Source organism: Oncorhynchus tshawytscha, linkage group LG05, assembly GCF_018296145.1.
Source record: "Oncorhynchus tshawytscha isolate Ot180627B linkage group LG05, Otsh_v2.0, whole genome shotgun sequence".
NCBI classification, from domain to species: domain Eukaryota; kingdom Metazoa; phylum Chordata; class Actinopteri; order Salmoniformes; family Salmonidae; genus Oncorhynchus; species Oncorhynchus tshawytscha.
The window spans coordinates 65,478,927-65,551,015 of NC_056433.1; the positions used below are offsets into that span (position 1 = coordinate 65,478,927).

The 72,089-nt window shown below is 42.3% G+C and overlaps 1 protein-coding gene across 3 annotated transcripts; it reads left to right on the forward strand.

The window, feature by feature from the left end:
• Positions 1-2,893: 2,893 nt before the first annotated feature.
• On the forward strand, positions 2,894-46,677 carry LOC112251136 (mast/stem cell growth factor receptor Kit-like). Of its 3 annotated transcripts, none has more exons than XM_024421901.2 (21): positions 2,895-3,123; positions 13,801-14,055; positions 15,084-15,368; positions 15,500-15,639; positions 16,002-16,197; positions 16,410-16,596; positions 22,355-22,470; positions 22,767-22,881; positions 24,658-24,842; positions 29,430-29,536; positions 29,791-29,917; positions 30,464-30,568; positions 33,472-33,582; positions 35,063-35,210; positions 35,611-35,708; positions 35,890-36,020; positions 36,604-36,726; positions 37,494-37,605; positions 37,756-37,855; positions 38,157-38,262; positions 44,136-46,677. In XM_024421901.2, exons 1-21 carry the CDS (start codon positions 3,069-3,071, stop codon positions 44,337-44,339), a joined length of 3,006 nt encoding a protein of 1,001 aa, XP_024277669.1. In that variant the 5' UTR covers positions 2,895-3,068; the 3' UTR covers positions 44,340-46,677. The 3 variants fall into 3 exon arrangements, with proteins under 3 accessions (XP_024277671.1, XP_024277669.1, XP_024277670.1); XM_024421902.2 differs by having other exon boundaries at positions 16,029-16,197; XM_024421903.2 differs by lacking the exons at positions 22,355-22,470; positions 22,767-22,881 and having other exon boundaries at positions 2,894-3,123.
• Positions 46,678-72,089: the final 25,412 nt, after the last annotated feature.

Consider the following 72,089-nt stretch of genomic DNA (forward strand, 5'->3'; position numbering starts at 1 on the left):
GAGGATAGATTATGAAAAACAATAATGTTTTAGCTTTGTTTTAGGTGTTAAATCCTTTACTGAAAAAAAAGCAGGTGCATACTTTGCACCTGGTGCAAAAGTTAGTAAATCTGGGCCATATGTGTCACTTGAACCTACAACAAAAATAATCATGAAAGTACATGGTTTATATGACTTGAGTATACCATGACCTAAGTTAAATAACATTTGGGATGTCCTCCATGGTTGCATAAGGTGTTTCTAGATGTAAAAAGTAGAGAATATGCCTAGTAGGCTATACCAAACTCTCATACTGTATGATTTATGCAAAATAAAAAGGTTTTGGACTTCACCTTAGGGCTTCCAACCATAGCCACGGGAAGCACTTTGGGGCTGCTCTAATACAGGACTAGTAAAGGCCCAGTGCACTACTTTTGTCGGAAAAAATGTCAACTAAACGTATTAAAGTGTTTACCAACATTTGTAACTTGAGTCTAGACCAGCAGAGATGCTGATAAAATGTGTCTACATTGGTCTACTAATACTAGTAATGTAATTGAAATGCTTGTTATTGTTGATGCCACACAACCCACACCCTACCCTGCCCACGAACAACTTCTATAGATGCAGTTCAACACCTCAACACCACCCGTTGATCTTAGTACTTCCACACAATACACCGCTTCTTTGGGCGTTCAAGACATTCAGCTGCATGTCTTAAGCCTTTGCTCAACTGCGGAGCAATCCGCGGCATTTAGATATGCAAGCATTTTCCTTGATGGCCAAAAAGCAACATTTTAGTCTCATCTGACCAGAGTACCTTCTTCCATATGTTTGGGGAGTCTCCCACATGTCCTTTAGTGAACACCAAACGTGTTTGCTTATTTTTTTCTGGACACTCTTCTGTAAAGCCCAACTCTGTGGAGAGTGCAGCTTAACGTGGCCCTATGGACAGATACTCCAATCTCCACTGTGGAGCTTTGCAGCTCCTTCAGGTTTATCTTTAGTCTCTTTGTTGCCTCTCTGATTAATACCCTCCTTGCCTGGTCCATGAGTTTTGGTGGGCAGCCCTCTCCTTGGCAGGTTTGTTGTGGAGCCATATTCTTTCCTTTTTTAAATAATGGATTTAATGGTGCTCCGTGGGATGTTTAATGTTTCTGATATTTTTTTATAACCCAACCCTGATCTGTACCTCTCCACAACTTTGTCTCTGACCTGGGAGAGCTCCTTGATCTTCATGGTGCCGCTTGCTTGGTGGTGCCCCTTGCTTAATGGTGTTGCAGAATCTGGGGGTCTTTTGGAACAGGTGTATATATACTGATATCATGTGACACTTAGATTGCACACAGGTGGACTTTATTTAACTAATTATGTGACTTCTGAAGGTAATTGGTTGCACCAGATCTTATTTAGGGGCTTCATGGCAAAGGGGTGAATACATACACAGGCACCAGTTTTCCGTTTGTTATTTTTAAAATTTCACTTCACCAATTTGGACTATTTTGTGTATGTCCATTACATGAAATCCAAATAAAAATCAATTTAAATTACAGGTTGTAATGCAGCAAAATAGGAAAATCGCCAAGGGGGATGAATATTTTAGCAAGGCACTGTATTGCACTTTGTGACATCAGATGATGTAAAAGGGGCTTTATAAATACATTTTATTGATTGATTGATATTGTAGCCTAGCCTACACATTTTTTTCAGCAGATTAAAACTTTGTATAGTTTATACATCCTTCGGTGCATAGAGAGAGCCTGTTGGTTACCCTGTACCTTGACATTTTGAGTTAATCACTGAAACCTAATGAGGAAATTGGATATTTGTGCGCTCAGCATCAGGTTGCGTTCATCTCAATAATTAATCTATTGGATCGGGCACAGCACGGAGACATTGGCAAAAAGTAAATTAACAGCGATTTATTCATGCACAGATTGATAAGTGACCTCGTTGTTGGCTAAACAAATTGTTAGACATTACAATTAGGAATCATTTTTCAATTAAAGAATGACACTTGTTGTGATCAACTATATGATTTGGGAACGTTTGTTTAATAGCCTAGTAGGACTGTTTGTATAGGCTCTCTAACTGGTTTGTTCTTTTCCCGAGAGCCTCGAGTCATTGGCGCAGATAAGGGCTGTGCTAGTCATATCTTGTCATCTCAGCAACTGTCATTATGGAAATGTCGAGGAATTCCTTAGAAGTATGCAAATAAGCAGTGTCATTTTCTAAGAGTTGGTTTTGCATAGACCTACTGTGGGCCTGTAGTGTTGTATAGATTTTTGTGACCATTAGCCTAGCCTATGCAGAGAGACTTTTGTCATACATTGTTATGTCAACAAATTTTATCTCAACATTTGCATTCAAACTCAGTTTGTTAAACCTTGAAATGGTGTTTTCTGGTGTTAGGGCTTCATGTACCACGTTATTTAATCAATAAAAATATTTACTTTGATGTGAATGTTTTGGGTCTTTGCCCATAACTTTGCCCATTGCACATCTTGATGTAAATGTTTGAGGACAGGGTTTTGCTCATTCTGGATTCTATTAGAATGACAATCACAGAGAAAGGGACAGTGCAACAACTCTTACAATTCCAAATATTGAATCCTGCAAGATACTGTTCTTAATTATACAACTACCTTTTTTTGCCATAGCAGAGATGCTGAAAAATGTCTATATTGCTCTGCTAATACTAGTAAAGCCACTACTTTTGTGAATTTTTTTTTAAATAAAAAAACGTTAAATTTTTTATTTTTTCAGTGCTTCCTGCGGCTATTCTTCCAATGTAAATTATTGCTCTGAAGTTCTGGCATGCATGGAATGTAATTTAAATGCTTGTTATCGTTGATGCCACACAACCCGCACCCTGCCCACGAACGACCTCTATAGACGAAGTTCAACACAACATCACCGCCCGTTGATCCTAGTACTTCAACACAATTCCCTTATGCAATGTGCGTTTAAGACGTTCATCTGCATGTCTTAAGCCTTCACTCAACTGCGGAGCAATCCGCGGCATTTACAAGCGCGAGCTCTTCAGAGCAGACATTGGCACCGCACACAATATAGATGGAATTGTAATAATGGAACACCACTGGGTACTGTTTTCTGTCTTGTTGCAGTTATCCTTCCAAACAGGTAAGACATAAATATCGGTCAACATTGTCTCTCTTCCAACAGTTGTGGGGGTAGTTTATTTTAACCACTTGGTGATCACACTTCACGAACATGATCACCTTGGTCACTGTACTAAATAGATTTGTTGCCACTGTTTTGTTCATTATTATATATATTTTTTTGTGTGGGCTATAAATATGCATTTTCTATTCAGTTAAGAATTGTATTGTAGCCTAGCATACACCTTTTCAGCAGATTAGAACTTTATCGTTCAGGATGTAGAGAGACCCTGTTGATTACCCTGTACCTTGACATTTTGAGTTAATCACTGAAACCTAATGAGGAAATTGGATATTTGTGCGCTCAGCATCAGTTTGCGTTCATCTCAATAATTAATCTAGTGGACCGGGCACAGCACGGAGACATTGGCAAAAAGTAAATTAACAGCGATTTTTTTTCTGCACAGATTGATAAGTGACCTCGTTGTAGTCTAAAATACTTGTTAGACATTAAAATTAGGAATACTTTTTCAATTAAATAATGACACTTGTTTTGATCAACTATATTATTTGGGAACGTTTGTTCAATAGCCTAGTAGGACTGTTTGTATAGGCTCGCTAAATGGCTTTTTAGCGAGCCTATACAAACGTTTTTTTTTAACATAACTTACAACATGCCTCACCAGTGAATTTAATGTCTCACCTATAATTACATGCCTCACCTATAGATTTAATTTAAGGCTTTATTGAGCAGTATTGAGTTGTCAATGGTAGGCGTAACTCTGCTTGTAATGGCTTACATGGTTGAATAATCAATTTAAACAACACCCACTTGAAATCAGGCAAAGGCAGATAGATAATGTCAGTTATCCTGTGAAGTGATGCTTCCTGAAATAGAGGAATGCTTTCTTCTATAGAGTGGAATTTCCCTGCACAACTTGGTCAGAGCATTTCGTATTATTCTGTACGTAAATCCGAGACACTCCATTTATGATGATATGTTACTTTACGTATGCGTACATTAATCAAATCAAATGGTATTTGTCACATGCACCAAATACAACAGGTGTAGACCTTACAATGAAATGCTTACTTACAAGCACTTAACCAACAATGCTTTAAGAAGTTTTAAGGAAAATAAGTCTTAATCAAAGAACAGAAAATATAAGTAACAAATAATTAAACAGCACCAGTCAAATAACAATGGCAAGGCTATATACAGGGGGTACCGGTACAGAGTCAATGTGCGGGGCCACCAGTTAGTCGAGGTAACTGAGGTAATATGTACATGTAGTTAAAGTGACTATGCATAGATAATAAACAGAGAGTAGCAGCAGCGTAAAAGAGGGGCCTGAATAGCCCTTTGGTTAGCTGTTCAGGAGTCTTATAGCTTGGGGGTAGAAGCTGTTAAGAAGCCTTTTGGACCTAGACTTGGCGCTCCGGTACTGCTTGCCATGCGGAAGCAGAGAGAACAGTCCATGAGGAGGGTGGCTGGAGTCTGACAATTTTTAGGGCCTTCCTCTGACACCGCCTGGTGTAGAGGTCATGGATGGCACGAATCTTGGCCCCAGTGAAGTACTGGGCCATATGCACTACCCTCTGTAGTGCCTTGCAGTTGGATGCCGAGCAGTTGCCACAGCAGGCAGTGATTCAGCCCATCAGGATGCTCTCGATGGTGCAGCTGTAGAACCTTTTGAGGATCTCAGGACCCATGCCAAATCTTTTCAGTCTCCTGAGGGGGAATAGGTTTTGTTGTGCCCTATTCACGACTGACTTAATGTGTTTGGACCATGATAGTTTGTGATGTGGACACCAAGGAACTTGAAGCTCTCAACCTGCTCCACTACAGCCGTGTCGATGAGAATGGGGGCATGCTCGGCCCTCCTTTTCCGTTAGTCCACAACCAACTCCTTTGTCTTGATCACTTTGAGGGAGAGGTTGTTGTCCTGGCACTACACAGTCAGGTCTCTGACCTCCCTATAGGCGGTCTCATTTTTTTATTATTTATTTTTTTATTTTTTTCACCTTTATTTAACCAGGTAAGCTAGTTGAGAACAAGCTGTCATTTGCAACTGCGACCTGGCCAAGATAAAGCATAGCAGTTCGACACATACAACAACAGAGTTACACATGGAATGAACAAAACATAGTCAATAAAAGTCTATATACAATTAGTGCAAATTAGGTCAAATAAGGGAGTTAAGGTAATAAATAGGCCATGGTGGCGAAGTAATTACAATATGGCAATTAAACACTGGAATGGTAGATGTGCAAAGGATGGATGTGCAAGTAGAGATACTGTGGTGCAAAAGGAGCAAAATAAATAAATACAGTATGGGGATGAGGTAGATAGATGGGCTGTATACAGATTGGCTATGAACAGGTGCAGTGATCTGTGAGCTGCTCTGACAGCTGGTTCTTAAAGCAAGTGAAGGAGATGGGATTCTCCAGTAAGATGGAAGATGGGAATCTCATCAATGTCGGTGATCAGGCCTACCACTGTTGTGTCATTGGCAAACTTGATAAGGGTGTTGGAGTCGTGCCTGGCCATGCAGTCATGAGTGAACAGGGATGCAGGAGGGGACTGAGCATACACCTCTGAGGGTGTTGAGGATCAGTGTGGCGAGATATGTTGGTACATACCCTTACCACCTGGTGTCGGCCCGTCAAGAAGTCCAGGATCCAGTTGCAGAGGGAGGTGTTCAGTCCCAGGGTCCTTAGCTTAGTGATGAGCTTTGAGGGCAGTATGGTGTTGAACGCTGAGCTGTAGTCAATGAATAGCATTCTCAAGTAGGTGTTTCTTGAGTCCAGATGGGAAAGGGCAGTGTTGAGTGCAATATAGATTGCATTGTTTGTGGATCTGTTGGGGCGGTATGCAAATTGGAGTGGGTCTAGGGTTTCTGGCATAATGGTGTTGATGCGAGCCATTGCTTCACGAAAGCGTGTCTCGAGTGAGCCATGTTATCAGAGAAGGTACAGCCAGCTGGTTTCTACACGCATCGCGCCGACAGAAACGAGCATCTTTCTGGTAAGAAGAGGGGCGGGGGGGTATGCCTTATGATTAACGATACGTGGTGTGATCATAACAAGTCCTTCTGTTCACCTGACTTAGAATTCCTCACAATCAAATGTCGACCGCATTATCTACCAAGAGAATTCTCTTCGATTATAATCACAGCCGCATATATTCCCCCCCACCCCCAAGCAGACACATCGACGGCCCTGAACTAACTTTATTTGACTCTATGTAAACTGGAAACCACATATCCTGAGTCTGCATTCGTTGTAGCTGGGGATTTTAACAAGGCTAATTTGAAAACAAGACTCCCTAAATTCTATCAGCACATTGATTGCGCTACCAGGGCTGGTAAAACCCTGGTAAAACCCTGGATCATTGTTATTCTACTTTCCGCGATGCAGGGTAGCCTAGTGGTTAGAGCGTTGGACTAGTAACCGGAAGGTTGCAAGTTCAAATCCCCGAGCTGCCAAGGTACAAATCTGTCGTTCTGCAAAATCTCACTGTTCCTAGGCCGTCATTGAAAATAAGAATTTGTTCTTAACTGACTTGCCTAGTTAAATAAAGGTAAAATGTAAAAAAATATATAAGGCCCTCCCCCGCCATCCTTTTGGAAAAGCTGACCATGACTCCATTTTGTTGCTCCCATTCTATAGACAGAGACTAAAACAGGAAGCTCCCACGCTCACGTCTGTTCAACACTGGTCCGACCAATTGGATTCCACGCTTCAAGATTGATTCGAGCACGTGGGTTGGGATATGTTCCGCACTGCGTCAAACAACAACATTGACGAATATGCTGATTCGGTGAGCGAGTTTATTAGCAAGTGCATCAGCGATGTCGTACCCACAGCAACTATTAAAACATTCCCAAACCAGAAACTGTGGAATGATGGCAGCATTCACGCGAAACTGAAAGCGCAAACCACTGCTTTTAACCAGGGCAAGGGGACCGGAAACATGACCGAATACAAACAGTGTAGCTATTCCCTCCACAAGGCAATCAAACAAGCTAAGTCTCAGTATAGAGACAAGGTATAGTCGCAATTCAACGGCTTAGACACGAGGTATGTCGCAGGGTCTATAGTCAATCAGGGATTACAAAAAGAAAACCAGGATGTCTTGCTCTCAGACAGACTAAACAACTTCTTTGCTCGCTTTGAGGACAATACAGTGCCACTGACACCTCCCACTACCAAAACCTGCCGACTCTGCTTCACTGCAGCCGACGTGAGTAAAACATTTAAACGTGTTAACCCTCGCAAGGCTGCAGGCCCAGACGTCATCCCCAGCCGCATCCTCAGAGCATGCGCAGACTGGCTGGTGTGTTTACGGACATATTCAATCAATCCTTATCCCAGTCTGCTGTTCCCACATGCTTCAAGAAGGCCACCGTTGTTCCTGTTCCCAAGAAAGCTAAGGTAACTGAGCTAAACGACTACCGCCCCGTAGCACTCACTTCCGTCATCATGAAGTGCTTTGAGAGACTAGTCAAGGACCATATCACCTCCACCCTACCTGACACCCTAGACCCACTCCAATTTGCTTACCGCCCCAATAGGTCCACAGACGACGCAATCTCAACCACAATGCACATTGCCCTAACCCATCTGGAGAAGAGGAATACCTATGTGAGAATGCTGTTTATCGACTACAGCTCAGCATTTAACACCATAGTACCCTCCAAACTCATCATCAAGCTCGAGACCCTGGGTCTTGACCCCGCCCTGTGCAACTGGGTACTGGACTTCCTGATGGGCCGCCCCCAGGTGGTGAGGGTAGGTGACATCTCCACCCCGCTGATCCTCAACACTGGGACCCCAAAAGGGTGTGTTCTGAGCCCTCTCCTGTACTCCCTGTTCACCCCCGACTGCGTGGCCATGCACGCCTCCAACTCAATCATCAAGTTTGCAGACGACACTACAGTGGTAGGCTCAATTACCAACAATAACGAGACGGCCTACAGGGAGGAGGTGAGGTCCCTCGGAGTGTGGTGTCAGGAAAATAACCTCACACTCAATGTCAACAAAACAAAGGAGATGATCGTGGATTTCAGGAAACAGCAGAGGGAACACCCCCCTATCCACATCGACGGGACAGTAGTGGAGAGGGTAGTAAGTTTTAAGTTCCTCGGCATACACATCACGGACAAACTGAATTGGTCCACTCACACAGACAGTTTGTGTTGGGCTGTATCACCGCCTGGTACGGCAACTGCTTCACCCACAACCGTAAGGCTCTCCAGAGGGTAGTGAGGTCTGCACAATGCATCACCGGGGGCAAACTACCTGCCCTCCAGGACACCTACACCACCCGATGTCACAGGAAGGCCATATAGATCATCAAGGACAACAACCACCCGAGCCACTGCCTGTTCACCCCGCTATCATCCAGAAGGTGAGGTCAGTACAGGTGCATCAAAGCAGGGACAGAGAGACTGAAAAACAGCTACTATCTCAAGGCCATCAGACTGTTAAACAGCCATCACTAACATTGAGTGGCTGCTGCCAACATACTGACTCAACTCCAGGCACTTTAATAATGGAAAAATTGATGTAAAAATGTATCACTCGCCACTTTAAACAATGCCACCTAATATAATGTTTACATACCCTGCATTACTCATCTCATATGTATATACTGTACTCTATACCATCTACTGCATCTTGTCTATGCCGTTCTTTACTATCACTCATTCATATGTTTTTATGTACATATTCTTCATCCCTTTACACTTGTGTGTGTATAAGGTAGTTGTTGTGGAATTGTTAGGTTAGATTACTCGTTGGTTATTACTACATTGTCGGAACTAGAAGCACAAGCATTTCACTACACTCACATTAACATCTTCTAACCATGTGTATGTGACAAATAAAATGTGATTTTACATTTTTTATTTGACCAGGCTTTCATAGCACTTCATGGCTACCGACGTGAGTGGTACGGCTCGGTAGTAATTTAGGCAGGTTGCCTTAGTGTTCTTGACCAAAAACTAATGTACGGTGGATTGGTGGGCATATGCTGCGAATGTCTAACAACCTAAAAGTTGCGAGTTCGAATTTCTTCACGGTCAACTTTAGCATTTGAGCTAATTAGAACATTTTTAGCTACTTTGCAACTACTTAGCATGTTAGCTAACCCTAACGGTTTTACCAAACCTTCACCTAACCTGCTGCCTGAACGTCTATCAACCCAAAGGATGCGAGTTTGAATCTCATCACGGACAACTTTAGCATTTTAGACAATTTTGCAACATTTCAATTTTTACTACTTTTAACTACTTTGCAACTACTTAGTATGTTCGCTAACCTTCTCCTGACCCTAAACTTAACCCTTTTAGCTAATCCTTCTCCTTCCTTCTAACCTTAATCCTTTAACCTAACTCCTGAACTTAACCTTAACCCTGACCCCTAACCCTAACCTCACTAATGTTAGCGAGCTAGAAAACATTAGCCACCTAGCTAGAATGCAATACATATTATTCATTTAGCAAATTTGTAACATATTGTACGTTTTGCAAATTAATAACATTAAACACGTTTTGCAAGTTCATTACATATTGTACTTTTTGCAAATTCGTAACATACAGTGCCTTGCAAAAGTGTTAATCTCCCTTGGCTCTTTTCATATTTTGTTGCATTACAACCTGTAATTTAAATGTATTTTTATTTGGATTTCATGTAATGGACATTCTCAAAATAGTCTAAATTGATTAAGTGAAATTTTTCAATAAATTTAAAAAAAATTATAATTGGAAAAGTAGTGCATGCATATGTATTCACCCCCTTTGCTATGAAGACAATAAATAACATATGGGGCAACCAATTACCTTCAGAAGTCACATAATTAGTTAGATTGCACACAGGTGGACTTTATTTAAGTGTCACATGATCTCAGTATATGTACACCTGTTCTGAAAGGTCCCATAGTCTGCACCACCATTAAGCAAGGGGCACCACCAAGCAAGAGGCACCATGAAGACCAAGGAGCTCTCCAAAGAGGTCAGGGACAAAGTTGTGGAGAAGTACAGATCAGGGTTGGGTTATTTTAATTTTAAAATTAGAAACATTGAACATCCCGCGGAGCACCTTTAAACCCATTGTTAAAAAATGGAAAGAATATGGCACCACAACAAACCTGCCAAGAGAGGCCCGCCCACCAAAACTCATGGAACAGGCAAGTAGGTCATTAATCAGAGCGGCAACAAAGAGACCAAAGATAACCCTGAATGAGCTACAAAGCTCCACAGCAGAGATTGGAGTATCTGTCCATAGGACCACTTTAAGCCGTACACTCCACAGAGCTGGGCTTTACCGAAGAGTAGCCAGAAAAAAAGCCATTGCTTAAAGGAAAAAATAAGCGAACACGTTTGGTGTTCGTCAAAAGGCATGTGGGAGAATCCCCAAACATATGGAAGGTACTCTGGTCAGATGAGACTAAAATTGAGCTTCATGGCCATCACAGAAAACGCTATGTCTAGCACAAACCCAACACCTTTCATCACCCCGAGATTCTGCAACCACCGTGCTGTGGGGATGTTTTTCATCGGAAGGTACTGGGAAACTGGTCAGAATTGAAGGAATGATGGATGGCGCTAAATACAGGGAAATTCTTGAGGGGAAACCTGTTTCAGTCTTCCAGGGATTTGAGACTGGGACGGAGGTTCACCTTCCAGCAGGACAATGGCACTAAGCATACTGATAAAGCAACACTCAAGTGGTTTAAGAGGAAACATTTAAATGTCCTAAAATGGCCTAGTCAAAGCCCAGACCTCAAACTTCAATCCAATTGTACACCAGCGGATCCCATCCAACTTGAAGGAGCTGGAGCAGTTTTGCCTTGAAGAATACCCCAAGAGACTTGAAGCTGTAATTGCTGCAAAAGGTGGCTCTACAAAGTATTGACTTTGGTGGATGAATAGATATGATACATTTTTTGGGGGGTGATATTTCTTGTTTGTTTCACAATAAAACATATTTTGCATCTTCAAAGTGGTAGGCAAGTTGTGTAAATCAAATGACACAAACCTCCCAAAAATCTACTTTAATTCCAGGTTGTAAGGCAACAAAATAGGAAAAATGCCATGGGGGTTAATACTTTTGCAAACCACTGTATCATACTAAATTGTTGATGGACATCCAAAAATTAATACATACAGTGGGACAATAAAGTATTTAGTCATCCACCAATTGTGCAAGTTCTCCCACTTAAAAAGATGAGAGAGGCCTGTAATTTTCATTATAGGTAAACTTCAACTATGACAGACAAAATGAGAAAAAAAATCCAGAAAATCACATTGTAGGATTTTTAATGAATTGATTTGCAAATTATGGTGGAAAATAAGTATTTGGTCAATAACAAAAGTTGTTCTCAATAGTTTGTCATTGCCAACAAAGTGTATATAACAGAGGTCAAACGTTTTCTGTAAGTCTTCACAAGGTTTTCACACACTGTTGCTGGTATTTTGGCCCATTCCTCCATGCAGATCTCCTCTAGAGCAGTGATGTTTTGGGGCTGTTGCTGGGCAACACGGACTTTCAACTCCCTCCAAAGATTTTCTATGGGGTTGAGATCTGGAGACGGGCTAGGCCACTCCAGGACCTTGAAATGCTTCTTACGAAGCCACTCCTTCGTTGCCCGGGCGGTGTGTTTGGGATCATTGTCATGCTGAAAGACACAGCCATGTTTCATCTTCAATGCCCTTGCTGATGGAAGGAGGTTTTCACTCAAAATCTCACGATACATGGCCCCATTCATTCTTTCCTTTACACGGATCAGTCGTCCTGGTCCCTTTGCAGAAAAACAGCCCCAAAGCATGATGTTTCCACCCCCATGCTCCACAGTAGGTATGGTGTTCTTTGGATGCAACTCAGCATTCTTTGTCCTCCAAACACGACGAGTTGAGTTTTTACCAAAAAGTTCTATTTTGGTTTCATCTGACCATATGACATTCTCCCAATCTTCTTCTGGATCATCCAAGTGCTCTCCAGCAAACTTCAGAGGGGCCTGGACATGTACTGGCTTAAGCAGGGGGACACGTCTGGCACTGCAGTATTTGAGTCCCTGGTGGCGTAGTGTGTTACTGATGGTAGGCTTTGTTACTTTGGTGCCAGCTCTCTGCAGGCCATTCACTAGGTCCCCCCGTGTGGTTCTGGGATTTTTGTTCACCGTTCTTGTGATCATTTTGACCACACGGGGTGAGATCTTGCGTGGAGCCCCAGATCGAGGGAGATTATCAGTGGTCTTGTATGTCTTCCATTTCCTAATAATTGCTCCCACAGTTGATTTCTTCAAACCAAGCTGCTTAGCTATTGCAGATTCAGTCTTCCCAGCCTGGTGCAGGTCTACAATTTTGTTTCTGGTGTCCTTTGACAGCTCTTTGGTCTTGGCCAAAGTGGAGTTTGGAGTGTGACTGTTTTAGGTTGTGGACAGGTGTTGCAAATAAATTCATTAAAGATCCTACAATGTGATTTTCTGGATTTTTTTTCTCATGTTGTCTGTCATAGTTGAAGTGTACCTATGATGAAAACTACAAGCCTCTCATCTTTTTAATTGGGAGAACTTGTACAATTGGTGGCTGACTAAATACTTTTTTGCCCCACTGTACCATACGAAACGTAACAAACAATGCAATATGGGGTGTTTCAGATTTACGAACAGAATAATACAAAGTGCTCGGAGTCCAGGTTGTTCTGCATGGTGGGCTTTGGCTGGTTGGTGGTCTGTTAAAGAGAGCAGTGCACAGTACGTTGTACCTGGCGAGTCTTTGTCCTTGACGCAATGCCCAGGTAGGCCAGTTCTGCCTACATCTCACCTGTGCAGGGGTTGTCTGCTCTGTAGTTTATTTTGTGTTGCCTGTGGGAAATTTATTTTTCACTCTTCTAAACCATCCTCTGCCAAATTCTATTTAGGCTATACTCAAAGTGTTCTAGTTGACTATTTCATACCGTAAGATCTGTCGGGTTGAGAGCCGAAGGTCACATAGGGAATGGGATGGGAGATTACTTGTTTGGCGTTCAAGACAAAATCAATATGACACTCCTCCCGTGCTGATATTGCTGCAGGTAGATTTCAAGTTGTGCCAAGAATTGTACACGGTGCATTGTTTTACATCTTTGCCAAAGCGATTAACTCACCTGTCATTTTTTAGTCATAAAATGATGTCAATATGTTGCTAGGAGTGCTATGATAATGATTTGTATTGATATCGAAGTGCATGCAAAAAAGGCTCTGGGGATCTTGTCTACCCATCCTCAGTGTTGACATACAGTTCTAGCAGAGGAGGCTGGTAGGAGGCGCTATAGGAGGATGGGCTCATTGTAATGGCTGGAATGGAATAAATTAAATGAATGTTGTTTCCGTATCTTTGATGTGTTTGATACTGTTCTATTTATTCCCTTCCAGCCATTACAATGAGCCTATACTCCTATGTCTCCTCCCACCAGCCTCCTCTGATTTCTAGCTGACTATTACTGTTGAAGTACCTGCAGTGCACTCTTTGCTGTTAATGATAGGCACTTGTACTTACTTATTTTACTCCATTCTGTTAAACGTGTGTTATGTGTTATATGGCGCTGAGTGAAGACTGTGGCTTTTATGATTACTTTTTAAGTGACTATGTGCATGATATCCAGAGCCTGTTTGATCAATACTGTAATAACCATCCCAACCATGTTACTACAGGTAGCGCCAGACCCACCATCACCCCCAGAGGCCTCCACCTGGTCATTCCACTCAACATCCCCTTCAGCCTGCTTTGCCAGGGTGACCAGGTGGTGCAGTGGCAGCGGGAGGATCGCCCCAAACTGAGGGGCGAGGAGCGGACTAATGGGGCGTCTGTCCTGAAAATCCCCAGAGCTCAGCCTGGCCACATGGGCCGATACATCTGTCTGGAAGAGAAAACCGGAGAGCAGAGCTCTATCTACGTCTACGTCAAAGGTGTGTTTCTTTCTGAGTCAACATTCATAGCCCTGTTTGCCTGTGTGGGCATGTATGTGAGAGTTTTTATGTGTATAAGGCAATGGTTCTCATCCTGTTCCTGGGGACCCAACGGGGTGCACATTTGGTTTTTGCCCCCTAACACCACACACCTGACTCAAGTCATCAAAGCCTGATGACGAGTTGATGGTTTGAATCAGGTTTGTAGTGTTAGTGCAAAACAAAAACGTGCAACCCTTTGTGTCCCCAGACCACTGGTACAAGTGAATGAGTGAGTGAGTGAGTGAGTGAGTGAGTGAGTGAGTGAGTGAGTGAGTGAGTGAGTGAGTGAGTGAAAAAGAGAGAAAGAGTGGGTGGGAGAAAGTGTGCATACGAAAAAGGTAAGCCTCGGAGAGGCTTGTGAACATTTATTTGAGGCAGAACAAGTGATCAAATATTTTTTTAGAGGGGCGCTGTGTGTGGGTGTGTTTGTGCATGAAGGTGTTTACTGGATTAATAGGTATTTGGATCCGTCTTTGGATCGTGCCATGTCCATATGGCAGTGCATCTGGGCTCCTGAGTGATGCAGCGGTCTAAGGCACTGCGTCTCAGTGCAAGATGCCTCAGTGCAAGAGGCATCACTATAGTCCCTGGTTTGTATCCAGGCTGTATCACATCCAGCCATGATTGGGAGTTCCATAGGGCGGCCCACAATTGGCCCAGTGTCTTCCGGGTTTTCCCGTGGTAGGCCGTCATTGTAAATAAGAATTTGTTCTTAACTAACTTGCCTAGTTAAATAAAGGTTATATTTTTAAAAAAAAAACTGCTTATATCTTGGAAAGTGCCTACAGTGTATGTGTGTCACTAATTGATTGATTATTGGCTAAAGATCAAACTGGATCTGTCCCCATGTTTGAATAACATAATTAGCACTCTCCTAATCTCTTCTCTCAGTACAATACATACAGCACATGTATTCTGGACATCGTTCTATATACCTGAGGCTGTTTTCATACCACACTGTTGATTTAAAGTATTTTTTTTGGCAGATCCTGATAATGTCTTTAGAAAGACCATTGTGTTCAGTATCCTGACTCGTGTGGGAGACAGTGCCTCCATCCCCTGCCTAGCAACTGACCCGAGAGTGGTCAACCTGCGCCTGGAGCCATGCCATGGCGGTGCCCTCCCTAATGGTCTCCACTATGCTGCCAGCCTGGAGCGGGGCATGGTTATCTATGACACTAAGAAGGCCTTTGAGGGCTGTTACATCTGCACTGGCAGGCTGAGCGGTGCCCTCGTTAAATCACACAGCTATGATCTGAATGTGCGACCAGGTAAAATAGCATTAACTGCGTGCATCTGTGCATGTAGGCACTAATACAATCACTCCTGTGTTTGTGTTCTGGGATGTGAAGTACTGTATCCGTGACATAGTTTATTTGATATTCTCACATGTTTTACTCAGTCCCAGATGTGCCCCCTGTGATTGAGTTGCGTGGGCCCAAGAGGGTGGTCCTGACGCGGGGCCAGAATCTCACCCTGACCTGCAGCACCACCAACGTCAATGGAGACATCAAGCTGAAGTGGGCCGCTCCGCCGGGCACGGTGAGAACCCTTTTCCCTCTCTCTGAGGGGTTGGCCAGGGAGGCTGGAGGGATACCTATAGGACAGCTCTCCAATAGACTGATTGGAAAATAGATGTATTTATTGAAATAGAGCAAAAGTTAAATGTCTTTTTTATACTTGCTAGAGAGTCCAAAATGCTCCAAGTCTGAAAAATCAGTATCTTGAGAAATTAGTGTGATGTTCAGTTGGCTGTGTGTGTGTTTACCGAGTCTCAGGGTCCTGAGGTGTGTGCATGTATGTGCGTGAGGTAAGCCCTCCTGTCCCCCTGCCCGGGGAGGGAAGGAATGCAGCCCAGACCAGACAGGGTTAATCTCTATAGATCTCTGGGTGTTGATTGACAGGATGCCGTGTGGGCTTCGTATCCACAGCAACCGGCAGTGAAGAATGGCTCACGCATCCTGACTGAGCCCATCACACACGTCCGCAGTGCTACACTCCAAGTCAACTCTGTCGGGACACAGGATTCTGGGAGATATCGATGTGAGGGTCAGAATGAGAAGGGGATCAGCTCTGAGTCAATCTGGCTGGACGTCTATGGTGAGTATATGGCATTGCAGTGCACTTCTGATCTATATTGAAATTCTCCATTTGAATGGGTTGTATTATGCATTTCCTTAACGTGAAACTATCGCAACACTCATTTGAAAACACAAGTGGAAATGGAGTGGTTTTGTTAAGAAGAGTCAAAGGTATTTTCATGTGGGTGACTGTCAATGTGTCTTACCTGTGGGTTGTTGTATGTCTTCCAGATAGAGGTTTCATCAACCTGGCTCCGTCAGATAACAGTTCTGTGCGTGTGCGTGCTGGGGAGAGTCTGTCCCTGCATGTGGACATGGAGGCCTATCCCAAACCGCATACCTTCTCCTGGAGCTTCTCAGGCCAGCAGCTGAGGAACACCTCTGATCATGTCATCACCAAACAGAACCACCGACACAGGTACACACACACGCAAACAAACACACACACTCATCCACCAGGGTTTCTGTTAGGATAATTTGGCACCGGACAAGTGACCGGTAAGATTGAATTTATCAGACATTATAGAAATTGACCTGTCATCCATATGCATTGGGTGCGTATCCCATTAGGCCATCCACCCACGCAGCCAGTGCCATCAATAAATGACAGATATTGGCCTCCCGAGACAACTGAGATCATCATCTGACAAGAATCTCCAGGGGACAATGACGCAATTCCCCAATAATGTTCAAGGGAACTTGACACAACGTTCCAAGAACATCCTGGGGATGTCCCCGGGACCAACCGGTAACAAACAGGCTGACCTCGGGCGTCAGTTGAACAATGTTTCCTCATTGGTGCGACTGGCTTCCGGGTTAAGTGACGGGTGTTAAGAAGCGTGGTTTCGCGGGTCATGTTTCGGAGGACACATGACTCGACCTTCGCCTCCCGAGCCTGTTGGGGAGTTGCAGTGATGAGACAAGATTGAAATTGGGGAGAAAAAGAAGGTAAAATACCCCCAAAAATTATATATAATAAAAATACACTGAGACAACTGGGACCATCACCTGACAAGAAGCTCCAGGGGACCATGACACAATCCCCCAAGAATGTTCAGGGGACCTTCACACAACGTCCCAAGAATGTCCTGGGGATGTCCGCGGAACCAACCGGTAACTAAGACAAAGCCTCCAGGGGACCATGACTCAACATCCCAATAATGTCCTAAAAACATCCCCGGGAATGTCCCTGGGACCAACCGAGAAACTAGAAAAAACCTTCAGGGGACCATGACTCAACGTCCTAAAAACCTCTCCGGAACAAACCTGAGAACGTTTCATTGGGACCATCACGTGACATCCTAAGGACGAGTAAAATGAATGTCCTAAAAAGTTCCTGCCATGTTCCTGATATGGTCCTCAATGACATCCTGGGAACTTCAAGGAAACTAAACAAAGGTCCCCCAAAGAACATTCCATTGGGACGATTACACGATTTCCTGAGGACTAGTAAAATGAAAGTCCTGAGAATGTCCTAAAAAGGTCCTGACATGGTCCTCAATGACGTCATGTGAACTTACAGGGAACTAGACGAAGGTCCCCCAGAGAACATTCCCTTGGTACCATCAATTGACGTTCTTAGAATCTTCCCAGAACGTTAGTGGGATAACATAGTAGGAATGTTGCAGAATGTCATCTGGATGTCCCCTGTTTGCTGGGTAGGCCTATTGATGTAATAATATAAAGGAAGAGCGGTTTAGGCCTAGCCCCAGAGAGATAGAGATATGCCTGTGGCATGCTACAACACTGACATAAATGAATTAATACTTGTCTGATAGGTTTCTGTGTCTGATGTGTCTTATATACAGATATAAGCATACAGAAAGAGGCTAATTCGTAAATTGTCCATTTTTATATTTTTTGGAAAGATGAGCATTATATTTTTATATTATAGGAGTCATTCTGGTAGCCCTAAAACATTCTTCCTCACCTCATTCAGCTGTCAGTGATTTGGAGCACCAGTGTGCACTGCCTTCATATCATAGACCTTCAGTATATGGTGTCTCTGAGGGGTCTTTGGCCTGGTTTACTAACTACGTCTCTCAAAGAGTACAGTGTATAAATTCAGAAAATCTGCTGTCTCAGCCACTGCTTGTCACCAAAGGAGTACCCCAAGGCTCGATCCTAGGCCCCACGCTCTTCTCAATTTACATCAACAGCATAGCTCAGGCAGTAGGAAGCTCTCTCATCCATTTATATGTAGATGATACAGTCTTATACTCAGATGGCGGCTCCCCAGATTTTGTGCCAAATGCTCTACAACAAAGCTTTCTTAGTGTCCAACAAGCTTTCTCTGCCATTAACCTTGTTCTGAACACCTCCAAAACAAAGGTTGTGGTTTGGTAAGAAGAATGCCCCTCTCCCCACCGGTGTGATTACTACGTCTGAGGGTTTAGAGCTTGAGGTAGTCACCTCATACAAGTACTAGGGAATATGACTAGATGGTACACTGTCCTTCTCTCAGCACATATCAAAGCTGCAGGCTAAGGTTAAATCTAGACATGGTTTCCTCTATCGTAATCGCTCCTCTGTCACCACAGCTGTCAAACTAACCCTGATTCAGATGACCACCTTACCCATGCTAGATTACGGAGACGTAATTTATAGATCGGCAGGTAAGGGTGCTCTCGAGTGGCTAGATATTCTTTACCATTCGGTCATCAGATTTGCCACTGATGCTCCTTATAGGACACGTCACTGCACTCTATACTCCTCTGTAAACTGGTCATCTCTGTATACCCGTCGCAAGACCCACTGGTTGATGCTTATTTATAAAACCCTCTTAGGCCTCACTCCCCCCTATCTGAGATATCTACTGCAGCCCTCATCCTCCACATACAACACCCGTTCTGCCAGTCACACTCTGTTTAATTCCCCAAAGCACACACATCCATGGGTCGCTCCTTTTTTCAGTTCGCTGCAGCTAGCGACTGGAACGAGCTGCTAAAAACACTCAAACTGGACAGTTTTATCTCAATCTCTTCATTCAAAGACTCAATCATGGACACTTACTGACAGTTGTGACTGCTTTGTGTGATGTAGTGTTGTCTCTACCTTGCCCTTTGTGCTGTTGTCTGTGCCCAGTAATGTTTGTACCATGTTTTGTGCTGCTACCATGTTGTGTTGCTACCGTGTTGTTGTTATGTTGTGTTGTTACCATGCTGTGTTGTCATGTGTTGCTGCCTTGCTATGTTGTTGTCTTAGGTCTCTCTTTATGTAGTGTTATGTTGTCTCTCGTCGTGATGTGTGTTTTGTTCTATATTTATATTTTATTTATTTTTAATTTTTAATCCCAGCACCCGTCCCCACAGGAGGCCTTTTTGCCTTTTGGTAGGACATCATTGTAAATAAGAATGTGTTATTAACTGACTTGCCTAGTTAAATAAACGTTTAAATAAAAAAATTCAATAAAAATAATAGGCTATTAGCCACACCACACCAAATCTTCACAAACGTTTCTACATTTTATTAGGGTAATGTCAAAAGCAAGTCAAGCCATTGTTTTTTGGGAAAATACAAACAGGATCAATTATATTGCGGTAAACACAACATTATAGTTGGAACTTATTTTGGCCAAAGAAACTGTCTCAACAAAATTAAACTATGTACTTACAAACTGGTTTAAACCTTCACAAAAGTTTTGAACAGGCTATATTGGAGCAATTACCAAGAAAGGCTAGTGCATACCATACCCAACAAATGACAGCAATAGGTAATGAGATTTATTTTACAACATGCCTACTTATAACCCATCTTAAACAAAATACGGAGCATACAATTAAAACGACAGATCAAACTTTATTTAGCCAATGAAAATGTCTCAAAAGAATGAAATAAAACACATTTAGCATATTTTAAATAACTGATTTGGGTTAATAAATAGGTCTACAATAATAACAATGATCTTTTAAAAATAACAATAATGATAAAACAAATTATTATAAATACAAAAATATAAATGAATGAAAAAATGTCTTCCTACCTGATGAGTGTGTTGCACAGTAGCCTACATTTGGCTGCGCCAACATTCTTCTCATCTTTGTTCATTACAACATTAAAACCTTTCCATACGGAGGACTTTACCCTTGTAGCAGGGCTCCAGATGAACATTTTCCCCTGGTGGCACCAGCCCATGATTTGGTTTTACCCCCCAAAAATGGTGCCATCACACAATAGAAAAAAATAGTAGGCCTATCATCTTATAAAGTCATTCACAGTGTAATAGACTACTGAGATGGTATTTTTTAAATTGTTATTTACCTTTTATTTAACTAGCCAAGTCAGTTAAGAACAAATTCTTATTTTCAATGACTGCCTAGGAACAGTGGATTAACTGCCTGTTCAGGGGCAGAACGACAGATTTGTACCTTGTCAGCTCGGGGATTTGAATTTATTGAAGAAATAAGTTGTGTAATTATCTTGTGATGTTGGGATTCAAAATATTTTAATGTGAAACCTAATCCAGTGATATGTCATGCATTGTGGGTAGACAATGATGCAATTGTTGTTATATTTTACTTTTCAAATAGAGCTCCAGAATTTTCAGATTTTTGTTGCTTGCATCCTTATGTGCTTTAATATCATAGGCTAATTTATTTGGGGCTAATTCACCACCTGAGTAAGTGGAAAATCAAAATACATAAGCGATATCACTAACTCTAAAGATAATACCCACACATAGTAGCCATGTATTCATTTAACAGTACATTTAATGTCCAAAAAATGTCCAATGAGGCCTATGCACTCCCAATGGCCAATGCACATTTCGCTAGCTCCATATCTGTAAAAATAGTTGCTATTGAGCTTATAATTGAAGAGTTGAGAAATAGAAAGTATACCTACAGAAAGCTGAGAACATCTTCTCTGTGACAACAGTATAGCTGTGTTTTCCCAGCAACTGGATATTCAAATGGTATACAATCAGAACACTTTTCTTTCTCCCAGAGCATTTTTTTCCCCCCAGGAAAGGAGAGAGAGATAGAATGGCTCGCTGGACACAGAAACAGGCCCCAGCGAAACAGATACAGGGGCAGGCAGGCAGGCACACACTTTCATGACAGGAATCATGAGGATAATGAACTTTACTGTTTGACCTAATCATGTTTTTAACCTCCTTTAGTGAGCTGAATTCATGTGCAGCCCGCACCGACGCAACCAATCCATTTTTTTTACTTGCACAACCTAGTCAAAGGGTCACAAAATGCAACTAAATAGTCAGTCTGGAGCCTTGCCTTGAAGACTTTTCACTATAGGCGTACTCTCTAACTTTTGTTTTACTCAATGAAAAAGGCCTCCATCTTCGCAATCAACATTAGGCTAGGCCAAGGTTCATCTCTCGCTTTCTTTCCCTCCTCAGCCGCAGGGCAACCCCGGAGAATTGGACGGAATAAAAATTAAGAAAATCTGCCAAAATCCGGCAATTACTGGCTAATGGAAACCCTGACACACACACACACACAGAGAAAGAGAGAGAGTCTTGCACAGCTAACCTTGTGGGCACATACAATTCAGTCCCATTCAAAATCCTATTTTCCCTAACCTATACCCTAAACCTAACCCTAGCACCTAACCTAATTCTAACACTAATTCTAACCTTAGCACTAAACCCCCTAGAAATAGCATTCGACATTGTAGGGACCAACAAAATGTCCCCAGTTGATCAAATGTTCGTTAGTTTACTATCATAGTGGTGACTTCGGGTCCCAACAAGTATAGATAAACACACACACAACAACAAAAAAGTATAGTTAAACACGTCCACACACAAATACAAAACAACACACTCTCCTTGCCCTGGGCCTACCACATGATGAATATGTTCATTACACCCTCTCACTGAAATGTAACACCTTTGGTTCCTAACTGGCCCTGGGTAATTGAGAGATGATTACACTTTTATGCAACAGCCAGCCTTTCCCTGGCCCTGCTTTACCACACTCCAGAGCTGCCTGAGAAATTCAGTAAAAATTCATTAGTGCTTCTGGGCTTTTTGTGTGTGCTGTAATACTGTGCAGTTAAACTGTGGGGAAATAACCGGCTTTCTGGTGGTAAAGAGTCATTGGGCAGTTGCTGAACCAAGCCTGGTACTGTGTTAATCATGAGGTGGTTTACTTAAATAAATCAGCTGCAATAACACCAGTTGTTTTTTAAATTTCTGTGGTTGATTTAATCACCAGGTACAACAGTGAGCTCAGGCTGGTGCGTTTGAAAATGTCAGAGAGTGGGGTCTACACCTTTTATGCCTCCAATGGTGATGCAACAATCAATCAGTCATTTACCGTCTACGTTATCAGTAAGTCATGACATTATATTATCTTAAGGTGCCCTGGAGCCACACATACATTATATTGGGAAATGTGCAGTCTGAGACTTCACTTCTGCATACTGTCAATATGATGCAATTGATCATTAACATTATATGGCATTTATGACCAGATTTTCACAGACCATTTGGTGTATGTGTTAAAGTCCAACACCTCTTTCGCCCCCCTCCCCCAACCATCAAAACTGCAGTAATCCAGAGCATCACGGTTGATTTATATGCTATATATACCCACCTGGCATCAACACTAACATGTTTGTGCTCAGGTAAACCAGAGATTGTATCTCATGATGGCCCAGTTGATGGACAGGTGCGATGTGTAGCTGAGGGATACCCTGCCCCACAGATCACCTGGTACTACTGTGAACAGCCTTATATGAGGTGAGATCACTGGGGTAACACACACACATACTCCCAATGATATGCTGTGATTGGTCTGTGTTGATAGATCGAGGGAATTTAGAAATTCAACTGTAATGACTTAAAGGGATATTTCAGGATTTTGGCTATGAAGCCCGTTATCTACTTCCTCCGACGTTGCTCTTCATAATATTTCTATATATCTTAATTCCATTATTTTACTTTGTAGATTTGTGTGTATTGTTAGATAATACTGCACTGTTGGAGCTAGGAACACAACAATTTTGTTACACAATAATATCTGTTAAATATGTGAATGCAACCATTAAAATTTGATTTGATTTGAGAAGACCTTAGTGAGAGGGTTTCAAAATGGTCTATTTGTCTTGACCTTCCCAGAGAATAAGCAGAAGTGGAATTGGACAGGTTATTTGTTGCTGGACTGAACTGATCAAGGTTTGGAGAGGTGATTTGTGATTGGTTTGTTGGCTTGGAATGAGAGGAACGTTATGATTTGGGGATTGGACAGTATGTTCTCAGAAGTTATTTATAATGATGATGGCAACACCAATCCCAGGAAACACTGGCAATGAGTCAGAGGCGATTGGCTAATCATTATCCAATCACTTTCAATTAGGATCAATTCAACTTAGAGCTGTCCAACTCAAACAAACATGCTTATAGTTACCCTTGCCATGTGTATTTTGATTTTTTTGTATACTTAAGGTACTAGGTGATGGTATGAAATGTCTTTAGAATGCCTCAATATTTATAATCAGCCTTTATTGGCCCACACATCCAACTTTATTGGTACACAAATAAATAGTCTCACACTCTCTATATATAAACTCCCAGTAATTTATACCCAGTAAACTGTGAGTTTATACATTTTTATAGTGTGCGGCTCTTTTTATTTATATTTTGATGGCTTGCAGTTTATTTGCCGTTAGTCAGCAGCTCCACACTAAATAATGTTCTCTGAATGTGCTCCAGCTCATGTTATTTATTAGACTATTAACATACACATACCGCACACACATACTGTACACACGTACACTGAAGAAGCTCTGAGATGTTCTTTAAGTGTGACTTGGCCTGTCAGTATGTGGAAAACAGCTGCTGTTCTTGGTACGGTGCTGTGAAATGTGGAGCCTTGCTTGGGGCACTCTCTACTTCTTCCAATCATTGTGCTCTACTTCAAACAACAGACTAATCCCCAGCCTTTTCCCTTTCAACATTATAGCTGTCATCATAATGTAACTTGATGATATTGGATAACACATGTTTTCACTCTGTGGACTTTGTGTACCTCTGAGGTGATGTTGTTTTAGCTGATGTGGAGGATCGTATGGGTTCCTTTAGTTTGCGCTGGAAGACTGGCATGGTTGGGGATGGATTGATTTAGCCTGGGACAGTGATGTTTTTATCTGGGAACATTGATTTAAGACCAATGTATGTTCATATGCGTCATGCCCCAGTGCTGTCCAAAGACTCTCTGTACCTGGCTGTTGTTTTGAAGGGCACTTATGGTGAACATAATTGGGGAAAGAGGGGATGGTTGACTCTAAATTACCTGCATCTCAATCAAAATTTCCTCACTTTTAAATGTCCATGATCTAATGTGAACCCTTAGTCTCCCGTTTGTATACTCAGTACATAACAGTACATTCATCCGTTTTACAATAACAACTGCTGTGTTTAGTGCCACATGAAACAATGGACTCAAAGCTACTGAAAACAACATCCAAATTCAGTCACACTAGTTTGGTAGACAGTTTGTCCCGTTGTCCCCCTCAGGTGCTCCCACCAGATGAACGCCACTCAGGAGGAGCAGGACATTGTCACAGTGACGTTGTTGAGTCCTTCCTTTGGGAAGACGGAGGTAGAGAGCAGGCTGAACATTACCACAGGAAGATTCCACACGCTGGAGTGTGTGGCCACCGTGGAGGGAGAGCAGGACTTCACACTGTTCTCTATCAGTGGTGAGTTGTGGTGACACACATACACACACACGCATACACATACACACACATACAGTTACTGGAAAGGTGTTGTCTGTAACTCTGTGGTAGGCTTGAAGCTCATCATCCTGCTATGTGTGTGCGTGACTGTGTGTCAGCAATTATTCCTGGATAAACACTTTCAAAACACATGTACGCACAACCGGTAAAAATGTGTTGTTTTTAAGAGGTGAATTTTGCATAGCCTTGCCTTGTCTCACCTTGAGCAGAGCACTTTGCAGACTCTATGAGAAAAACACAGACACCTCACTCTCCGGAATCTACCGGCTCAGACAACTTATCTCTCTGGACCCATTCCCAGGAACTTATTAGCATTCAGTATTTTTCATATTGGCCCAGATATACATTCATAAACCGACGTCTTCCTTACTAGCCGATAGCTGTGTTTTGTGAATGTGAACAATGGACTATTTGTGTGCCTAAAGAGGACTCAGGTGATCTACTCTACATAAACCTGCCATAAGGTTCCTAGAGTACTAAAGTAACCCCCTACTCACTCACACACACACACACACACACACACACACACACACACACACACACACACACACACACACACACAGTGTGTTGTGAAATCTGTGAATGTAATGTTGATAAAATTGTATAAACTGCCTTAATTTTTCTGGATCCCAGAAATAGTAGCTGCTGCTTTGGCAGCTGCTAATGTGGATCCATAATAAATACAAATACACAAGCAGTATACACAAGAGTCAGGAGTTATTGGCGGGGGGCTTGGGGGTGTTTATGTGGTCCTGGTGTCAGCTAGCCTGTCCATGTGTTTTTAATTGATGTGTTTGGTGTTAATCCCTAGGATATCCCTACCTTGGGATTATAATTAAGTACAGTGTCAACAAACCTAGAGAGGACACAGTGACTGGAAGGTGTCTGTTTGGTTGTTCCCCTAGAGACTGTCTATCCCATTCAGGCCTCTCTCATTATATATATTTTATAGACAATACTTAATATGAAATATTCATAAATGAATGTTGTTAATGCAGTACTACATTACATGAACTACATTACTTTCCATCTGTAATTTGTACAGGTCACCAAGAACATTTCAGTTAGACAGCTCATTCCTTCTCCCATTATGTCTAACCTGAGGTGCAGAGTTACAGCTGTTTCTCTTTATGTGGATCAAGGTCGTTTAAGTTATACACATCATCAACACTCACCCAAACCATTTCTCAATTTGGTTCATCTAAATGTTTACAAATGACTTGGATTTTGACATAGATCTTACCCATTGATAGAGATTCAAGATTAAACACTCATATAGGCCTGGAGTCTCTTATGTAAACATAGGCAGAGCGACATACCACAAACGTGGGTGATTTGTGATAATGTATCATCACTTCCTGGCATAAATGGTCATCAGTGGTAGGGTATAGAGTACTTTTGGACCACAAATCCAGCTATCTAGAACATCCTGTTTATATACTGTGGGATGCGCTAGTGGAGTATGACGGCAGATGAAGCAAGAGTGAGAGTTGTCTTGGCGTGGGTATGAAGATAAGATTGGTATGGTGTAGAGGAGGAGGGGTAGCTGCCTGGACACAGTGGGCATGTGGGTGGGCATTATGGACGAGGTGTGTGTGTAGCTGTGCTCCTGAGTGGTGCAGAGGTCTAAGGCACTGCATCTCAGTGCAAGAGGCGTCTCTACAGTCCATGGTTCAAGTCCAGCCGGTATCACATCCGGCTGTGATTGGGAGTCCCATACGGCGACGCACAATTGGCCCACTGTTGTCCAGGTTTGGCCGGGGTAAGCCGTCATTGTAAATAATATTTTTTCCTTAACTGACTTGCCTAGTTAAATACAGGTTAAATAAATAAAAAGCCAGGCAGGCTCCTCTCTGCAGAGCATGACAGACCTGGAGGAGCATGTGCCCAGGCTTTAGCGCTCCTCTGTGCAGAGCAGGACAGACCTGGAGGAGCATGTGCCCAGGCTTTAGCGCTCCTCTCTGCAGAGCAGGACAGACCTGGAGGAGCATGTGCCCAGGCCTTAGCGCTCCTCTCTGCAGAGCAGGACAGACCTGGAGGAGCATGTGCCCAGTCTTTAGCGCTCTTCTGTGCAGAGCAGGACAGACCTGGAGGAGCATGTGCCCAGGCTTTAGCGCTCCTCTCTGCAGAGCAGGACAGACCTGGAGGAGCATGTGCCCAGGCTTTAGCGCTCCTCTCTGCAGAGCAGGACAGACCTGGAGGAGCATGTGCCCAGGCTTTAGCGCTCCTCTGTGCAGAGCAGGACAGACCTGGAGGAGCATGTGCCCAGGCTTTAGCGCTTCTCTCTGCAGAGCAGGACAGACGCGTGGAGACGTGCAGGGAAGTCTGGTGCACAGTGGGAGTCATGGCCGAGTGTTTAGATGCTGTGGGAATTTTGGACGCAGCCCTCCATGGACCCAGGGAGTTGTAGGGGAATAAAATAGGGATGGAGGGAGAGCTTTCAAAGCCACTAACAGGTTTACAGAGGATTAGTTCCTGCATACTCTGCATTCTCAGATGATTTGAAATGGAGAGAAAGCCTCTTATGGCTAAAGAGCTTATTACACCCCAGTGTACAGAGCTAGCAAAACAATAACACATCACAAACCGCTACACAAAGGAACAGAAGACTCATTATACAGATATACATAACAACAACAGCAGCAGCACCACCTCATCATGCTGCACAGCATTACTGCATGCTGCACAACTAGAATGGGAATTAAGGAATTGGGTAATAAATAGTATACAAAATACAGAAAACACAGTTTGATTCAAGTAATATGATCACCTTTGAGTGATCACTGAAAGACAACAATGTAGCACATATGATACTGCACAGTGCTAAAGGCTAATATGTTGCCTAACATTAAAACTGATTTCTGTCTCAGTGTTCCTCACTGATATCTTTCTCTTTTATCTAAGTCTGTTATATACAGCGGGGCAAAAAAGTATTTAGTCAGCCACCAATTGTGCAAGTTCTCCCACTTAAAAAGATGAGAGAGGCCTGTAATTTTCATCATAGGTACACTTCAACTATGACAGACTAGAAAATCACATTGTAGGATTTTTAATGTATTTATTTGCAAATTATGGTGGAAAATAATTATTTGGTCACCTACAAACAAGCAAGATTTCTGGCTCTCACAGACCTGTAACTTCTTCTTTAAAAGGCTCCTCTGTCCTCCACTCGTTACCTGTATTAATGGCACCTGTTTTAACTTGTTATCAGTATAAAAGACACCTGTCCACAACCTCAAACAGTCACACTCCAAACTCCACTATGGCCAAGACCAAAGAGCTGTCAAAGGACACCAGAAACAAAATTGTAGACATGCACCAGGCTGGGAAGACTGAATCTGCAATAGGTAAGCAGCTTGGTTTGAAGAAATCAACTGTGGGACAATTATTAGGAAATGGAAGACATACAAGACCACTGATAATCTCCCTCAATCTGGGGCTCCACGCAAGATCTCACTCCGTGGGGTCAAAATGATCACAAGAACGGTGAGCAAAAATCCCAGAACCACACGGGGGGACCTAGTGAATGACCTGCAGAGAGCTGGGACCAAAGTAACAAAGCCTACCATCAGTAACACACTACGCCGCCAGGGACTCAAATCCTGCAGTGCCAGACGTGTCCCCCTGCTTAAGCCAGTACATGTCCAGGCCCGTCTGAAGTTTGCTAGAGAGCATTTTGATGATCCAGACGAAGATTGGAAGAATGTCATGTGGTCAGATGAAACCAAAATAGAACTTTTTGGTAAAAACTCAACTCGTCGTGTTTGGAGGACAAAGAATGCTGAGTTGCATCCAAAGAACACCATACCTACTGTGAAGCATGGGGGTGGAAACATCATGCTTTGGGGCTGTTTTTCTGCAAAGGGACCAGGACGACTGAGCCGTGTAAAGGAAAGAATGAATGGGGCCATGTATCGTGAGATTTTGAGTGAAAACCTCCTTCCATCAGCAAGGGCATTGAGAAGATGAAACGTGGCTGGGTCTTTCAGCATGACAATGATCCCAAACACACCGCCCGGGCAACGAAGGAGTGGCTTCGTAAGAAGCATTTCAAGGTCCTGGAGTGGCCTAGCCAGTCTCCAGATCTCAACCCCATAGAAAATCTTTGGAGGGAGTTGAAAGTCTGTGTTGCCCAGCAACAGCCCCAAAACATCACTGCTCTAGAGGAGATCTGCGTGGAGGAATGGGCCAAAATACCAGCAACAGTGTGTGAAAACCTTGTGAAGACTTAACAGAAAACGTTTGAGCTCTGTCATTGCCAACAAAGGGTATATAACAAAGTATTGAGAAACTTTTGTTATTGACCAAATACTTATTTTCCACCAGAATTTGCAAATAAATTCATTAAAAATCCTACAATGTGATTTTCTGGATTTCTTTTCTCATTTTGTCTGTCATAGTTGAAGTGTACCTCTCATTTTTTTAAGTGGGAGAATTTGCACAATTGGTGGCTGACTAAATACTTTTTTGCCCCACTGTATCTATCTATCTGTTATATATCTAACGTTACACTAATACTGTATGTCTCTCTCTGGTGTGTCCCTGCAGAGAGAACAGTTCCCCATGAGCTCTTCACACCTCTGCTGATTGGCATAGTGTCAGCCTCCGCCCTCCTCATCCTCATCCTCATAGTGCTCTTCTACAAGTACCTGCAGGTAACTACCCAAACTCACTACCTCTACTCAGGTAACTACCCAAACTTCTACAAATGGTTACACACCTGTATAAACTTTTGAAAATTACACACAGTAAGTCATAGGCAAAGATATAAGTTACAGTAGCTCACCTTTAAAAATACATTTGCATTAACTCAGAGGTCAATAAACTCTATGCTGAAGTACCACGATTAATGTGAGTTTAATGGTGTCCTCTGTACTTATCCAAATATAACTCTCTGCTGGCCTCACAGAAACCCAAATACCAGATCCAGTGGAAAGTCATTGAAGGTATCCACGGAAACAACTACGTGTATATTGACCCTACCCAGCTCCCATACGATCACGAGTGGGAGTTCCCCCGGGACAAACTGCGTTTCGGTGAGTTCCTTTGCTATCATCACACTCAGAAAAAGCACTGGTAATCACCAAGCAGGGAGGATGCCCCAGACATCTTACACTACTGTATGTATCATCTCTAATCCAGACCTGTATGATATACCATTTGTTTTAATATTATCTAGGTCTATTTTATGTGTTTCAATTGATAGCAGCAGGTGTTGAAATGAAGTGTATTTTGTTTTGCTATTTGGAGCCAGGCAATGTGTCTTTGTTGTGACATCATACCTTATCCCCAGGGCCTGTCTCAAAATGATGGATTTACATTCTATTTGCTCACCAGTTGGTCACACTTTTACAATAGCCCTGAGCATACACTAACTGCATGATGTATTTAATGTAGCTGCTTTCTTTAATAAAGAACACCAACCCCTCCTTCTAAGCAAACGCTCTGATGACATTTTTTTTTTCTCATCCGAACCACGCCAAACAGGATCCTGCATGTCCTGGTAACAGGTGGAGGAGACAGGATGTGGGAGAGGAACAGGATGGAGTAACATCGGTCTGTCTGTCTGTGTTTCCATGCAGGGAAAACTCTGGGCTCCGGAGCCTTCGGGAAGGTAGTGGAGGCTACTGCTTATGGAATGTCCAAAGCTGATACAGTGATGACAGTGGCGGTCAAAATGCTCAAACGTAAGACATCGCAAATTATGGTGAAAATGCTGATATAGCAATGAGAAGAGACACATTTTGGTGATAGATGTGTGTATTTTAAGGTGTCTGATTGATCAGACCTGGTCAGGTCACACTGTCAGAGAGAACCCCTGCCCCTAACTATGGGTGCTAAACACCCGGATATTTAACTAAATGTATTTGACTAGCTATTGACCGTGTGTGTATGTTTGTGTGTGTGTTTGCATTGATGTACACTATACAGTGCATTCGGAAAGTATTCAAACCCCGTGACCTTTTCCACATTTTGTTACGTTACAGCCTTATTCTAAAATGTATTAAATTGTTTTTTCCCCTCATCAATCTATACACAATACCCCATAATGACAAAGCAAAAACGTTTTTTTTAAATAAATGTTTGCAAATTTCTTAAATAAAAATTGAAATAACTTATTTACATAAGTATTCAGACCCTTTGCTCAGGTGCATCCTGTTTCCATTAATCATCCTTGTGCTGTTTATACAACTTAATTGGAGTCCATCTGTGGTAAATCCAATTGATTGAACATGATTTGGAAAGCCACACACCTGTCTATATAAGGTCCCACAATTGACAGTGCATGTCAGAGAAGAAACCAAGCCTTGAAGTCGAAGGAATTGTCCATAGAGCTCCGAGGCACAGACCTGGGGAAGGGTCTGCAGCATTGAAGGTCCCTAAGAACACATTGGCCTCTATCATTCTTAAGTGGAAGAAGTTATGAACCACCAAGACTCTTCCGAGAGCTGGCCGCCCGGCCAAACTGAGCAATCAGGTGAGAAGGGCCTTGGTCAGGGAGATGACCAAGAACCCGATGGTCACTCTGACAGACCTCCAGAGTTCCTCTGTGAAGATGAGAGAACCTTCCGGAAGGTCAACCATCTCTGCAGCACTCTACCAATCAGGTCTTTATGATAGAGTGGCCAGATGAAGCCACTCCTCAGTAAAAGTTACATGACAGCCCACTTGGAGTTTGCCAAAAGGCACCAACTGACTTTCGGACCATGAGGAACAAGATTCTCTGGTCTGATTTTAACAATTTTGAACTCATTTGCCTGAATGCCAAGCATCACGTCTGGAGGGAACCTTGCACCATCTGTACGGTGAAACATGGTGGTGGCAACATCATGCTTTTGGGATGTTTTTCAGCGGCAGGGACCAGGAGACTATTCAGCATCGAGGGAAAGATGAACAGAGCAAAGTACAGAGAGATCCTTGATAAAAACCTGCTCCAGAGCACTCAGCAACTCAGATTGGGGCGAAGGTTCACCTTCCAACAGGACAACGACCCTAAGCACACAGCCAAGACAACACCGGAGTGGCTTTGGGACAAGTCTCTGAATGTCCTTGAGTGGTCCAACCAGAGCCCAGACTTGAACCAGATTGAACATCTCTGGAGAGACCTGAAAATAGCTGTGCAGTGACGCTCCCCATCCAACCTGACAGAGCTTGAGAGGATCTGCAGAGAAGAATGGGATAAACTCCCCAAATACAGGTGTGCCAAGCTTGAAACGTCATACTTAAGAAGACTCAAGGCTGTAATCACTGCCAAAGGTCCTTCAACAAAGTACTGAGTAAAGGGTCTGAATACTTATGCAAATGTGATATGTAAGTTTTTCTTTTTAATCAATTAGCCTAAATGTTCATTGTCATTTTTGGCTATTGTGTGTAAATTGATGATGGAAAAAAAAAAGTTTAAATAATGTTTAGAATAAGGCTGTAACATAGCAAAATGTGGAAAAGTCAAGGGGTCTGAATAATTTCTGAATCCACCGTATATATAAAAGTATGTGGACACCCCTTCAAATTAGTAGATTCAGCTATTTCAGCCAGATACGGTTCAGACAAGTGTATAAAATCGAGCACACAGCCATACAATCTCCATACAGTGGCAGTAGAATGACCTTACTGAAGAGCTCAGTGACTTGTGACTTTCAACATGGCATGATCATTACTTTCCACCTTTCCAACAAGTAAGTTGGAAGCAACGTCAGCACAAAAACTGTTCGTTGGGAGCTTCATGAAATGGGTTTCCTTGGCCCGAGCAGACGCACACAAGCCTAAGGTCAACATGCACAATGCCAAACATCGGATGGTGGTGTTGAGCTCGCCGCGATTGGACTCTGGAGCAGTGGAAACTCGTTCTCTGGAGTGATGAATCATGCTTCACCATCTGGCAGTCCGACAAACGAATCTGTGTTTGGCAGATTCACGTAGAACGCTACCTGCTGAATGTATAGTGCCAACTGTAAAGTGTGGTGGAAGATGACTATTTTTCATGGTTCGGGCTAGGCTCCTTAGTTCCGGTAAAGGGAAATCTTAACGCTACAACATACAATGACATTTCAGACGATTCTGTGCTTTCAACTTTGTGGCAACAGTTTGAGGAAGGCCCTTTCCTGTTTCAGCATGACAATGCCCCCGTGCACAAAGCAAGGTCCATACAGAAAAGGTTTATTGAGATCGGTGTGGAAGAACTCAACTGGCCTGCAAAGAGCCCTGACCTCAACCCCATCGAACACCTTTGGGATGAATTGGAACACTGACTGAGAGCCTGGTCTCATCGCCCAACATCCGTACCCAACCTCATGTAATGCTCTTGTGGCTGAATGGAAGCAAGCCCCCGTTGCATTGTCCCAACATCTAGTGGAATGCCTTCCCAGAAGAGTCAAGGCTGTTATTCAGCAAAGGGGGGACCAACTCCATATTAATGTCCATGATTTTGGAATGAGATGTTCAACGAGCAGGTGTCCACATTCTTTTGGTCATGTAGTTTATGTATGCTTGTTACAATAAACCAGCCAGAGGCCATACTTTCTGTGATGTTTTCTTTGATGATGACTTTGAAGCACTTTTAAATGATCATGTTCTGGTGGTGTTTCCACAGCCAGTGCCCATGCCACTGAGAAGGAGGCTCTGATGTCAGAGCTGAAAGTTCTCAGTTACCTGGGAAACCACATGAACATTGTCAACCTGCTGGGAGCCTGTACTGTTGGAGGTAAGGAGCAGCATGTCTAGAGGACTGTAGGGCTTATTCTCATTCTAATCTATTCTACTATCAATCTGGGAACTACAGTTGGCAGAGGTTTTTGAGATACAGTAATAATCGGAACAATCCTCCCTTTTATCACCAAGGATTGTATGACTTGTTGGCGAAATATCAGACTTTCTAGAGTTTTCCCTGTTAACACTATCAACATTTCTCTTTACTGTAGCAATTGTGTTGAATCCACTCAATATTAGCCACTTTCAATGCAACATACCGAAACAAAACGAACTATGCAAAATAATTTGTTGTCGGCACAATGCATCGGAGTATGATTCTTTTGCACATGACTCAGCCCATACTCAGCCAATACTCTACACAGACCGTTTCATCATTACCAATCATAGCTGCAGTAGGCCTATATGCAAATAGACCATTGCCAAATATGGATCTGTGTCATTTACTTTGAACTGGACTGGGTTTACATCTGTCTTAGTGAGTAGATGCACTTGTTTTGAGATCATGCGAAGAGCTGGATGTAGCTACGTGCACATTTTGTTCATATCCTTTGCTAGTTAGTGAGTTTTTAGCCCAGTTATAGATCATTTGTAGTCAACAATAGGGGAGTGATTGCTTCCTACAAAACATGTACATTTCTAGACATCTTAGAAAATATTAAGAGGTAAAGAGCTGTTTTTGTTTTAAAGGGGTAGTTTTGTATTTTGAGACAGGCTTGAATAATCTAAGTAGCCAATAGGCAGACGGGAGCATAATTTGTCTGATTCTCTCTAATAATGGTATGGGAATAATAATACATTTTATTTTGTAAAGTGGTTTCTTGCATCAAACAACGAACTACATTTTCAGTCACCTCCTTGTCTGAAGGACAAGTGGATAAAAAGGTTGATTTCAAGCCTTGCGTGTTTTGTTTTTTTCTCATGGAATGTAGGCCTACATTGAACACCACACATTGGGTGCTACTGAAGGCTGAATGATAGAACAGCTATTTTCATGTTAAAATATTATGGGATGCATTTTCTCCATAGCTTTCTATGGTAGGCCACTGGAAGGCCTGGTACGCCAACATTAGGATCAAATAGCCACAGTAGCCTACTTGGCCACAGTTAAAACTAACTTAAAGCAGGTACAGCCTCAGTGTTCAATGTAAACGCGTGCTGGAAGTTGCACAGAATTTCCACAACCTTCAAGTTTGCGCTCAGCAGACCAGAAATCTGCTCAGAGCTCCCAAACAATTTGAGGGAACATTGCTTGTTGGGCGTAAGTATTGTTTACTATTCGTTGTATTAATGTTTATGATATAGGAGTGGTGCTCTTGCAACTTGTAGGAGTGGTGCTCCTGAAACTTGCTATACTTGTTTTGCTGTGTCTATATTTCAAGGTGTTTTGTTTGTCTTGTTTGTCTTTAGTGTGTTGTTTCTTGGTGGATGACATTCATGTGACTGACCATGGCTATTTGTCTCCTTGTCTTCAGGCCCAACCCTGGTGATCACAGAGTATTGCTGCTTCGGTGACCTCCTCAACTTTCTGAGGAGGAAGAGGGAGACGTTCTTTTGTGACACGTTAGGGGAGGACTGCTACTACAGGAATGTCATGCTGCAGAGGGAGACCGCTACAGATGGGTCAGTGTGGACTCATTATGTTTACAAGGAGAGGGTGGTAGTTGGGTGGTATATACTGTAATTTTCACTGCACAGTTTATACTGTATATATGTACTGTTGCTTGTGTCATCTCACCTGCTCACAAAAGTAAATATCACTGCCGTTGTTCTCCCACCCATTGAAAAATTCCCCAATTTAACTAAGCAAACAGTACTTTCATGGTCTATAAGGCAGGACACGTCTACACTAAACCGACTACTCTTTGTTGTTATTGAGAAAAATACTTACAGTAAATATAAATGTCTCTGGAGATTCATAAATGTTTATGTTGGGGAGTATTTCTTACCTAGTGTATTGTAGTTATGTGTAGTATTTGATGGCGACTGAACTGACACCAGACTGCTTATTTCCTCCTTGCAGAGACAGCAGGAATGGCTACATGGATATGAGGCCTTCTGTCGCTGGTGTCCTGCCCAATGGCTTCTCCTCAGAGAAGAGAATCTCGATGCGCAAACCAGGCAAGACACCCACTTTTATTTGAATTGATAATTATCACATATATCACTTGAGAAAGCTAATTTATACAGCCTGCAATGTGCAGTATCTCCCTCTATCCATAGTTAAGCTTCCTTAATACACAATGTTGCTCCCTCTACGCACCTCTCGAATTATCTTGCTCTATCACTATGTTTCTCTCAGGTGGTTCCAGTAGTGAGCCTGATGTTGTGAGTGAGATGCTCCATGAGGACAGTCTCTCTCTGGACACTGAGGATCTGCTCAGCTTCTCCTATCAAGTGGCCAAAGGCATGGACTTCCTGGCTTCTAAAAATGTAAGCCCTTAATTTCCTCATAGAAGCTCTCCTCTCCTAATATAGCTCCTGAAAGCCCCCACCACTAGCTATTCAGAACAACAGGTCTATTTTCACTCTGCAATTAAATCCAGCAAGTTAAATCCATGATGGTAGATAATGTCCAACCATTCTCTAAATATTTTCATTCTGTAAGTACTGTACATTCACGTAGACTTTGAAAAGCACTATTTCCACTGGTATTGTTTGTTCTATGTATCAGATTAAATTTAGACACACGCTAAGCCGTACACACACACACACATTAGTTCCATCTTCTTAATTTCCAAACAATGCTAGGATCACATTTCCATAGCTGGTCAACAGGTCCAGAATGCATTTTGAACATTCTGCTGAAAAATGTATAACCCATTGTGGCAAGCGGACACCAGATTACAGCCAGGCCCTGTATCAATCAGTGTGTGTGGAACAAATTCGGGGAAGAACATTTACTGTCACCATGTATTAGTAGTGTTTAAAACTTTTATGTTATCTTATGTTACCTTATGTTATCTTATTACATTACATAATGTTTTATTATTTGTGTGTGTGTGTGTGTGTTCAGTGCATCCACAGAGACCTGGCTGCCCGGAACATTCTGCTGACTCAGGGGCGAGTGGCAAAGATCTGTGACTTCGGCCTGGCCCGTGACATCACCACAGACTCCAACTATGTAGTCAAAGGCAATGTAAGTCTGGCCCATCGCTTACTACTGTTGAGTTCAATGTGATTTATAGACACAGCATAGATATTTTGCAGTGAAAACCATCAATGGAATAGTCCAGCACAGGCACAGCATTGATATAAAGCCTCTCAAAACCAGTGTCAGCCATGAGCCTGGGGGCATCATGGGCTAGTACTGTATGTTCCAATTCCATGGCATGTGAAGTACAGTATGTATGTATGTATGCATGTATGTATGTACACTGAGTGTACAAAACATTAGGAACACCTGCTCTTTCCCTGACATAGACTGACCAGATGAATTCAGTGCCAGCATCCCTGTGGAATGCTTTAGATATTAGGAAGGTGTTCCTAAAGTTTTTTTACACTCAGTGTGTATCTGATGGATCTGACATTGTAATGCGCACTCTGACAGGTATGTGATTATGAATTCCTTTAAATGTCACTGAATTCTTTCAATTAAGCACAACATTAAGCACCTTAGGGGAGTTTTAACCTACTCTTGAAACTAAGGAAATACAGTACCTCTCCTCTCATACAAGAACAAGCAATTTTGAACATTTCTCATCCAAAATTCAAGATTAATCAAAAGCATCTGCATTCATTATTTGCTCTCTCTAATTGTACACTCTTCACTGCTGTAGACAGCTGAAGTGATAGAGATGATGGATTACTTCAAAGATGTCAAGAGATTTGCTTTGATGCATTTTATGAATACATGAAGTGCATCTGACATATTAGACTGGCTGTGATGGTTTGTGTTCCATGCAGGCCCGCCTCCCAGTCAAGTGGATGTCTCCAGAGAGCATCTTTGAATGTGTGTACACATTTGAGAGTGACGTATGGTCCTATGGCATCTTGCTCTGGGAAATCTTCTCACTCGGTACGTGTGTGTGTGTGTGTGTGTCCGTGTGTGTGTCTGTGTGTGTGCGTGTCTGTGTGTGTGTGTGTGTGTGTGTGTGTGTGTGTCTGTGTGTGCGAGTACCTGTCCATGTGTGTGTTTTCATTATCTTATTTTCTTCATGGCCTACAGGAAGCAGTCCATATCCTGGGATGCTTGTGGACTCAAAGTTCTACAAAATGATTAAGGAAGGATATAGAATGGATGCACCAGAGTTTGCACCAAGTGAAATGTGAGTGCGTGTGTCTAAGTATCTTGAGAAAGACTGTGTGTGCGTGGGTGTACTATACAGGAGTGTGAATATGTGGGATTTAAGCAGATTGCATATTTAATGAATTTCACCATAAACTTCACCATGAAAGCTAAATTATTATTTAGTTTGTTATTAGACGTTAGCTCCATTTTCAGAAGAATATACTTAGAGAAAAGCATGTAAAGTGTCACTTTGTAATAGAGGGGGGAGAGACAAGATAGGTAACAGGTGTATGTGCTTGGTGCCATGCCTGTGCTAAAAATGTGTGTTGTGGTTTCAGGTATGAGATAATGAGGTCGTGCTGGGACTCGAACCCCTTTAAGAGACACTCCTTCAGCAAGGTGGTGGAGAGGATTGAACAACAGCTGTCAGACACCACAAAACACGTAGGTCACAGATCTCTTCTAACCTGCTTGTTTACACATGTTGACAGACTATGGATTTAAGGTATTCACAAGAGTTTACCAGCAGTAAAATCCATATTCTTTACATTTTTTTAAGTGCCAAAAGGTTCCACCTTGAGATTGTGCTGTATTTAATAGTAGCAAACAGTGCCTTGCAAATTCACCCCTCTTGGCTTTTTCCTATTTTGTTGCATTACAACCTGTAATTTAAATAGATCTTTATTTGTATTTCATGCAATGGACATACACAAAATAGTCCAAATTGGTGAAATGAAATGAAAAAAATAACGTGTTTCAAAAAATGTAAAAAAATGTAAACTGAAAAGTGGTGCGTGCATATGTCACCCCCTTTGGTAGGAAGCCCCCTAAATAAGATCTGGCACAACCAACTACCTTCCGAAGTTACATTAGTTAGATTGCACACAGGTGGACTTTATTTAAGTGTCACATGTTTTAATATACGCCTGTTCTGAAAGGCCCCAGAGACTGCAACACCACAAAGCAAGGGGTACCACCAAGCAAGTGGTACTATGAAGGAGCTCTCCAAACAGGTCAGGGACAAAGTTGTGGAGAAGTACAGATCAGGGTTGGTTATAAAAACATATCTGAAACTTTGAACATCCCACGGAGCACCATTTAAATCCGTTATTAAAAAAATGGAAAGAATATGGCACCACAACAAACCTGCCAAGAGAGCACCGCCCACCAAAACTCATGGACCAGGCAAGGAGAGCATTAATCAGAGAGGAATCAAAGAGACCAAAGATAACCCTGAAGGAGCTGCAAAGCTCCACAGCAGAGATTGGAGTATCTGTCCATAGGACCACTTTAAGCCATACACTCTACAGAGCTGGGCTTTAAGGAAGAGTGGCAAGAAAAAAAATAAGCAACCATGTTTGGTGTTCGACAAAGGCATGTGGGAGACTCCCCAAACATACGGAAGAAAGTACTCTGGTCAGATGAGACTATAATATTGCTTTTTGGCCATCAAGGAAAATGCTATGTCTGGCGCAAACCTAACACCTCTCATCACCCTGAGAACACCATCCCCACAGTGAAGCATGGTGGTGGCAGCATCATGTTGTCGGGATGTTTTTCATCGGCAGGGACTGGGAAACTAAGAATTGAAGGAATGATGGATTGCGCTAAATACAGGGAAATTCTTGAGGAAAACCTGTTTCAGTCTTCCAGAGATTTGAGACTGGGACGGAGGATCAACTTCCAGCAAGACAATGACCCTATTTATACTGCTAAAGCAACACTTGAGTAATTTAAGGGGTAACATTTAAATGTCTTGGAATGGCCTAGTCAAAGCCCAGACCTCAATCCAAGAAAATCTGTGGTATGACTTAAAGAACCATTAAAACTTGAAGGAGCTGGAGCAGTTTTGCCTTGAAGAATGGGCAAAACTCCCAGTGGCTAGATGTGCCAAGCTTAGAGAGACATACCCCAAGAGAATTGCAGCTGTAATTGCTGCAAAAGGTGGCTCTAAAGTATTGACTTGCTCAAGTTTTCTGTTTTTTTGTCTTTATTTCTTGTTTCACAATAAAACATATTTAGCATCTTCAAAGTGGTAGGCATGTTGTGTAAATCAAATGATACCAACCTTCCACAAATCTATTTTAATTCCAAGTTGTAAGGCAACAGAATAGGAAAAATGCCATGGGGGTGAATACCTTCGCAAGCCACTGTACTATACTATACAAATTCAATAAAATATTACCTGCCTTCATGTTTTAGTAACGTCCCACTGGGCACACACTGGTTGAATCGTTTCCACATAATTTCAATTATGTATTGTAGTAGTGTATTAATTTTATATGATGTACTGCTTTATATTTGATTGATATGTAATGTAAGTGCGTTAATGTATTTTGACTCCAGGAAGAGTAGCTGCTGCCTAGGCAGTAGCTAATGGGGATCCCTAATAAATACGAATATAATACAATGATATTACGTGGAACCGAGTTGATGTCTGTTGCCAGTGGCGTTAGCCTACTGCCCTAGCCTTTTGTAAGGCCACTCAGTGGTTAAAGAATGTGAGTCCTCTGACATTTGAAACCTGACAGAAGTGCTTTTAAAGTACCACCTAACAATCAAAGAGTCCCACCCGCTGAACACTGCTGACCAGTCATCTGTTAAGGCATTCCAGCATGTGTCACAGACTGTTAGGACTGATCTAGTTGTTTTGACTGAGTTAATGAATTACCACAGGGCCACACTGTAAACCACTGTGTTGTCATTACTCAAAACTTTTGATGAAACCTGTTGCACTTAATGTTGAAGTTTACATGCACCTTAGCCAAGTACATTTAAACTCGGTTTTTCCCAATTCCTGACATTTATTCCTAGTAAAAAATCCCTGTTTTAGGTCAGTTAGGATCAGTACTTTATTTTAAGAATGTGGAATGTCAGAAGAATAGTAGAGAGAATGATTTACCTCAGCTTTAATTTATTTCCTTCATCACATTCTCAGTGGGTCAGACGTTTACATACACTCAATTAATATTTGGAGCATTGCCTTAAAATTGTTTAACTTGGGTCAAACGTTTCAGCTCTGACCACAAACTTTCTATAGGATTGAGGTCAGTACCTTGTGATGGCCACTCCAACACTTTGTTATCATTAAGCCATTTAGCAACAACTTTGGAAGTATGCTTGGGGTCATTGTCCATTTGGAAGACCCATTTGCGACCAAGCTTGAACTTCCTGACTGATGTCTTGAGGTGTTGCTTCAATATATCCACATAATTTTCCATCCTCATGATGCCATCTATTTTGTGAAGTGCACCAGTCCCTCCTGCAGCAAAGCACCCCCACAACTTGATGCTGCCACCCCCGTGCTTCACTGTTGGGATGGTGTTCTTCGTCTTGCAAGCCTCCACCTTTTTCCTTCAAACATAACGATGGTCATTATAGCCAAACAGTTCTATATTTGTTTCATCAGACCAGGAGGACATTTCTCCAAAAAGTACAATCTTTGTCCCCATGTGCAGTTGCAAACTGTAGGCTGGCTTTTTTATGGTGGTTTTTGAGCAGTGGCTTCTTCCTTGCTGAGCGGCCTTTCAGATTATGTCGATATAGGACTCATATAGATCATTTTGTACCTGTTTCCTCCAGCATCTTCACAAGGTCCTTTGCTGTTGATGTTCTGGGATTGATTTGCACTTTTCACACAAGTACTTTCATCTCTAGGAGACAGAACGCGTCTCCTTCCTGAGCGGTATTACGGCTGCGAGGTCCCATGGTGTTTATACTTGCGTACTATTGTTTGTACAGATGTATGTGGTACCTTCAGGCGTTTGGAAATTGCTCCCAAGGATGGACCAGACTTGTGGAGGTCTACAATTTGTTTTCTGAAGTCTTGGCTAATTTCTTTTGATTTTTCCATGATGTCAATCAAAGGGGCACTGAGTTTGAAGGTAGGCCTTGAAACACATCCACAGGTACACCTACAATTGACTCAAATTATGTCAATTAACCTATCAGAAGCCTCTAAAGCCATGACATCATTTTCTGGAATTTTCCAAGCTGTTTAAAGGCACAGTCAATTTAGTGTGATACGGTGAATTATAAGTGAAATAATCTGTCTGTAAACAATTGTTGGATTAATGACTTGTGTCATGCACAAAGTATATGTCCAAAACTATAGTTTGTTATCAAGACATTTGTGGAGTTGTTGAAAAACGAGTTTTAATGACTCCAACCTAAGTGCATGTAAACTTCCGACTTCAACTGTACTTAGTGTTTTTGTAGTCATTACTCAAACTGATGGAATCACTGTGATTGTGTAGGGGTTGAGTTGTATCGGCTTTAAATTTTGAGGAATGGCCCCACTAAACCACACCTCCAATATAATTTCCTTGTGTGCCTTATCTTTTTGAGTGAATTGTAGAATTACCTCACATGACTGTATTTGTTAGTGACAGAGACCCATGGTTGTTGAATTCATTCATTTTCAGTCCTGTGGCCTTCACCGAGTAAGTTCCTTGGCTAATAGTATCATTATAATTCAACCGTTTATGATAATACATTGCATATTTCACAAGGCCTTATTTTGAGGCCTTGCTTTAAAAAATATATATATTTCATCTTTATTTAACCAGGTAGGCTAGTTGAGAACAAGTTCTCATTTACAACTGCGACCTGGCCAATGTAAAGCATAGCAGTGTGAACAGACAACACAGAGTTACACATGGAGTAAACAATAAACAGTCAATAACACAGTAGGAAAAAAAAGTCTATATACATTGTGTGCAAAAGGCATGAGGAGGTAGGCGAATAATTACAATTTAGCAGATTAACACTGGAGTGATAAATGGTCAGATGGTCATGTGCAGGTAACGATACTGGTGTGCAAAAGAGCAGAAAAGTAAATAAATAAAAACAGTATGGGGATGAGGTAGGTAAATTGGGTGGGCTATTTACCGATGGACTAGGTACATCTGCAGTGATCGGTTAGCTGCTCAGATAGCAGATGTTTAAAGTTGGTGAGGGAGATAAGTCTCCAACTTCAGTGATTTTGTTTTGCAATTCGTTCCAGTCACAGGCAGCAGAGAACTGGAAGGAAAGGCGGCCAAATCAGGTGTTGGCTTTAGGGATGATCAGTGAGATACACCTGCTGGAGCGAGTGCTACGGGTGGGTGTTGCCATCGTGACCAGTGAACTGAGATAAGGCGGAGCTTTACCTAGCATGGACTTGTAGATGACCTGGAGCCAGTGGGTCTGGCGACGAATATGTAGCGGAGGCCAGCCGACTAGAGCATACAGGTCGCAGTGGTGGGTGGTATATGGTGCTTTAGTAACAAAACGGATGGCACTGTGATAAACTGCATCCAGTTTGCTGAGTAGAGTATTGGAAGCTATTTTGTAGATGACATCGCCGAAGTCGAGGATCGGTAGGATAGTCAGTTTTACTAGGGTAAGTTAGGCGGCGTGAGTGAAGGAGGCTTTGTTGCGAAATAGAAAGCCGACTCTAGATTTGATTTTAGATTGGAGATGTTTGATATGAGTCGGGAAGGTGAGTTTACAGTCTAGCCAGACACCTAGGTACTTATAGATGTCCACCATCCAGGGTGGTGATGCTAGTCGGGCGTGCGGGTGCAGGCAGCGAACGGTTGAAAAGCATGCATTTGGTTCTACTAGCGTTTTAAGAGCAGTTGGAAGACATGGAAGGAGTGTTGTATGGCATTGAAGCTCGTTTGGAGGTTAGATAGCACAGTGTCCAAGGAAGGGCCAGAAATATACAGAATGGTGACATCTGCGTAGAGGTGGATCAGGGAATTCAACTTACTACAAGTATTTAAGTAAAACATGCCTGTGGGTTTACAGTCCACACAGTCCAAACAGAGTACAAAGAACATGCCTGTGGGTTTCCCCACCCCAACTACCCAGGGCCACATGTTTAGGCTACCACCAGACTAGTCAGACTAGCAGTTAACACACAGAAATGTGTCAACCCTCAATTAACACACGCATCACACACGTCACACACACATGCATGCACCCCACGCACGCACACAAACACATACAGTAGCCACTGAACATCTCATGACAGTTAGAACGTGATGAATAGGATTGATCACTTGTGACATAATCACCTCCTTTCATTGTGTCATGATGACCTCTCTTCATGAACTCAGCTCACCTCTCACTTCTGAAACATGCCAGCGATTTAGCTAACACAGAGCAGGCCTTCTCTTCTCACGCCTTCCCCTTCAAACCTTCAGACCAGAATGCTACACAGTCACCTTCTTTATTTAACCACGCTACATATTTCTCACTCAGTAAGCAGAACTGCAATGAAAACACCCCTCCAGTATGACCTCTCTCTGTTTCTCCCTCTCTCTGTGTAGATCTATCTGAACTTCAGCTCCAGGTTTCCGGTTACCATAGGGCAACAGGTTACCAGCGTGGACCAGGGGACGCAGAATGCCAACATCCTTTGCCTCAACTCTGTGGGCAACAGCAACACCTCCACTCAGCCCCTATTGGCCAGCGCCAGCGATGACATCTTTCTGGGGGAGATGGCCACTGGTCTCAGGGTCCACCAGGTGTAAGGCCCCACCCACGATGGCTGCCCCATAAAGTGCCTGTTCAGTGCCATCCCGAACACCCCACCACACCCTATTCCAATCATACATTGTGTCTAGCTATTAACCCCCCCCAACCTTATGCCTAGCTGTTAGCCTCCCCCTTCAGACCGAGGTTTTAAAGAAGTATCCTCTCGAAACCTCTGCTCCTGGCCGCCTTAGGGGTTACCATTCCTAGATCATTACTGCATATACATTTTGATGTGCTGTTTGAAATGGACACTATAGTTTATAGCTCCATAGTAGTGCTATTTTCAGAGGACTTTCCTCAATGTTGCTGTTACTGTATCTTATATGTTTCATACAATGTTTTTGTTTTTCACATTTCCGTTGTCAATGTATTAAACTGAATTACTATGTTGTTTTAAATATATATATTTTTTCTTAAACTAATTAATATAGCATTTCTAATGGTTAAAATACAACTATTGTTGGAGGTGAAAGTACTTGAAATGTAACATCTTTCCAGATGTAGGCATCATGTAATGAAGCTTTCAGTTGACCTTTTTTTTTTAATTTTAGTATTATTCCACAAGTTCAGTTTTGGTGATTATGTGAAGGAGAGACATTTCTAGGGCCAATGGCTGAAATTATATTCAGGAGGTTGAGTCTCAAAACGTCTCAATCTAATGAACCGATAAGCATGGTACTATGACTGTTTATACGTGTATATATTGACCTTGTGTATGGCTAGTAATAAGCGTATGGTGTGAGAGGTAGCATTAGCTTAGATTCAGCAAAGGTTGCTTGCTGGAGAATCCTTGTAAATATGTAAATATGTTGCTTGTGTCGGCACCTCTTCTGTTTTTTACAGTATGTGACCCTTGTTTACATTTGTCATCAGACAGGTACTGCCATATCACTATGGGGTTTCTTTAGTATAAAAACTGTCACCAAAGATGGGTAAGGTTGAAACAGTGCGTGGTTAGGATGAGCATACTGTGTAAGGGAAAAGGTGATTAGCCAGTGGATGCTTTCTACTCTTAAAGATTGTTAAAGAAGGCTTTCTGTTTTGAGACAAAAAGACAATGATGCTTGTTTCAAATGCCAATGTGAAGCTTGCGGAACAAACCAATAACTGTTCTGAGAAAAAGCCAATGGGAGGAATTCTGCTCAGATGAATAGCCAATTTGGTGTTAGATGTTAGAGCTGTCTAATCAAACAAGGTTGTGACATGTCTTATAGCTCCCTACAGTCCTGTGAGCAGTACCCTCAGTGCTCCCATCCCATCCATCAGTAGCTGATTTCTCAACCTTCCCTCCGCTCTTTATGTCCAGCTGCTTCCTCTGACGGAAGTGTCATTTCCACCATCTCTCAGCCAGAGCTCTGTATCACTTCAGACTCCCATCACTAGGACTTCCCTCTTCCCACACTGAGATATTGTTGTGAAGAGCACCTGGAAATGCACAGACGGAAAGTGTGTGCGTCCGTGTGTCTGTGTAGGTGCCACAGTATGAAATGTATGACATTTACCCAACTCGCTTTTCAACCCTGTCTCCTTCCCAAAGCTGGCTCTTTGTAAATATGTGTGTGAATACAATGTAATGTGGATGCTGTCTTAATGTTTTATTTTCTATTGATATGGTATATTTAATGCACACCTCTGATATTCTGTCATATAAAACATTTCCTACCACAAATAGATACACCGATACATCCATTAAATATATACTGTACATCTTCTTTGGAGGTAAGCTGCTTGTTTTTCTGTTTTCTTGTGACAACTGTAGATGTCTTTGTTTGGATATTGCTGTCGATTCATTGTGTAGTGACATTTTCCCCTTGGCTAACCATCGCATGGTCTACAAGCAAGTCAAAACATTTGTTCTTTATTTTCAAATGCTTTTGTACAGCTTTGGCTTGAAAATCTAGTTTGTTTTCAGCCCCAAACAGGAACGCAATAGCAAATATTGTTCTAATTTGGCTAATTACAAGCAAGGGACGAGTAGAGCTGTAGGGCAATGACTCACATCAATGCAATGCTCATTCCCCATCCCCCTTCTGTCACATGGAATTGGAGACCTCAAAATAGGTAATTACGCACTAATAACATAGTATTTACATGTTTATCTGTGTCATTCATCACACTGTTAAAGAGAGCACAACCAAAATATTGTCTGATTATCCCTAACAACGTTACGCTGGAAAAGTTGATATAATATGATGCTTGTTTTCAAACTTTTAGGACATTTGTATATTTGTTGTGTATTTATTTTACAAGAGACAAAGTTGTTTGTTGTGCACATTTGCAATGTGTTGCTATCTCTTGTGTTACTGTAATATAAATAAAAGAAACCCTTAAATAGTTTTGTTAATCATGATTTGTATTAGTAATATGTGACTTTTTCATGTTATTATTTTCATGTGTGCAGTTTGTGATTCAGTTTGATAATATAGTGGAGTCATTTTATTTAGATGGACATAGATTTGATGGACATATTGTCAGCCATCGGAGCAGGTGATGCCTCAGGTCACTGTCAGTCTCCTCTCCATGGTAGTGTACAGTCATACTAGTCTACAGTCACTGACCGTATCTGTTTATAAAATCATGTGTCCTGCTCCAGAATTGTCAGGGTCTTTGGCTTGGGTCCAGCTTGGGACATCTGGCTGAAGGGGAAGGCTGCCAGGACAGTGGCTTGTCCAGCAGGCCAGGCCGGTGGAAAGACAGACGGAGGGCCCTTGTGCGTGTCACTGTGTGGGCTGAGCCCATTGTTCTAGCATCTACAGTATCTGATAAGAGGGACAGGAAATCCCACCATTGAAGCAGAATGGTTGGTTGAATACGTTTGTGAGACAGAGTGGTCGCTTACAGCAAAGAGCAGCTGAGAGAGGGAGAAGAATCTTTTCTGTAATATTTCATCACATTATTTGAAGATCATTGCGAGTCTGAGACTGGACTTTTACAGCAAAAAATACTTACACTTGTGCTACTGTACTGTTGGTCTAATATGAAATGTCCTGCAACAGGGTGATCAAATGAAGATCTTACATCTGTATATAGCCCAGTTGAGATTTTCATACGTTATTACTCTCCCAATACAGTCCGATTAGACGCAGTGTATTGAAACCTTTTTTTCTTTCTCTATCCCTCTCCCATCTCACCCTCTGTCTCTCAGTAAGGTTTGAATTCTGTCCAGGTCCTCATTCCAGCACAATAGTCTCATTTGTTTTCTAATAGCCTTTGGTAAATTATACTTCTGTCCAAGATGGAAAAACAAACACCCAATTTTAACATGGCAGTTCCATTGCTTTTTCTCTGGGATAATCTAGTTACAAGGGCCAAGTGCCAACACGATGCAATATGTAATTAATACACATGATATGGTGTGTGTGTGTGCATGTTTGCATTCGTGCGAGTGTGCGTGCATGTGTTCATGCTTACATGTGTGTATTTGTGTGTACTTCTTTAAAACAATCCCCTGAATGTTGTGTTTTGTCTGTAGATTTTTCTGTGAAAGTATGGGGCTTTAATTTATTTTGTATATACTGTATTTTAGTGTTCTGCTCCTTTAGTGAAAGCTCCAGTTGCTGAACATGTGGTGTAGCCAAATTAAGTAGCAGGGTTGACTAATTCATCTTAAATTACCTCCCTTATCCTACCTCATTTGCACATGCTGTATATAGACTTCTTCTACTGTATTATTGATTGTATGTTTGTTTATTCCATGTGTAACTCTGTGTTGTTGTATGTGTCAAACTGCTTTGCTTTATCTTGGCCAGGTCGCAGTTGCAAATGAGAACTTGTTCTCAACTAGCCTACCTTGTTAAATAAAGGTGATATAAAACATTTAAATATCAGCCATGAATCCCCTTGTGACAGGGGAAAGAAGGCTTGTTGATTGCAACAGGGAGTGGCAATGGATTACAAGCGTCGCAAAAAATGTGATTTTGTTCAAACGTTTCTAGCCTGTTGTCACGACTTCTACCGAAGTCGTTGCCTCTCCTTGTTCGGGCGGTGCTCGGCGTTCGACGTCACCGGTCTTCTAGCCATCATTGATCCATTTTTCATTTTCCATTGGTTTTGTCTTGTCTTCCCACACACCTGTTTTCAATCCCATTCATTACCTGTTGTGTATTTAACCCTCTGTTTCCCCTCATGTCTTTGTCAGAGATTGTTTTATTGTCAGTGTTGTTTATTTGTTGTGTTGGTGCGCGGCGGGTCCTCGTACCCATGTTTGTTCATGTCTGTACTTTTAGTGTTATGGAGCATGTTCCGTGGACATTTATTAAAAGACTCCATTTACACTCTATTTTGACTCTCCTGCGCCTGACTTCCCTGCCACCTATACACACAGTGCTGACAGAATCTCTGACCAAAAAATATGAAGTCAGCAGGAGAGGACACTGCGCTCATGGAGGTGGAGGAACGTGTCCGGGAACAAGCGGAGGCGATTGACTGTTTGAGCACCGTAATGGATCGCATTGTCCAGAATATAGATCGCTGGGAGAGACGGGGAGTTTCTCCAGCGCCACCACCACCACAACCGGGATCTCCCTTGAACACTTTTTCCCCTCCGGAACCGAAGATCCATTTAACCCTACCCACTGGATTACAACGGAGATACTGCCGGCTGCCAGGGTTTCCTCCTTAAGCTGAACTTGTATCTGGCCACGGTCTCCCCAGTACCATCTGACCGTGAGAAGAGTTGCGCCCTCGTCTCATGCCTCACCGGGAAAGCCCTGGAATGGGCCAGCGCTGTGTGTAGACAGGAGGATGCGACGTTGGACCATTTTGAGGAGTTCATCCGCCAATTCCGGATAGTATTCGACCATCCACCCGAAGGCAAAGCAGCGGGTGAGCTCCTCTATCATCTGAGGCAGGAGACGAGGAGTGCACAGGAGTTTGCTTTGGAGTTTAGGACCTTGGCTGCCGGCGCTGGATGGAGCGACAGGACCCTGATCGACCATTACCGTTGTAGTCTACGCGAGGACGTCCGTCAGGAGCTGGCCTGTAGAGACACCACCTTCGACAAGCTGGTGGACATGACTGATCGGGGTCCCCAGTTCACATCAAGGGTCTGGAAGGCGTTCATGGAGCGTCTGGAGATCTTGTTTAGTCTTACCTCAGGTTTTCACCCCGAGAGTAATGGGCAGGTGGAGAGAGTTAACCAGGACGTGGGTAGGTTTCTGCGGTCTTATTGCCAGGATCGGCCGGGGGAGTGGGCGAAGTTCGTGCCCTGGGCAGAGATGGCTCCGAACTCGCTACGTCACTCCTCCACTAACCTTACCCCTTTTCAATGTGTATTAGGGTATCAGCCGGTTCTGGCTCCTTGGCATCAGAGCCAGACCGAGGCTCCTGCGGTGGACAATTGGTTTTGGCGCACTGAGGAAACCTGGGAAGCAGCCCACGTCCACCTTCAGCGCGCCATAAGGCACCAGAAAATTGGCGCAGACCGTCGCCGCAGTAAGGCCCCGGTGTTCGCTCCAGGGGACAGGGTCTGGCTCTCGACCCGAAACCTGCTCCTCCGCCTGCTCTGCTGGAAGCTGGGTCCGCGGTTTGTGGGGCCGTTTAAAGTCCTGAGGAGAGTGAACGAGGTATGTTATAGGTTACAACTGCCCACTAATTACCGTTTTAACCCCTCGTTCCATGTGTCTCTCCTCAGGCCGGTGGTGGCTGGCCCGCTCCAGGAGGCTGAAGTGCGTGATGTTCCTCCGCCTCCTCTAGACATCGAGGGGTCCCGGCGTACTCTGTACGTGTGGACGTGTTAGATCCTTCCATGTTATCAGAATTCCACCGTCTCCATCCGGATCGCCCAGCACCTCACCCTCTGGGTCGTCCCCGAGGCTGGTGTCGACGCGCTGCTGGAGCAGCGTGTCAGGGGGGGGGTTACTGTCTTGCCTCTCCTTGTTCGGGCGGTGCTCGGCGTTCGACGTCACCAGTCTTCTAGCCATCATTGATCCATTTTTCATTTTCCATTGGTTTTGTCTTGTCTTCCCACACACCTGTTTTCAATCCCATTCATTACCTGCATGTGACAAATAAAATTTGATTTGATTAGAAATATTGCACTGTACAATCCAGATGTGCTAAGCTCTTAGAGACTTACCCAGAAAGACTCACAGCTGTAATCACTGCCAAAGTTTATTCTAACATGTGTTGACTCAGTGGTGTGAATACACATGTAAATGAGATATTTCTGTACTTAATTTTCAATACATTTGCTAAAATGTCTAAAAACATGTTTTCACTTTGCCATTATGTGGTATTGTGTGTAGATGATGGTGACAACTTGGAGAAATGTTGGGCGTAAGTGGGATGCTGAATCTTTACACTTTAGCAAGTCTGTATTCAGATTTATTAAATGATCCTTGTTGTCCATATTAAAGGGCACTTCATAAATATTGACAAATATGCACAAAATAAATATGCACAATTTCTACTTAAAATATCAAAGGGATGCAAAAGTCACTGCTGTCGTGGAATGACCTAACTGTCTCTGTATGATTGTATGAAAGCACAGCATTCTCTAGCATTCTCTATTTAGTATTTTGCACCTCGGGGTCCCAGAATATTCTAGAGCACAATGACAGATTGGACATCACAGTAGATAATTATCTTTAACTCCCATACTTAAACAGGTGAGTCTCTATAGAGACTAGCTATAGTTGCCTGTGATAGGGACCTACTCCTTTCCAGTTTTCCATAGCCTGGGCCAGGTACATCATGTCTCCAACGTGAAAAATCTCTGCTGGTACTCCACTTAAATTTACAGGTGACAACAAGTAAAGAGAATTTTCTGCAATGTACATGTTGATTCTCTAATGTGTATCTTCTCTTATTTTTTGGTTGATCATTCTTGAGTTTTATCGGTTTAACTGTGAGTAGTGTAGAAGTGGCTAAATGTCACATATGGGTGTGTTTGTGGCTTACCACCATTTCCCTCTTTCACCCAGCTGCTCAGGAAGCATATGCCCCTGTGTGTGTGGAGACTGTGTGGGGATGGGCAGTCGGCTTGGTGTGACCTGGGGGTGACACCACAGCCTGCCAGCCAGAAGCTCGAAGATATGGACACCGCAGCGGGGGTACAGGAGAGAGAAGGGTCAGGGGGGCACCAAGGAACAGGGGGCAGGGGAGTAGGCTTAATTTATCTAAGGTACACTGCACTTCCTCCTGTGGTAATCCAGACAGCTCCCTCCTTCCCTCAGCCCCCTAAGTGTACACACATAGACATTGGGAGGGCACAGGGTACACACAGTCCCAGTCTGGGAGGACCAAGAACAACAGTACATCAGTAAAGATAAAGAAATAAATGGGGAATACACCGAGGCTGTGGTGAAATTGGAATGTCTCTCTTCATCACGTTTTCTCTCTGTGCTTTAGATTTAAATGTACGCTCATAAGCATGTCATCAAGACCTAATGGTTGAAAGTTTCACTATAAAGATCAAGTGATTGTGTTTTGTATGTTATTTAAGACATTGCTACTAAGTAAAATATGAAATAGTCATAATCATACTATTTTCAGACATCATGAATAACCCTCAAGTTGTTTCCAGGTGTAGGATTAGAAGTCCAGAGTGAGATGGATGACCTGGGAGGACTGGTGTGTTTTAGTTAACCCCTGGAAGCAGTGATGATAAGAGATATCGTCAGTTCATTGTGACAAAGTTAGTATAACGTTGCCATCTGACCTTTGACCTCTCATCCCAGGCTTGACAGCTGGGTGTTCCGTCAAACTAGATCTGGGCCCCATGGGAACCTGGCTGGCTTTCCACACAGTCGGTTCATTTTCATGGACCTCAACCAAGTATTTGAGAATAGATTAAAGTGCGGTATGTGTTGAGAGAGATTGTGTTGACATGCAGAATTCACACAAGGAATCCTTGTGTTGCTGAGTTTCACATCCATTTGCCAAAAGTTTATTAATGTTTCTTATAAAAGGTGTGGCACACTTTGCTGCTGCCTTATTCTGTACATTATGTTAGTATTGGTGTGTAACTGAGGCCACCATTCCTTCTGGAAAACATGTTCTGTACTATTTATTTCACATACTGTATGTATAATGTTCCGTGAGATTCATTAAATTACCATCAAACAACCGTGATATATTGATGCCTATGTTGTTTCTCAGTTGTCACACTAGCATTATTCAGTCAGCTGGCCAACATTAATATAGACATATGGAGCAAAAGTCTGTTTTGCTGAGAGCGTCAGCAGGAGCCTCTATATCAAACAAATATAAAATATTTTAAAGCAGCTGGTCACTTTTCATGTTTAGTGTATCATCAATCTTGAACTTATTTGTTATTTGGCATAGCCTGTATAAAGTGCTGGCTTGTTCATCTCAGTTATACTGTAAATAAAGACCACTGCATGGGCACAGGGGAAGCACTTGTACCCTGTTCTCTTCATCACATTACCATCTCTTCCTAACATGGTGGTATAGAGAATGTATGACAGAGATGTTGTGTGCTACTGATAGCATTTTGTCATGTGTGTTTTCAACCCTCTGTACCGAATTCTCCAATGGGCATCTTAGGACCAGGTGAGCTGCTGAGAGCGGCTGACTGCAGTTTTCACTACCATTGAACAGAGATGTTTCTCCCTTTAAATTCCTAGGAACTACAGAGTGCAGGGTAAGCTGGCCTTGTTCCTGTTTTCTTGCTTATACAGCAGAATGAGAGTCCCTGCTGAAGACTAGATCAGTAGACTTGGCTCTAGCAAGGGATTGTGTTTAGTGTGGGCACTACTAAGATCATGGATAACAGGTCTCCTCTTGCAGGTCCTACAACATTTTTTCCCAAGGTGTCGTTCTCAGTCTTAGTGGAAGGCTTCGCCATGGAACATTCCATTAGGTGTGGGTATATCACCTGTCCACTTATTAATGATTCAACGACAGGCATGAGAGGTCACAAAGGACAAGGTAGGAAGTTTCCAGTGAATTTTGGTGTGGTGAACTTTACGCCGTGAGAAATGAAGAAATAAATGCATTTTTATACTTCATATCTATATAGGATTACAGTACCTGATAATGCTGGATAACCTTTCATATTTGTATGATCTCTGTATTATCTTGTATATTCTACTTTCCATCACACACATTTCAACTGTAAATCCTTTGGCTAAGTTCATGCTGTGAAGGGGTGTCACTAACGTGTGTTTTCACAGTACAATGGATTCAATAATGAGAGCACTGAGCTGTGGAATTCAAACAATCTCTTCCCGATGGGCCCTCTGACCCTCCACATATGGTACTATTGACAGTAGACACAGTGAGATGGACCCAGGAGCATGCCTGACTGAATGGTCAGGGGTTGAAGGAAAACCTGGGGTCTCATCCTGGCTGACCAGCAGGGACAGTCACACATAAGTGTAACCCAAAGCCCAGGATATGTAGAATAGTAGGTTGGAGGTTGGGTCAGTCAAGAGACATTATGGACCAGCTTGACTTGACCTGAAACTGAGAACACATTCATTTGTGGAGGGAACATGTTCCCTTTCAACTCAGAGAACATTGCGATTGATAAGCAAGGGATATAACATCCCATCAGGCCCAGTTCTATTTGAATCGCTACACCCTTCCCCTAGCTCCTTGACCCTAACCCTTCAATGCTCACAGATCTGATAGGGGCTGGATAGGTGAAAGCAATATAATATTAGCTCCACTAAGGAAGGGCTACGCGAAGACCATAACAGTACTGATTGCCCCATTCTCATCCTTTCAGATCAGTGAACACATATGGAGTAGTGTCTAGGAGAAGGATCTAGGGACTGAAATAGAATCAGACCTACTGTTCTCTACTGTCATTTAGGTGTCAGTAGGATTAGTTACTTGATTCAATCCATAGTGCAGAAGATCTGTGTTGTAGTGCGGTTGAATTTAAAGGTAATATCCGATTGAGCCAACATACTGTATGCAGCGTTTACCGTGAATGCAGACTCAGCGAATGCAGAAACATTGCCTTTAAATTTCAATCGTGCTACAACAAGATCTTCTGCGCCACGGATTGAATCAGTTCACTGTTAGATTTCTGTCAGTGAAGTGAAGTGAAATAAGCCAGATGTCTGTGGGCAGTAATGATCTGTCAGCACCCTGTCATTTTAGGTCTCACTCAGGAAAGTGCTATTGTTTCGGTAGGAAGGTTCAGACACATCAAGTATCATGACACAAGGCGAGACCCAGATGCAGACACAGGAGGCAGATGATTGGAGTTTAAGATGTTTAATAAATCCAAAGGGAGTAGGCAAGAGAATGGTCATGGAAAGGCAAATGGTCAAAACCAGTTCAGGGGGTACCGAAGGGCAGGCAGCCTCGAGGTCAGTGCAGGCCAGAATGGTCAGGCAGGTGGGCATGAAGTCCAGAAAACAGGCAAGGGTCAGAACCGTGAGGACTAACAAAAGGAGAATTGAAAAAGGAGTATGGGAAAAAACACGCTTGTTGACTTGATAAACATACAAGACAAACTGGCACAGAGAGGCAGGAAACACAGGGATAAATGTACTGGAGAAAACAAACGATACTTGGAGGGGGTGGAGACAATAACGAGGACAGGTGAAACTGATCAGGGTGTGACATCCAGATTAGTTTGTGCAACATGCCTCTCTTCCTCTCATAAAGACAGAAGTCAACATATTACTGTACTGAAACAGATGTGGCCTAAGCAACAAATGATAGCTAACCCCTGGGCATTGGGCAGGCTGTGTGTTTTGACTGAACGCAACTGTGTGATAATTAATATTGACATGTGTCAGATGGGTCATTACCCTTTATTGTGGTGTAAATCTCTTTGGACGACAGGCAAATCATATTTTCGATAAATATTATACAGATCATATCTAGAAAGATTTGCATAAATTAGCCCTCTTTTTTGTTGTATTGAAGGACTTCACTACTGAAGAGCTGTTTTGGCCCTCACTGTCTGACCCTCATTTATCCTGGGCCATGGGTTAAGGCTGCTAGTTAACCCCTGCCACTCAGAGAGAGTAGTCACTCAGACTAGCTCTGTTAGCTGTTGAACAACTGTGATCTCCTTTGTCCTGAGGACTATGCATCCCTTAAAAGCCATTGTGTGTGTGTGTTAAACATAGACTCCCTTCATAACTGAATAATTACACACCCACTGAATCCATATTAGACAGTAATCAAGCCTTTGAAGAGCTTGTGTGGTGTCATCATCAGTCATGTGGCTGTGTGAGTGCATCAGTTACAGTGTTTTCCACTCCCCCTAGCTTGTAGACATTAATTCATTTCATGAGTCTTTCACTGTACTCTGGTTATTAAACAATGAATAACGAGACCTTTTCTATTTTATCCATGAGAGGTTACTGCAGCATAAAAACATAAAAGACAGCTCTCTTACCCACATTACATACTGACTGCACAGACCTAAATCATGCTCTATTGCTCCTCCTAACTCCTCCCCAGTCATCTGATATGTCTGTCTTGCTCTTACACCAAGGACATTGTACCTTTTTTAATTACACCCACTTGTTTAGTACTACAAGCAGGTTGATGATGGGGGGGTCAACATAATTAAAGTGGTATTTAGGACCTTGTCTGAACTCAGAACCTAAAGTCAGTAAAGCATACTAATGGCCTGGTTGGTAGAACTGATGTTTGGATGAGGAAATAGACAGGTGATTTAGCTTTCACCATTACTATACTCTGCGTCACTGCTCCTGGCATCTGCTGCTCAGTGTTTTTCCATGTCATGTTTGAGCTCTAGGCTGTCTTGGGATCACTCCCATATGTTTGGGGAGTCTTGTAGACCTAACTAATAGTATTACAATTATCATATCTACAGTGCCTTCAGAAAGTATTCACAACTCTTGACTTTTTCCATATTTTCTTGTGTTAGAAGATGGGATTAAAATTGATTTAATTGTCATTTTTTGTCAACGATTTACACAAAATACTCTGTAATGTCAAAGTGAACGAATAATCCTAAAATTTTAAAGGATTATTGAAAAATAAAACGCTAATATACCTTGATTACATAAGTATTCAACCCCCTGAGTCAATTCATGTCAGAATCACATTTGGAATGATTACAGCTGTGAGTCTTTCTGGGTAAGTCTTTAAGAGTTATGCACACCTGGATTGTACAATATTTGCACATATTCTATAAAAAATGATTCAAGCTCTGTCAAGTTGATTGTTGATCATTGCTAGACAGCCATTTTAATTTCTTACCATAGATTGTCAAGTTGATTTAAGTCAAAACTGTAAGTAGGCCACTAAGGAACATTCAATGTCGTCTTAGTAAGCAACTCCGGTGTATATTTGGCCTTACTGTATGTTTTAGGTTATTGTTCTGCTGAAAGGCGAATTTGTCTCCCAGTGTCTATTGGAAATCTGAGTGAACCAGGTTTTCCTCTAGGGTTTTGCCTGTGCTTAGCTCTATTCTGTTTCTTTGTATTCTTAAAAACTATTTAGTCCTTGCCAATGACAAGCATACCCATAACATGATGCAGCCACCACCATGCTTGAAAATATGAAGAGTGGTACTCAGTGATGTGTTGCATTGGATTTGCCCCAAACATAACGCTTTGTATTCAAGTCATAAAGTTCATCTTTGCCACATTTTTTGCTGTTACTGTACTTTAGTGCCTTATTGCAAACAGGATGCATGTATTTTCACTCTGTCATTTAGGTTAGTATTGTGGATTAACTACAATATTGTTGATCCATCCCCAGTTTTCTCCCATCGCAGCCATTAAACTCTGTAACCGTTTTAAAGTCACCATCGGCCTCATGCTGAAATCCCTAGCTGGTTTCCTTCCTCTCCGGCAACTGAGTTAAGAAGGACGCATTTATCTTTGTAGTGACTGGGTGTATTGATACACCATCCAAAGTCTAATTAATAAATCACCATGCTCAAAGGGATATTCAGTGTCTGCTGTTTTTTACCCATTTATCAATAGGTGCCCTTCTTTGTGAGGCATCTGAAAACCTCCCTGGTCTTTGTGGTTGAATCTGTGTTTGAAATTCACTGCCCAACTCAGGGACCTTACAGATAATTGTATGTGTGGGGACAGGAAATGGCGTAGTCATTTAAAAATCATGTGAAACACTATTATTGCACACATCATTAAACATTTTGTAAATGAAGGGTGCCTGGTCCTTATGCAAATTATTATTTGACATGTTAAGCACATTTTTACTCATTAACTTACAGTTGAAGTCGGAAGTTTACATACACCTTAGCCAAATACATTTAAACTCAGTTTTTCCACAATTCCTGTCATTAATCCCAGTAAAAATTCCCTGTCTTAGGTCAGTTTTGATCACCACTTTATTTTAATAATGTGAAATGTCAGAATAATAGCAGAGAGAATGATTGATCCCAGTGTGTCAGAAGGAGAGGAACCGACTTCGGGAGAAGTCTTGACATTTGGCCCATTCCTCCTGACAGAGCTGAGGTTATTGAGTCAGGTTTGTAGGCCTCCTTGCTCGCACACACTTTTTCAGTTCTGCTCACAAATGTTCTATAGGATTGAGGTCAGGGCTTTGTGATGGCCACTCTAATACCTTGACTTTGTTGTCCTTCATTTTGCCACAACTTTGGAAGTATGCTTGGGGACAATGTCCATTTGGAAGACCCATTTGCGACCAAGCTTGAACTTCCCGACTGATGCCTTGAGATGTTGCTTCAATATATCCACATAATTGTCCTTCCTCATGGTACCATCTATTTGGTGGTGTTCATCAGTCCCTCCTGCAGCAAAGCACCCCAAAACATGATGCTGCCACGCCCGTGCTTCACGGTTGGGATGGTGTTCTTTGACTTGCAAGTCTCCCCCTTTTTCCTCCAAACATAACGATGGTCATTATGGCCAAACAGTTCTATATTTGTTTCATCAGACCAGAGGACATTTCTCCAAAAAGTATGATCTTTGTCCCCATGTGCAGTTGCAAACTGTAGTCTGGTTTTTCATGGTGGTTTTGGAGCAGTGGCTTCTTCCTTGCTGAGCGGCCTTTCAGGTTATGTCGATATAGGACTCGTTTTTACTGTGGATATAGATACTTTTGTACGTGTTACTCCAGCATCTTCACAAGGTCCTTTGCTGTTGTTCTGGGATTGATTTTCACTTTTCGCACCAAAGTACATTCATCTCTAGGAGACAGAACGCGTCTCCTTCCTGAGCGGTATGACGGCTGCGTGGTCCCATGGTGTTTATACTTGCGTACTATTGTTTGTACAGATGAACGTGGTACCTTCAGGCATTTGTAAATTGCTCCCAAGGATGAACCAGACTTGTGGAGGTCTACAATGTTATTCTGAGGTCTTGGCTGATTTCTTTAGATTTTTCCATGATGTCAAGTAAAGAGGCACTGAGTTTGAAGGTAGGCCTTGAAATACATCCACAGGTACACCTCCAATTGACTCAAATTATGTCAATTAGCCTATCAGAAGCTTCTAAAGCCATGACATCATTTTCTGGAATTTTCCAAGCTGTTGAATAGCACAGTCATCTTAGTGTATGTAAACTTCTGACCCACTGGAATTGTGATACAGTGAATTATAATTATAACAATGTTTGGAACAATTACTTGTGTCATGCACAAAGTAGATGTCCTAAGCGACTTGCCAAAACTATAGTTTGTCAACAAGAAATTTGTGGAGTGGTTGAGATACGAGTTTTAATGACTCCAACCCAAGTGAATGTAAACCTCCGACTTCAACTGTATGTAGGCTTGCCAAAGCAAAGGGTTTGAATACTTATTGACTCAAGCATATCATTTTTTATTAATTCGTAAACATTTCTAAAAACATAATTCTAGTTTGACGTTATGGGGTATTGTGTGTAGGTCAGTGACACACAATCCATTTTAAATTCAAGCTGTAACAAGAAAATGTGGAAAAAGTCAAGGGGTGTGAAAACTTTCTTAAGACACTGTATCTATTTATGTCAATGTTTACTTTCAGTTCTCTAGTCAGACCATGGTGGAGTGTTTATTTGCGTTTCTAATGATAATAGGGCTTGAAAACTGCCTGGGGGTATCTGTTAAAGGTCATTGGTCATATGATGACCATTAGACATGTGATTTTTGACCTACAGTGACCCTTCTGCTTACAACAAAACACCCCATTCTCTTTCTTGGTCTATGTTTAGCCTCTTATTTCACATAAACACTATGACGCAGGTACATATAGTATAGTACACCATTGTGATAGAAATACAAATAAAATGTTATTGCTCCATTTGGTCACATGGTTAATAAATGTGTGAATCTAGGTTCCTCAATATTGTTTTCTCTCATTTTGTTGCTGTGGTCTTATCTTCATGTAAGCCACATAATCTTCCCCAAACACCACCTATAGTCTGAGACAAGGCAGGGTTGATATGATGTAGGCTACTGATAAAGGGATCAAGACTTATTTTTATGTTTGGACCAGAAAAGGGAACTGTAGTTGTTTATGATGATTAATTGTCGCTGGGTGAGTACATTTGACAATGTGCTCTCCTGTCAATTGGACATTTTGTCTGCAGGAACTAGCTCTTTTTCACTCGGTCCACTCGTCCAAGTGCCTATGTATTTGTGGCATGATGTAAACAGTACGAATTTGTGTCACTACCAAAGTCTAATGGTTTTAAATGACTGTTTTGTATTGTCTGGAAACTCACTTGTAGAATCAGCTTGCAGTAGGTCACTTAAAAAAGAGAAGAAGTGCATTCTTTCATGATGTTTTTTCCCAAATAGGTAAACAAACATGCCCCATTCCGCAGGTTCAGGGTTAAAGGGCGGGATAATCCATGGTTTTCTTCTGAGCTGTCTTGTATTATTCACGACCGTAATCTAGCCTGGGCTAAAGCAAGGAAATCATGTTCTGATGCTGATTGGCTTATATTTAGGCAGTTACGAAACAAGTGGTCTTTTCTTCTCAGGAAGACCAAGTCTGAATATTTTATGTCTGTTACCACTGATAGATAACCTGAATGACCCTAGAAAGTTTTGGAAGACTATTAAGTCTATGTCTGGTAACAGTAATGTTAAGGAATTACCGTCATGTGTTTTGAAGGACTCTGTTGCTACATATGACAAAACTGAAATGCTGAATTGTTTCAATGAGCACTTTGTATCATCTGGTAGGCTGTTTGAGTCAGTGTCCTCTGTCTCTGTACAACCCTGTGTGGATGAACCAGTGAGAGCTGGTCAAACTTTTAGCTTTTTGCCATTCTCATTGCAGGTGGTACATAAAGCCCTGAAATCCTTAGATCAGAGAAATCCTGCAGGTCCTGATCTTTTGGATCCCTGGTTTTTAAATCTGGCAGCTGATTTCATAGCTGAACCACTTACATCTCTGTTCCATCTAACCCAGGAATGTAATGAAATTCCAAAGATCTGGAAATCAGCATTTGTCCTTCCACTTTTAAAAGGGGGAGATCCAACTCTTTTAAATAATTATAGGCCAATCTCAAAGCTGTCACCTCTGGTGAAAATACTTTACATCCTTGTAAGTGAACAGTTAAAAGAGTTTTTATTTACTAACTCCATTTTATCAATGTACCAATCGGGCTTCAGGAAGAAGCATAGGACAATTACAGCAGCCATGAAGGTTTTAAATGATATCACTGAAGCCATTGACAAAAAAAACACACTGTGTCTCACTTTTTATTGATCCCTCTAAGGCTTTTGATATAGTTGATCATGCTATACTAAGGCAGAGATTGTCGAGTGTAGGTCTTCAGAGCAGGCAGTTGCATGGTTTGCTAACTATCTGTCTGACAGAACTCAGTGCACTCAATTTCATGGGCTTACGTTAAATTGTCTGTCTTGAATGGTGTGCTCCTAGGCTCTGTATTTGGTCTTCTCTTGTTCACTATTTATAGAAATGATTTAGACAAAAATGTCCAAAATGCACAACTTCATTTTTATGCTGATGATACTGTTATTTACTGTTGTGCCTCGTCTCTTACAAAAGCTTTCCAGAACATGCAAACTGCTTGTTATACTGTTCAACATACCTTGTGTCAATTGAAGCTTATCCTCAATACTGACAAAACTAAACTAATGGTGTTTTCTAATGCAAGAAATAGACCTCTGAACCTTTCACCTATTACTACCTGTCAGGGCAAGGAGATTGAGGTTGAAACCTCATATAAATATCTTGGAATTTTAATTGATGACGGTCTCTCTTTTAAATTGCATATTCAACAACTTACAAAAAAATTGAAGCTGAAATTGGGATTTTATTTTAGGAATAAGGCCTGTTTTCTTTTGAAGCCAGAAAGAGGCTAGTATCAGCTACATTTATGCCTTTACTAGACTATGGGGATATTTTATATATGAATGCTTCCGCTCAGTGTTTGAGATCAATTGACACTCTTTACCATGGCACTTTGAGATTTATTTTAAACTGCAAACCCTTACGCACCACTGCACTTTGTATACCAGGGTTGGCTGGCCTTCTCTAGTCACTCGTAGGCTCAGTCACTGGTATAATTTTATTTACAAAGCCATTCTGGGTTTACTACCTTCTTATTTGGGCATTTTTATTGTTCAGAAATGTGGTGGGAACTCTCTTCGGTCGCTGGACTTTATCCTGCTAACTGTTCCAAATGTCCGAACTGAATTTGGTAAAAGGGCTTTTATGTACTCTGATCACTTGTAGTTTTTCATGTTGTCTGTAATTTTTTGTAATGACTTGGTGCTGCCTATCTTGGCCAGGGCGCTCTTGAAAAAGAGATTTTAATCTCAATGAGCCCTTCCTGGTTAAATAAAGGTTAAATAAAAAATATGAAAATAACCTTTGTGCCTGTGTGAGCACACACACACACACACACACCACACACACACACACACACACACACACACACACACACACACACACACACACACACACACACACACACACACACACACACACACACACACACACACACACACACACACACACACACACACACACACACACACACACACACACACACACACACACACACACACACACACACACACACACACACACACACACACACACACACATCCAACAGTTTGTTATCATAACCTACCTACTGTACATCTCTCTCAACCCAGTGTCAACCAAACATCCTGTTTGTCCATAATCTTAAGTGTAGGGATACCATGCTTCCTTCCCTCACAACCTACAGGATCATGTTAACACCAGCTAGACAAACACGCTCACGCGTTAACTTTACTGTAGCTTTCCCTATTCACACAGTAGTTTGAATAGCAGGTTAATCTCATGGGGACTTTGCCCAGGAACAATACCGATAAGACAAGTTCCATTATAATCTTGTTTTAGGTCTCAAGGGACAGGTTTTCCTAATCTCTCTGTGGAGAATTGTGTTGAAACAGCAAGTGTGGTGATGGTTTCTGAGATGAGCATTGGACTTGGTGAGGGGTGTCAGGTGTTCAGGCTAGTTTTGTTTGGTTGTGTGTGGTGGCATTGGTACCAATATGGTCTGTGTACTATAGGGGTTTATGTGGGTTTTCTCCACTATGGTGTCCCTATCACTGGAGACAAAGCAGAGAAATCCCAGGGACAGAGCAGAGAAAACACTGGGATGTCTGCAGCAGCGCTGGGAGGGAAAATTACTTCCACGTCTCTGGTGAAAGTCCTGATAAGCTGAGACGGTCAACTTCCTGTACAGCTGAGCCTCTTCAGCTACAACACACTCACTGGTGAATCATTCACCGAAAGACACACGCCGGAACACAAACGCCGGAACACACACATGAAAAACTCTCTCTCATATCCACATATACACAAACACATAGATACTGGCAGAGGACACGACACCTGTGTTTTACCTTGGTATTCTATTTGTCATTTGTTTTTCCGGAAGGAAGAGACCAACCCAATGTTGCGACGAGGCAGAAAAAACATCCTGAAGTTATCCAAATAAAGATCCCTGACCTGCCCCCCTCTCTGCCCCGGCCCCCTCCGCCTTCCCCTGTTTTCAATCTTAAACAGCTTAATAATGACATCATTAGACATTTTGTGAATGGAGAGTGCCTCGTCATTCAGTCTTATCAGCCCCAGCAGATTTCACCCCCGTCCGTAGGCCGAGGAGACACAATAACAGTGAGACAACACATCCTGTCCGCCTCAATGCATAATGGTTAATTGTGCAGTTAAATATTGTTTTGAATACAGTATAATTGCTTTGGCATTATTCAATCCATTCCCTGATAACAGCTGGTGATAGCAGTCTTCGGTTCACAGAATGCAGCTTGGCTGGACATTCATTATTATTCATTCACTATTATTGTGCTGTCTAACAGGGCTAGTTGGGATACCTGGTCACACTGTTGGGGGAAAGCAGATACATGCCAGGTACGCAAAATCAGTCCAAATGGCGCCTGTACAGTAATAATGATCAAGAAAAATTTGAGGGGCTCTTGGCTATATTGATTTTCACTGCATAGTTTGATGAACAAGATCCTTGTATCACAATTATCCACAAATTATTGCTAAAGTAAACTCTATACCAGAATCAACCAAATCTCAGGTGAACAATTTCAAATGATCAATTTTTACCGATACTTTTCAAACTCATTTCACTGCTGCTTGTGGAAAAGCTCACATATAAAGATATGGTTTCCTTGTGTTTTTTTTGTCTGTGGTAAAATCACATTGCTTCCAAATGTTGTGATTTGTGTATGTTTTCCATATTTCCTGAATGTCTCCTTGAAGTACTGTAATACGGATCTTATTCATTGTGATGTCCCGGTCAACAATGGTTTTCATTGGATCAAATCTACAGTTGAAGTCGGAAGTTTACATACATGTAGGTTGGAATCATTAAAACTTGTTTCTCAACCACTCCACAAAGTGCTTGTCAACAAACGATAGTTTTGGCAAGTCGGTTAGGACATCTACTTTGTGCATGACACAAGTAATTTTTCCAACAATTGTTGACAGATAGATTATTTCACTGATAACTCACTGAATCACAATTCCATTGGGTCAGAAGTTTACATACACTAAATTGACTGTGCCTTTAAACAGCTTGGAAAATTCCAGAAAATGATGTCATGGCTTTAGAAGCTTCTGAAATGCTATTTGACATGATTTGAGTCAACTGGAGGTGTACCTGTGGATGTATTTCAAGGCCTACCTTCAAACTCAGTGCATCTTTGCTTGACATCATGGGAAAATCTAAAGAAATCAGCCAAGACTTCAGAAAAAACATTGTAGACCTCCACAAGTCTGGTTCATCCTTGGGAGCAATTTACAAATGCCTGAAAGTACCACGTACATCTGTACAAACAATAGTACGCAAGTATAAACACCATGGGACCACGCAGCCGTCATACCGCTCAGGAAGGAGACGCGTTCTGTCTCCTGGAGATGAACGTACTTTGGTGCGAATCAATCCCAGAACAACAGCAAAGGACCTTGTGAAGATGCTGGAGGAAACAGGTACAAAATGATCTATATCCACAGTAAAAACGAGTCCTATATCGACATAACCTGAAAGGCAGCTCAGCAAGGAAGAAGCCACTGCTCCAAAACCACCATAAAAAAGCCAGACTATGGTTTGTAACTGCACATGGGGACAAAGATCATACTTTTTGGAGAAAAGTCCTCTGGTCTGATGAAACAAAAAAATAACTGTTTGGCCATAATGACCATTGTTATGTTAGGAGGAAAAAGGGGGAGGTTTGCAAGCCAAAGAACACCATCCCAACTGTGAAGCACGGGGGTGGCAGCATCATGTTGTGGGGGTGCTTTGCTGCTGTAGGGACTGGTGCACTTCATAAAATAGATGAGGCATCATGAGGTAGGACAATTATGTGGATATATTGAAGCAACATCTCAAGACATCAGTCAGGAAGTTAAAGCTTGGTCACAAATGGGTCTTCCAAATGGACAATGACTCCAAGCATACTTCCAAAGTTGTGGCAAAATGGCTTAAGGACAACAAAATCAAGGTATTGGAGTGTCCATCACAAAGCCCTCAATCCTAAAGAAAATTTGTGAGCAGAACTGAAAAAGTGTGTGCGAGCAAGGAGGCCTACAAACCTGACCCAGTTCCACCAGCTCTGTCAGGAGGAATGGGCCAAAATTCACCCAACTTATTGTTGGAAGGATGTGGAAGGCTACCCGAAACGTTTGACCCAAGTTAAACAATTTAAAGGCAATGCTAGCAAATACCAATTGAGTGCATGTAAACTTCTGACCCAATGGGAATGTGATGAAAGAAATAAAAGCTGAAATAAATAATTCTGACATTTCTGACATTCTGACATTTCTGACATTCTGACATTTCTGATTATTCTGACATTTCACATTCTTAAAATAAAGTGGTGATCCTGACTGACCTAAGACAGGGAATTCTTACTCTAATTAAATGTCAGGAATTGTGGAAAACTGAGTTTAAATGTATTTGGCTAAGGTGTAAGTACATTTCTGACATCAACTGTATTTTCCAGTATAGTAATATCTGTGAACTAGTGATCCATCTCAATGACCAACTAATACCAGCTGGGGCCAAAATTTGGGTCAATATCTGCATCCATTTTCTAAACCAAACTCTCTCCTTTGCATAAAAAAAGCAGAATAGTGGCACCAGCATTCTCTATTCCTTGTATGGGAATATAGGACATCTTGATATGATTTCCTATTGTAATACATACTCCATTGTTATGTGACCTGTTTTAACTTCTTCGGGATAGGGGGCAGTATTCGGAAGTTTGGATGAAAGAGGTGCCCAAAGTAAACTGCCTGTTACTCAGGCCCAGAAGCAAGGATATGCATATAATTTGTAGTATTGGATAGACAACTCTCTAAAGTTTCCAAAACTGTGAGAAAAATGTCTGTGAGTATAACAGAACTGATATGGCAGGCAAAACCCCGAGGACAACCCATCCAGAAATGTTTTTTTCAGCTCACCACTGATTACAATGGCTGGCAATGGGAATATGAAAGGAATACCTCCCAGAATGCAGTTCCAAGGGCTTCCACTAGATGTCAACAGTCTTTAGAAAGAGTTTCAGGCTTGTTATTTTGAAAAATGAGCTAGGATTTTTAGTTTTTGTAAGTGGCTCCCATGTTGGCTGTAGTGTTTTTAGCTCGTTCCGGTGAGGGCGCGCACTTCGTTATTTATCTCCGGTAATGATTTCCGGTATTCTCCGTTTTAAACTTGATCATTTATTTACATGATATGATACCTGAGGATTGATTAGAAACGTTGTTTGACTTGTTTGGAAGAAGTTTATTGGTAATTTACGGGATTCATTTGCATGCATTTTGAACGAGGGAAACCGGTGGATTACTGAGTCAAGTGCGCCAACTAAGCTGACTTTTTTGGGATATAAAAAAGGACTTTATAGAACAAAAGGACCATTTGTTATGATGCTGGGGGCCTTGTGATTGCAACCAGATGAAGATCTTCAAAGGTAAGTAATTTATTTTATCGCTATTTCTGACTTTCATTATGCCTCTGCTTGGTTGGAAAATGTATTTAATGTTTTTGTGTGCGGGGCGCTGTCCTCAAATAATCGCATGGTATGCTTTTGCCGTAAAGCCTTTTTGAAATCTGACAAAGCGGCTGGATTAACAAGAAGTTAAGCTTTTAAATGATGTATGACACTTGTATTTTCATGAATGTTTAATATTGTCATTTGAATTTTGCTCTCTGCAATTTCACTGGATGTTGTCGAGGCCGGGCACTAGCGACATGCCTATCCCAATTAAACAAATTACCAAACTGATTATCTGTATGGATCTACTGATTGGCTGGTGATTGGCTCTTAAAGTAGGTGGGGCAGGGTAAAGAAGCCCATGCATGCCGTTGAAACTTATTCCACTTATTCCATTGTCCTATTGCATCACACAACTTCTGTTGAGCTTCAATTGGTGGACAGCCTAACATTTTCCTGCAAAATGTCTTGATAAACTTGGGAATTCATTTTTCCATCGATGATAACAAGCTGTCCAGGCCCTGAGGCAGCAAAGCAGCCCCAAACCATGATGTTCCCTCCACCATACTTTACAGTTGGGATGAGGTTTTGATGTTGGTGTGCTGTGCCTTTTTTACTACAAACATAGTGTTGTGTGTTCCTTCTAAACAACTCAACTGAAGTTTCATCTGTCCACAGAATATTTTGCCAATAGCGCTGTAGAACATCCAGGTGCACGTTTGAAAACTTCAGACGTGCAGCAATGTTTTTCTTGGACAGCAGTGGCTTCTTCTGTGGTGTCCCCCCATGAACACCATTCTTGTTTAATGTTTTATGTATCGTAGACTCATCAGGCTAACATGGCTGGCTCATCTACTCCACTATCATAAGGAACAGTCAGAGGTGGAGACGGCTGTGGAGTCATTATCCGGGCGACACTTGTGGAAGGGTGGGTAGGCTCTGCACACAGAGCTAACTGGAGCTCGGCAGCATCATCTCCTGGGCTTGGCGGTGGCCTTGCCAGTTTGATGATGCTGCTCATCGCTCTCATTCTCCTTTTCCTTTGTTTGAGTACTTTCGAGCTGGCTAAATATTCTAAGGCTAATAACACTAATGCCTTTTACAGATGGGCAAGAGTGAAGCAGCTTCAACGGAAAACTTGACCTCGCCCTTATAAATCAAAATAAATATTATAGGCGGAGGCACATCATGTTATTCACTTAGCCTACCACAGAGATGAGAGATGAGAAGCGTTTTTTTCCTGCTTTTTATGGAAACCCAAAGGATTCATCATACCTAACCGCCCAGTGGCTTTCCGTAGCCCCTCTACACACACCGCGGCGAGCCCTATCCATTGTGGTGACAGAGTGCTGCGGACATACAGGGGTAGCGGCAGGTAGCCTAGCGGTTGGGCCAGTAATCAAAAGGTCATTGGTTTGAATTACCTAGCCGACTAGGTGAGAAATCTGCTTGAGCAAGGAACTAAACCCTAAATGCTCTGGAAAGAGCTTCTGCTAACCTGTCATACATTTTGTATTGCTATTTTTATTTAGGGTTCAAAAAAGATAAACTGAGGGGGCTAAAGTTTGATCTGAAGGGGCTAAAGTTTGATCTGAGAGGGCCCCTGGTGGAGCAGGTGGAACACTTTACGAAATCAAATCAAATCCAATTGTATATGTCACATACACATGGTTAGCAGATGTTAATGCGAGTGTAGCGAAATGCTTGTGCTTCTAATTCCGACAATGCAGTAATATATAATCTAACCTAACAATTTCACAACAATTACATTATACACACAAGTGTAAAGGAATGAATAAGAATATGTACATAAAAAAACATATATGAATGAGTTATGGTATTGTAACGGGATTCTTCCTGGGAAGGAGAGGCGGACCAAAATGCAGCGTGGTTATAATTCATGGTTCTTTAATAATGAAACTATACATGAATAAACTACAAAACAAGAAACGTGAAAACCCAAAACAGTCCCGTGTGGTACAAACACTGACACAGGAGACAACCACCCACAAAACCCAACACAAAACAGGCTACCTAAATATGGCTCCCAATCAGAGACAATGACTAACACCTGCCTCTGATTGATAACCATATCAGGCCCAAACACAGAAACAGACAAACAAGACATCCAACATAGAATGCCCACTCAGATCACACCCTGACCAAACAAAACATAGAAACGTACAAAGCAAACTATGGTCAGAGTGTGACAGGTATAGAATGGCATAGGCAAGATGCAGTGGCTGGTATAGAGTACAGTATATACACATGTGAGATGAGTAATGTAGGATATGTAAACATATAAAAATGGCATAGTTTAAAGTGGCTAGTGATACATTACATCAAGATGGCAAGATGCTGTAGATGGTATAGTGTACCGTATATACATATGAGATGAGTAATGTAGGGTATGTAAACATTATATGAAGTGGCATTGTTTAAAGTGGCTAGTGATACATTTATTACATACATTTTTCCATTATTAAAGTGCCTGGAGTTGGTGCTGTAGGTGTCATGGAGGGCAGGTAGTTTGCCCCCGGTGATGCGTTGTGCAGACCTCACTACCCTCTGGAGAGCCTTACGGTTGTGGGCGGAGCAGTTGCCGTACCAGGCGGTGATACAACCCGACAGAATGCTCTCGATTGTGCATCTGTAAAAGTTTGTGAGTGTTTTTGGTGACAAGCCGAATTTCTTCAGCCTCCTGAGGTTGAAGAGGCGCTGCTGCGCCTTCTTCACCACGCTGTCTGTGGTGTTGGACCATTTCAGATTGTCTGTGATGTGTACGCTGAGGAACTTAAAACTTTCTACCCTCTCCACTACTGTCCCATCGATGTGGATAGGGGGGTGCTCCCTCTGCTGTTTCCTGAAGTCCACGATTATCTCCTTTGTTTTGTTGACGTTGAGTGTGAGGTTATTTTCCTGACACCACACTCCGAGGGCCCTCACCTCCTCCCTGTAGGCCGTCTCGTCATTGTTGGTAATCAAGCCTACCACTGTAGTGTTGTCCGCAAACTTGATGCAGACGATTGAGATTAATGCAGGATGTGTAAAGTCTCCATCACACATCTGACTGACTGGTTGACTGACACTGAGGGCGAGTTCTTCTGCCAAAGCGTTGCTGACACATGCCAGATATTACAACGCCTGGATAGTTATTTTACTTCCCTGTTAGAGCACATTGAAGGAAGTTATATTACTTTGTTAGAATAGCCTGGTCTGTATCAGAGTGAGAGGGTGAGAAAGGAGCAATACAGGTCTACAAAGAAGCAGTGGACATGACCCAAGGTCTATGATGCCCCCTAAGGGTATATTTCAGTACTTCGCATACTCTGCTATTGTAGAATGTCTGGTTGAGAAAGAGATTAATACAGTGCCTCTTAACCTGACAAGCAAAGATTAGAATGCAATTAATGAACAGTAATTATCTACAGCAAAGTCTCATCGAACTGACAGCCACCAGGATCAAACAAAAACCCAAACTCAAACCAAACCAAATTCTTCTGAAATATCATGACACCAGTTAGTTCAGAATTTATTTATACAATTTTTGTTTAATAAAATGTTTTGGAAAAAAATTATAATACATTTGGGGTAGATCAGCTTAAATATAGCAGATAGATTGTGGCGTCTATAAATGTCATTTTATTTCCAATCCCCCAAAGCAAATTTGAGAACAATGCCACCTAAATTCTATCAGCATATTGATTGCACGACACGTAGGGCTAATACTCTCGACCACTGCTACTTTAACTTCCACGATACATACAAAGCCCTCCTTATTAGCCACGTCCTCAGAGTATGCGCAGACCAGCTGGCTGGTGTGTTTACGGACAAATTGAATTGCTCACTATCCCAGTCTGTTGTCCCCATATGCTTCAAGATGGCTACCATTGTTCCTGTACCCAAGAAGGCAAAGATAACTGAACTAAATGACTACCGCCCCGCCGTAGCACTCACTTCTGTCATCATGAAGTGCTTTGAGAGGCTAGTCAAGGATCATATCACCGCCACCCTAGAGCCACTTCAGTTTGCATACCACCCCAACAGGTCCACAGATCATGCAATCGCCATCACACTGCCCTATCCCATTTGGACAAAAATAATACCAATGTAAAAATGGTGTTCATTGACTACAGCTCAGCATTTAACACCATAGTGCCCTCCAAGCTCATCATCAAGCTGGAGGCCTGGGTCTCAACCCCGCCCTCTGCAACTGGGTACTGGACTTTCTGACGGGCCGCCCCTAGGTGGTGAAGGTAGGAAACAACATCTCCACTTCACTGACCCTCAACACTGGGGCCCCACAAGGGTGTGTGCTCAGCCCTCTCCTATACTCCCTGTTCACCCACGACTGTGTGGCCATGCACGCCTCCAACTCAATCATCAAGTTTGCAGACGACACAACAGTAGTGGGCTTGATCACCAATAACGGCGAGACAGCCTACAGGGATGAGGTGAGGGCACTCGGAGTGTGGTGTCAGGAAAGCAACCTCTCACTTAATGTCAACAAAACAAAGGAGATGAGTTCAGGAACTCGTGGAGTTCAGGAAAAAGCAGAGGGAGCATCCCTCTATCCACATCGAAGGGACAGCAGTGGAGAAGGTGGGAAGTTTTAAGTTCCTGGTTGTACATATCACAGACAAACTGAAATGGTCCACCCACACAAAAGCGCCTCTTCAACCTCAGAAGGCTGTAGAAATTTGGCTTGACACCCAAAACCCTGACGAACTTTTACAGATGCACAATCGAGAGCATCCTGTTGGGCTGTATCACAGCCTGGTACAGCAACTGCACCGCCCTCAACCGCAAGGCTCTCCAGAGGGTGATGCGGTCTGCACAGCGCATCAACGGGGGCAAACTACCTGCCCTCCATGACACCTACAGCACCCGATGTCACAGGAAGGCCAAAAAGATCATCAAGGACAACAACCACCTGAGCCACTGCCTGTTCACACTGCTATCATTCAGAAGGCGAGGTCAGTACAGGTGCATTAAAGCTGGGACCGAAATATTGAGAAACAGCTTCTATCTCAAGGCCATCAGACTGCTAAACAGCTATTACTAACTCAGAGAGGCTGCTGCATACATTGAGACCCAATCACTGCACACTTTAATAAATGGATCACGAGCCACTTTAAACAATGCCACTTTAAATAATGCCACTTTAATAATGTTACATATCTTACATTACTCATATCACATGTATATAGGGTATTTTATACCATCTACTGCACCTTGCCTATGCCGCTCGGCCATCGCTCATCCATATACTTATATGTACATATTCTCATTCACCCCTTAAGATTTGTGTGTATTAGGTAGTTGTAGGGAATTGTTAGATATTACTGCACTGTCAGAACTAGAAGCACAAGCATTTC

Coding starts and splice junctions, on each gene's coding strand:
- LOC112251136 (XM_024421901.2), top strand. CDS start 3,069: ATGGAACACCACTGGGTACTGTTTTCTGTCTTGTTGCAGTTATCCTTC. Junction 29,537..29,790: donor TCTTCTACAAGTACCTGCAG/GTAACTACCCAA, acceptor CTGGCCTCACAG/AAACCCAAATACCAGATCCA. Junction 33,583..35,062: donor GGGAGCCTGTACTGTTGGAG/GTAAGGAGCAGC, acceptor CCTTGTCTTCAG/GCCCAACCCTGGTGATCACA.